Source organism: Amblyomma maculatum, chromosome 11 (genome assembly GCF_055883805.1).
Source record: "Amblyomma maculatum isolate TAMU_Amacu chromosome 11, ASM5588380v1, whole genome shotgun sequence".
In the NCBI taxonomy this organism is placed as follows: Eukaryota; Metazoa; Arthropoda; class Arachnida; order Ixodida; family Ixodidae; genus Amblyomma; species Amblyomma maculatum.
The window spans coordinates 28,246,012-28,300,876 of NC_139354.1; the positions used below are offsets into that span (position 1 = coordinate 28,246,012).

Below are 54,865 nucleotides of genomic sequence, written 5' to 3' on the forward strand. Positions count from 1 at the left end.
GGTTTTCACTGATCTGACAACAGTGAAAAGCTAGCTAGCACATTTTGTTTAGTCAAACAAATATTCAGACGCAGCCGGATTAGTCGCGACTCATGGCATTTGGTGGGCAACTGATATTTTCTTTGTTTTGAAGCTGGATATTTAGCACTGATGCAATGACGAAGACAAAGAAGTGGTTTAGCAGATTGCGCTTCCACAGGGTACAATCTACAATGCACCCTGGCCAATCCCCCGCCGCGGGTATGTGCCATTTTGTCTGAGGTCATCATCGTCATCGTCATCATCATCATCACAGAAAGAGGTATGAATCGATTAGCAATGACACCAAATCTCCGCAACAAAATCCAGCGGTGGTCTCCGCGGTCACCAAACGCGTCTGTATCGAAGCTTTCACGTTCGGTGAGACGCATGGAGACCATAATGGCAAAAGCTTGTGACCGTAGCTATACCCTGATTGCCATTAACCTTCTCTCGTTTGCCGTCACCGAAAACTGTTAGTGTAAAGCATGAGGTGAGGATTTCCAGCTGGTTGAAGATACTGCACGACAAGGTGCTGCTGGCACGTTTTCCAGCAATCTGTAAAGTGCCTCTCAGTCCCCGGATTTAGACATCTAGACGAAAAACATCGAGCAACATGGCTCAAGTTGGCATTTGAGGTTATTCAAAATTTTTACAATGCGATTAACAGTCCACTGGCTATGTGAAGCTGACTGATGGCGACAATATTTCGTACTCGGGGCTATACGACAGGTCACTAAGGGGGTCGGGAGAGCAAGGTAGCTGGTACAGAAAAGAAATATTGATTATGGTGGCGACTAACATGCTGGTGGCTATTGCATCAGTATGTATTTCTAGATTTAGTATTATAATAATGCTCTTTCTTCCATTTCAAAGGCAATCATCTCAAAACGTGAAATTTTGCTTGATTTGACCCCTTTTTTTTAGGAACTACTAGTGATAGGAAGATATAACTTTGAGAGTAATGAGTAAATACTACAGAGAGTCTACTGAACTAGAATTATGAACGTTAGTGCAGAAAATTTGAATATAAAGAATATTTACTGCAGATTTTCGGTCTAAAGTTCGGTAGGTCTAGTAAAAAAAAGGAAAAAAATCCCAAGTTCGGAAAATAATTATCCTAGTTCAGTATCACTGCCTCAGATTGCTGATTAAAATGATACCAAGATGAATGTTCTAACCCGAGCAGATCATGAGAAAATGGGCCACAAGCATAGGCTAAAATGCATGGGAGGAATAGGGCCTACTCTGTCCCCTTAAGTACCAGTAATGGTCAGGAGTCTATCTGACATTTATTTTATTTTCATTGTCATGTCGCTTACGCAGTAATAAGGCTTGCAAAATGTCATGCTTTTTATTCTAAACTATAGCGGTGGTTTAGGCCGGCAAAACCCAAAATATTTGTCTAAAACTTTCCGAGGAAAGGTTTTCTGCGCGGGACACAGTCAATATACTCGCATTATACGGAAGCTGCAGTGGCTTGTGTTGTAGTATAATCTGGATGTAATAATAACGTAAAGATTTCCGCAACTGCCTAATATTCGAGGCCACGATCCGCGAAATTCACGACGGAACTACGAGAAGAAATGAAAATAAAATGAAACGTGCGTGCTAAGGGGAAGAAAACAAAATAGGCGCGTAAATGAGCAAATAATGATAATGAGCTTGTTGTATTTGGGAGCACTGAATCAAGCACCTGCTGAAAAAGTTACCCATGTATGCTTTAATGATATAGCTGACTTAAATATAGACAGCTCTAGTTTCCTCTACTACGCAGTTTCTTCGGCTCTATAGCTTCGGATGCACTGTCACAAAAAAGTTTGCGGGAGCACAGTACTGAAGCGGAAAAGTATGTGTTGCCTTCAGAAGGATAAGGCGCTGCTCCTGATGGGTGTTCAGACAGTGTGTGCGGGTGGCTTCGCCTAGTCCGTCAATCGCTACGTTACACGCAATGCACATGTATATATACTCTCTGCCCGCCGTCCTCTGCTTACTTCTGTTTGTCTTGCCTCTCCCGATTGTCCTCCCCAAGGATGGATGACAGAGAGGGGAGTGTGAATTTCCACATCTCCACTTGGCGACCTGGTAACCGTAGCTTCAGACTGACGAACATATTTTCTTCTAGGTGGGAGTCTACCACTAATAATAATACATGAAAAGGAAACACGTTTTCCCTATTTGCAGAGCATTGCTCTGCCGACAACTAAGGATAAGGTGAAAATGTGAATATTACAATTTTTCATCGATGCACAGAAAATTAGGTTCACACGAAAATGAGCTCTAGGCAACTTTTTCAACTAAAAATCTTTTATCAAACAAAAAAACAACCACATTCACTAGGCACTATAGCTATATGGATCTCCAAGAACACCTCGTATTAAGCAAACAATACTAAAGACGGCGCAAAGAAAGCAAGGACAAATAGCACTATAAAAGGGATAAGATCGGCATCAACCCCGTCGTTTTTATGCGTTTTATTGTCTCTATTCTGAGCCGGTGTATTGGCTGACTGGCACTGGCACTCAGCTAAGGAACAAGCTGGATGCCTCAATCCCAGCGGTGCCGTTGGCCGTATTTTAGTTGAGAGGAAATGCAGAAACGCTCGTATGCCATGCTATACCAGCGCACGGAGAGACGCAAGTTGGTTATTTCTGAGCTTGCGCTAAATTACATACTTTATGACCACATGCCGCTTTTGACATCAGCTCACAATTTGCAACTTTTATCCTCTATTCTCCACTGCGCTACGTTGTCTTCAGATTCCTTTGAAATAGTAAACTGATTCACCCTTATTAAAATACTAGGGGATCAAATTTTGTATTACGCTAATGTGGCGTGAGTATTACCAGTGTTTCGTACTTGCTGTTGGGCATTATCAAGCATATCTAGAAGCGGCAATGACAAAAAAATAGATCACGGACTATAGGACGAGGGAACGGACAACACGAGCGCTTACATTGCATTCCACTGACTCTACACTGTAACCTCTGCATAGCACCTACGATGCTACAAACGCACTCGACATGAATAAAGCATAATCACACTTGTGATTGCGAATCATGCAGAAAGAAGACAGCTGTGCAGGAGTGGTTATTCTGATGCCCGTTCGTTCCGGCGTTAAGGATCATGCTTTCTTGACACGAGGCTGAATCCGTGTTATTGTCAAGTTTCACAAAGCCCGCATTTAAGGTTACGGAGTCGATCAACACAGTATCCTAGTATTATCTCTGGATTTTCTTTCTAAGATAGCTTCAAAGTTCAGCCTCCAGCAGCTTGTGGCATATAGGAGTAAATTTATACGATGCTATCTTGTTCAGATTGCTAGTACATAGCACAATATTCAGACTGTTCAACATTCATCGAATGGATGCTGCGGTAGAGTTGTTTTAGGCAAAGTCATGGTGGTCATGATGCACAGAGGTTCAGGAGACACTACAAAGACACACCACTCATATATCCAATTTGTTAACCGGCAGCTTAACATGCATCGATTAACAAGAGGTGAAAAATCCAGAGAGAAAACAGGAGAGAAGGAAAGCACACATGCGCTAATTATTACAAATTGTCCGCATAGTGGGCGCACTTATTGATGTTACCTCTGTCGGACCTAATCGTTGCACTGTTTTATCTCTTGTGATTGATATGCCAACTAACATCTAGTGCCATTCTGCATGCTGCAAAGCTACAGTGCAGGAGCGTTTCCATATTTACCCAACATCGAACTGCGTCAGCCGAGGCATATCGAATTTTGATGTTGCCTTTTGGAGGGTCGTGCGTTGTCCCGATATTCAGGAAAGACCGGATAACATTTGCCCTATCACTGCACTGCTGCTCGCCATTTTAGTGCTCCACACAAAATGTTTGCTGAAATTGTTCTTAATCTACGAACCACGAAAGCAGCTTTCCGGCGAACGACACGGTCGTCGAAGCACGAGAACAACTGATGAGGTGGAAAACATGATGTTCATTTACGTGCTGGCACTTATTTCGCCGGCTCTTGTGCAGCTGTACAAGCTTGAGTGTACGTAGAAATCTTTGCTTCCAATTGCTTGGCATCTTAGATGAACTTGCATTTGCAGCTCTTTATTCTTAGAGTTAGCATATGCCCTCCACTAAATATCGAGCTGGTAGAATAGGCTAGACTAAAGCAAGAAACTGTCTCAATCTGGCGAAATATAAAGACCTCGTGAAAATTTTAAATCAAAATTTTCATGAATGAAAAGAAAAATTCTGAGGGCGAATACGTCATATAATAATGCGAAATTTGAGCGCATCTATTTAGCTTCAGCTGTGTCAACAGAAGGATTCTCTGGGTGGCGTCAACAGCCATTGTTTATTACAGCTGGAAGCAATAGGTATATATGCAGTTGGAGCATGAAATGTCCTCTCGGCGTCAGCGATAATCTTTTGCCTCGGCAGCGCGAACACCAATGTCCTCTCGGAGGCAGCGCTGAGCTGCGGCTTCGGCGGTGTGCACATCTGGATTCTGTCTTCTGTGGAACTTAGTCTCTGCTCGGGCAGCTAGTTTAGCAGGAGCGACAAAAGAGCCGCGACAAATGCAACAAACGCTGTTGACTGCAGCAGTCTAATAATTACAAACTCATCAGGACTTGTAAGAACATCACTGTTCAAAATAGGTCCTAGTTTGTTTAACTGACTGTTTTGTCTGTGTTCTTCTGAAGTGGTTATACCTTATGAGATTCCTAAAAAAATTAATTGATATTTGAGTGCAGTTTGGAGCAACTTTTTTTCGCTGGAGTTTACTGGCGGCAAGATAACGAGCGTTGCTACGACATGGGTGAAGTAAGAAAATATATACATATGCATATAGGAAAAATCTGGTACGATACAGTAGATGGTCGGTAATATGTCATTTTCCCCTTTTATTTCTTGGTGCCCCACTGCATTGTGCAGACATAATGTTCATCGATTCATTGGTACAGGATAGACTTTTTCTCATTTTTCTTTCTCTATATGTGAGAAACGTCATGAGAAGCTTATGCACGTTAAAAGTCACACCGTGGTCAACTTCCACGAGCTTGATTACTTGCACAATCAAGAATTGCGTTCGCAATTGAATATATATTTCAATCGCCAAAACTAGTTCATAAACTAAATGAATTGAGTTTTCCTAACAGTAGGTTATCGTACGTTTTTTAGTAACATCGCTGGCCAGAAACATCATAATTATTGGCAGCAATATCGGCAGTAATACTACAGATTATAATACCAATATTAACACTATCGACTGCACTATCGTAGCATTATTGATTGCACTATAGATAGCACAATCAAGAGTAGTACTATCGATTGTTTTTTACACTCAACAGTATGCCACCATAATCTATTGATACTACCGACAGTAACATACCGATAGTTTTGCATCACTATTTCTTGGTTGAACCTTAATCCTACGAACAGTTTTACTTCTCTTGACCCTTTGGCTGGCTTAAGTTGGAAATTATATCCTTTTATCTCTTGGAATTGAAGGCCTAATAAAATTGCACGGACCAGATTGCAAACCCTGTGCAACCATGCATTCGAGGTTAAATGTGCTGCTCCATTTGCTCTATTCTACTCTAATCTTCTTTCCTTGTTCCATTCTGCTGTGAACCGGCTGCCGCGATGTTTTACAGTTGAATTTAGTTGAACATGGGAACTATGGCATTGTCTTGGTGGCAGAGGTATAATGCTGCTTGTACTGGACTTTGTTTTTTCTTTTGTTGTGGGAGATACTTCGAGATGTATCTGAAAGGATTCTAGCCACGCACCGGCGTTTCCACATTGTTCTGGTTTATGCTAGTTACTGTTCGTTTGCGGTTATATCTAGATGTTTATTCGCCGCCTTTAAATTGCGCGTTGCTTAATGATACGGGCATTCATCGCCGCCGCCGTATCGCATAGTTTTTTGCGGGCGCACGTCAGCCCAATAACGAGTTTCTTCGCTGCACTCTCAGAGTCGTCATTTGTTGTAATCAGCCTTGACACCACCACGTGACAGTATTATGAGCCACAAGAAACGGAACGGAATTCAAAAATAAATGCACTGTACATATGCATTGCCCCTCCTTCCCATCTTTTGAATTGACAATAGAGAGAGATGCGAGAGCAGCTAGCGCTGCAGATAGCGCAAACTAAAGTGATCCATTTGAAAACTTGTACGGCTATAAAAATTACACGAGTTGTTCTTATGTTTTAATCGTGTCAGGCGAACGTCACACAGGAGCATACGTCAAGCGTTACGGGGTGGTAAGCGGAAGGCGGCAATCACTAGAGACCGTTTCAGGGCGTTGGAAAGCCGCACAAGCCTGAACTGAAGTCCCAGCCTCGCTCTACCAAACAAGCTTGTAGGATGCAGTGAAATAATGAAAATTAAGGATTAAAAGGCTACCTTTCAGTGCCACCTATTCCCTCTTGAAGGCGGTAGTCACCAACGCTTTGGAATATATCAACAAAAGCGTATATGATCAGAAAGGGTACGCACAATACAAATAGCGAAATTATCATGTCCATTGATATGAAGTCTAGGCTATTGACGCTGCCTGAGCGCATCGAAGTGGCAGATCACATATTTGAATGAACTAAGTCAAAACTGGCAAAAGCCCGAGGCTAAATTTGATGTTAATTTATGAAGTGCACGAGAAAGCTTTCTGTTTGCTGCTAGTCTGTTCTGAATTGCTGCTTCGGCCAGCCTGTGATCTTTTAAAACTCTTTACATCTTTTATCCGTTTGCCTTGCCATGTCAAATATGTGAGCGCCGTCAAAAAAGCACTGAACGTTCAATGAAAACGATATCAGTCTAATTCATGCTAAGCCTAGATTATTTAACTGCACGAATGTACGCCTGTTGACCCACTGAGTAGAAAGTGTGAGGAAACGCAGTTTTATTGACGCCTGTACTCTGTGCTTTCGTGGTTAGGGCAGGGAGTAACGGCTTGCGATAACGAACGTAACACACATAATCCATGCTGGCTACATCGACATTTCCTCCAATGATATAATCAAGGGAATATGGCCTTGTGGTAGTAGCCTGAAGTAGGACATTAACAATTGTTACTCCAACTAGTTCACGCATAAACATTGGCAGCACTGCGACTTTTTAGCGTCGTCGTTAATGAGCGCAGCATCAGGTGCCTGCAGTGTGCTTGTGTACACACGCGCTTAGCTGCAGTCGAGGGTTGTAGCCCGCACGCAGCGGAAGCGTTCTCTTTCTCGCTCATCGTCGACATCCGAAGTAGACGCTATCGCTAGTAACGGTAAACGACTATGGCCTTTGTCATCTAAGGATAAACCGAAACAGTTTTAAAAATATAGAGTGATCTAACTTTATTTCAGCAAAAATTAAACCGAAATAAATTTTTAGGACAGCCTACTAATATATAACTGTGAAAAAGGCTGACCGCCGAAGAATTGACGCGTTTGAATTGTGGTGTTGGCGAAGACTCTTGAGAGTTCCTTGGACTGCCAGAAGATCAAATCAGTCGATATTGTCGACCATAAACCCTGACTGCTCATTGGAGGGTCAAATTCTAAAGTTAAAGCTCAGCTACTTTGGTCATCTGATGAGAAGAGAGGAGTCGCTGGAGAAAGATTTGATGTTGGGAAAGGTTGAGGGTCGCCGGAGAAGGGGTAGGCAGCGAACGCGATGGTTAGATGGCATCCTCGAGGCACTGCAGATGAAGTTATGTGATGTTAGGAAGATGGTGAGAGACCGGAAAGCGTGGCTTGACATGGTCCATAGGGTCACGAAGAGTCGGACACGACTGAACGACTGAACTGAACTGAACTAATATTACTTCCAAAAAATAGGAATCAATCACTAACGAAAAAGCAGCAGAAATAGATGTAGAAATGGCATTAAATACCGAGCCTTTACAAAAAAATAGTGCTGTTCCTGCCATTATTACGGCATTACCCTCTAAAGCACAAGAAATTGGTGATTTGCTTGCTAGGATAGTATCATTAAGACTAAATAATGTAGAGGAAGTAGAAAACTTTTTGATACCTAAAATAAAAAATTTATTACCTGGTCCTTTTCATCTACTTGATATGAAAAACCCGAAGGTGTTCTTTTTCGCGTTTCTCTTTAAGGATAAAAGCTCTCGCTTGTCGTTTTTGGAGGTGTTGTTGCCATTGCTCCTCTTCTCTCTTCAAAGCATACGCATGTCGCTAAAGAAGCCGACCATGTTCTCCGCGATCGTTAGCAGTTCTCATTAAAGGTTCCGCTGAAGACTACGCCATTATGTGAGGTCATAACGTGTGGCAGGGGGATACAGTGGGACAATCGGATAACCAAAAGAAGAAAATGGTCGTTTAGGCACAAGCTGAGCATAAAGGTCTTCACAAGCCACAGCGAAACCGGTTTCATTGGACTTTGCTTTGTGCTCGAGGACAATAATCCCCAGCTTTCGCTGCTCTACGAGCACAGTCCAGTATCGAATATGGCAATGCCCAAAGCCACTTTTGTTAAAATTTTTTTTTATACATAGCGTAAGCTGGCGCCAATATCGCAATTCAAGCAGATATTTGTTCTGCATGACATGCGCCAGAACGCGCCACTTGTCGACCAATGCGTCAGGACTTAATCATTAGACCCCTTGTGTCTTTGTAATGCCATTATTAGATGAAGCAAAAAAACATATTGTGCCCAGACAGTATACCTTCACTGATGTTATTTTGAAGTACTTTACAGCACACGAGCAAATCAAAGAAATTCTTTGATAGCCGGTGGTGCACTTTTGACGTCATTTTGTTTTCGATGAAATCATAACGCAGAAAAGTAGGTGAAAATGCAGCCGGCAAATGCATCCCTGCATTAAAACATACTATCGGACGTTAGGAATAGAAAACTGCAATCATCAGATGCTTTTCATATAAAAAAACTGGCTCTTAAACATAATTAAAATGCTTCAAATCTCATTTTATTATTCTAAACCTTCTCGAAAAAGACCTTATAACTGCTCCCTGAGCTGCTCCGAAATGCTCGATCCTGCTTCCACTCGTAAATTTATGCCAAAAGCTTATCTCTTTGTTGCAGATGAACCGGAAGTGATTGTCTATCCGTCCCTTCTACAAGAGAGAAGTGAGGGCACTGAAAAGATTGTTCATTTGGGAGACGGCAGCCTTGTAAACCTTCAGAAAGCGGCCGTTCTGAACGAGACTCTAACGGTGCACTCGTTTGAGAACAGCAAGCGGATCGTTCAGACGGTGAGTATAGCATTTGTCTTGATAACATCCTGAATCGCCTAGGCTATAGGCTCTTAAACTTCACTGTCACAATCGAAAAAAAAGGCAACAATAAGCCCACAGTGCTGCAGTTCTTCAGAGGAAATAGATCATAAAATAGGCCATATTTTCATGAACACACACCATGTTCATAATCTGGAAACTCATGCTGGCTTCCTCTTCTTGCACAACTAAGGAATAAAGTTTTATCTACCCAGTTTCTTCCGAAAGTATTACACCAGCTATTTCATTACCGTTATCATTTCTGATTTTGTTCTAAAAATGTGGATAAAAGCCTAACATAATCTTATTCTGCATCGCCCAATTAAGACAGATGCCTCATATGAACAGGAAATTATATTATAGTGTGGCAAGTTCGTTGCGCGGATTAAAGTCACTTTTGAGTAATTTCTAAAAACTAATCATGCACTATTTCTATCAATTCCCCACATTCTCACGACAGGTAAGAGCGAATGATGTAGCAGGAAAGTTATACGAAAATAAGAAAAGCCTGGCTTCTGTCATTCTTGATGAAACTATACACGGAATTTTCATGGTAAATCCACTTTGTCCTCAAATAATTTCCTGGCTCATCATCACTTCCCCCTAAATGCTACGACTTTTTGTTTGCTTTATATATTTCAGGATGGCCTCATAAACTATTCGTATATTATTGAACCCTCTTTCGAAAATGAGCGGTCTGAAGCAGGACAGGTTGCACACAAAATCTTTAAAGTGAGAAGCCAGCAAGCGACATTTAATGAATCGGGTAAGATTTGAACAAGTAATATGACTATCAAGAAGGCATCAGAGCGGTTGTTGATACACTGACAACCTATTTCATTATTTGTCAGTTTCAGACTTCGGGGATTTACCGGAAGACATCAAAGTCAAAATAAGTATGTTTGGTTTTCGGAATACCACGTACGAAAAGGATTCAAAGAAAAACATCTGATTCAGATTCCAGAGCCAAGCTCCCGGAGGTTTTTTATCCTGACGTGTTCGTAATATCTGATTACGAACACAATAAGGACTTCAAGACAACGAGAAGTTTCCTAACTTACATCGTCGTATTTTTTAACACCGTAAGCTCCTGTTTCCTCCAAGTAAACAACTAGAAATTATTTTCTCAACCAATTAAGGCATACAATTCCTATGTTTTTATCGCTTAACTGGTTGTGATATGTAACAAGTAGGAGTTTATAGTCATGGGGCAGTTCATGGCCTCACCTGGAACCTAAAATGTGATTTCAGTTTTGTTTAAAAGTAGCTATTTATCTAAAATATTAGTCAACAATAGCGGGAACGTCGCCAAAAACGTTCAGCTAACGCTTTCAACAGGTGCTAAACAAAGGCAGCGAATCTATAGACAATAAAATGAATGTCAGCGTAGGCTTAACTGGTATAAGTGTTACTATACACTGCGGTTTGCAAAGCAATACAGTTTTATAGAACTACTGCCCTGAGGGAGTTTCAGGTGGGTGTATGAGAGCTGTAACTATACGGTGCAGCTACAAGGGTGTGGCATCTGCTATAAGACAAGGCTGATGGGATGCATATGGAAGGAACATTTCTTTACCTGCAGTGAACGCAGGCTACTGGTGGTGACGATCGGTTTGGCTGTGGTGTACATGTTCATGAACCTATATGCTTTGCCCTGGTAGAAATCAGAGCGAGGTTGAACATTGGAAGCGGTTATACAAATTGTAGCATGCGTATTTGTACTATCATTCATACAAACCAAAATAATGTCTTCCACTGCATTGAGAAATATCTCACTTTTTCATTAAGGTCAAACTAAGGTACCAAGGCGTTCATTATCCACGTATCATACCAAGACTGGTTGGAATTGAGCGCGCAGAGGTACGTGTCATTTGCATCTTATTCATGTTTAATATAATGTCAGAATTTTGAAACGGGCGGGAGAGAACACCTGATGCATGTAAAGCTGCGCGCTTCTAGTCGCACCCAGGAGTTACGGGCACTACAGGTTCGATCTCAAGTATAGTTTATGAACACGATTTTTGTTCGCGTGTTGAATCTTCTAATAGAACAATGAATATGCATGTGAATGTATATTGCTACTAAAAGGAGAAGAGATTACAAAAAAGCAAGATATGGTTAAAAATCAGAAGGACGTTTAGGATTCGCCTTAGGAGTAGATGCGATAGCACCTTTAACGCCGCCTTTGCATTAAAAATTCTTACAATTTTTTTGTTTAAATTATTTTTATTTCTAAGTAATTATTGCTGAACATCCGCACATATCCCAAATACACGGCTGTAAGTCATACGCACGATGATGCGTTAAGTAGGGTAGGCCTATAACCTGCTGGTACAAACGACCAGTGTAGTGCCTGGAGCACTCTACATCATTCCGCATTCTTAAGACACATTTCCATTCACAATATTTAGGCGCTGTGAAGCGAAAGAAATTAGATAGTGATTAGTTTATAGCTTGATACCGGCTCTTGTGTACAGGATGGCTTACAGTGATGGGTCATGAAAAGGTGTCCTCAAAAGGGTGAACAATTAAAGTATCTGCACAATCGTGAATATACATCTTTTAAACTACACACAAACAATATGTAAAAATGCTATATAAAGACATGGTTTCATAACAAACATATATATCGTCATCTCTTTGTCAACCAATTGCATAAAAAAAAAATCTAGAAGAATAGAACACCCTTTTATTGAATGTTCAGATCATATTTTCCACTAGGAAGTTCTTCAGAGAAACTTAAAAACTATTTACAAGTTACGCCTCATGGCACTTGCTTTTTAAGGGTAACAAATTAGGGGGCTCTTTTGACCACTAAAGTGCAATGTGGTGAAAGCCTTTAGATCATGGTGGTTCTCGAGTTTTAGCGCCCTTACACCCTTCCCTCACGCCATGGTGCAGGTGTCCGCCTAGAAGTATGGCAGATACTGCGAGTTTTCCTTCCGTAAACCAATCTTAAAAACCGCTAATTCCTGCCTTACCGCTTCTGCTTCTGTATGCCGTGTGGCGCGGCGTCTGGATCGGACGCCTGGATCGGACGCCCGGGTGGGGTCAGCCTCGTATATGCATGAATCGTGTGATGAAGTCATCGGTCATGACCGTATGTGGCGTCATGATGACGTCACGTCCGGCCATGGCCGATGACATCACCAGATGATGGCGTCAATGGACAACTTTGAATCTCTCGGGATCTCGCAGAATCTCACAAAGTGTGACACTTCTCGCAGAGGCACGCACGCATGGACAGGCACTACGAGCCTTAAAATGATGGTGGGGTACCATAATAAATGATTGTAGTTCTTAGCCTTCACAGCCTTAGGAGGACAAGAATGCAGGTCACTCGCGTGTATAAAAATGTTCGCTCTACACGTGGCAATTTCATTGGCGGTGGACATATCTGCGGGCCGGTTTCAGTGCGCAGCCCGAATAATGGCTAGCCGTTTTGATAAATTTTCTGCGTTGAAGATTTAGCGTAAGGTGAAAATGGAAGTTTGTACTACATTCATGTCAAAGCAGGCAATAAAGAAGAATACCTTCACGGCCTATTTTTCGCATGCTCGACTGTCATGCACAGGGCCTGGTGTCGAACCCTAATGACGAGAAGTTTGTTCTACTAAATTGTGTATTTTCTGACACATTTTTTTAAATTATTGGTTACGGCGACGGCGACGACTTTCTAGCTGAACGAGCTGTATGCACAGTCGAGTAATAAATAACGCCGGAACAGCAAACGCTCTCAGTGAAGTAGTTTGGCTGCAATGAAACCATCGATCTTCTCAAGGAAGCAGGCTTTGTTCAAAGCTCTCTGCGCTGATTGATAAGCATGTTTCTCTGGTTAAAATAACTAGTGACGAACATGATCTAAATTTCAACAAGTCCTTTTGTCGATTGCAAAATTGAACAACGGCCTTTAGAGGTGATCTAAAATCTAGCAAACCTTCACACGGTGCTACTTATTCTTCAATCATCTTGATTCAGAGATGCGCTAAAATGATGCAGACGAAGACAAGTTCACTTATCGAAACATTGGCTTGACTTTTGAACTGAGGCTCCCTCCTTTACTCATGTTATGTGCTCTTTCATACCATGCAGCCATTTTCTTTGTCTCATCCTACCCTGAATCTTCATTGATATTGGGGAGATGAAAAAGAACAGTAGTTGCTAGTAAGCACTTGTGCCTTGTGTTGTCCTTTTTAATATATGTTAGCTCAGCTTTACATCTAGAGGATAGCTAAATGCTCCCTGCCTCCGCCCTCGACCGGTAGGTATAAGCAGTGTTTGAAAACTCATGGCCTTGCTATTGGCACTGAAAATAAATACTGTAACTCTAATGATCCATTACTATTGAAAAAAAATAACTAGATGGTTTGGGCCGCTATACCTCTTAAAGGAAAGCAAAACCTCAAGTACATATAAATGAACTATAATAGGGACTTACCGATATCTGAAACTAAATAACCAACGCGCCAAAGCATTTACCAGACATTTTTTCAGTGTTCACCGAGGACGACCGTTCCACTATGCCGATTGTTCCTGATTACGACTGCCCGTTCATGGAGCCCATAATTATTAGTAGCAAGTTTATTGCATAATTACATTACTGTGCTGGACTGGGCAACATAAACTCAGATTTCCCAACCAAAGGTTTTCAGCCAGACTGTGTAATCATTTTTCGCCTTCTTTATAATGAAGAGAACTGCCTTCTGTATTCAAAATAACCAAAGTCAAAATGTTTTCAAAGCTAGTAATAAAAATTTACTTGCTAAATCTAGTTCTTTTCGTACAACATGAGTAGGCGGCAAATGTTGGAACATATAACTGCCTCTCGCATTTACTGTCATCTGAAATAAAATGGCTCCTTCTCAAATGAGCTGCTGCCAGGAAAGACTAATTGTGCAATACCAAGTTATTTGCATTGCTTGAGGCATGCATTTTAACATAGGGGAAAGCTGATAAACTGGCACCGTTAATTACTTTCTCAAAATAATTTGGCAAAGGTGCACACGGCGAGCTGTTTACCAAATTATGTGCTTTTGTCTCACTTTTTTCAAATTACCCATATGCTTCGTAACTTTTTCCCATTTATTCATAAGCCTACGGTTGTAATGACTCATCACCACTATGTGACATAACTTGGTCTGTTTGGCAGGGGAACATTGAATCTTTCATTTACTTAAATTGCCTTCTCAATATTATTTAATTTCTCCTGCGTCTTTCTGTACATGACTGTGTTGTTTGCCATAAAATCATTTCTCAGACTCATGGACTGATCCATCACAATTATCTGGCACTATTAGTCGGTTAAAATATTGGCACACGTGTCAAGTCATACTAATTGTAATTTGCGCCGCAGTCATGGTAATTCTAACTTCGACTAATAAAAAATTAAACACACCATACCTCCAGCTATGGCGTAAAATGATCTCGGAATATAGTTCACTGCCCCGCCGGGGTGGTGCAGTGGTAAGACGCCCGACCACTGTGCCGGAGTTCCCGGGTTCGAACCCGACCGCGGCGGCTGCGTTTCGATGGAGGCGAAACGAAGTGGCGTCCGTGTGCTGTGCGATGTCAGTGCACGTTAAAGATCCCCAGGTGGTCGAAATTACCCCGTAGCCCTCCACTACGGCTCCTCTTTCTCTCTTTCCACTTTCATTCCCACCTTCCTCCCTTCCCTTACGGCGCGGTTCGGGGTGTCCTCAGAGCAAGTGTGACAGTTACTGCGCCTTTCCCTTCCTGTGAACCAATTTTAATTTAATTTAATAGTTCATTCTCAATATTCCTTGATGTTTTAAAATTTCAGTAGTATACACCAAAGCAATGAGGTCTGAAGGTTTCATACGCCGCAGTTTGAGAAACTCGCCTAGCTTATCTCGCAAACCAGTCTGTCGATCGTTTATTTGTCTGCAGTTAAAATTATTTTCATTCAGTTATGATTTAAAATGCCTTTTGGATTGAATTTTACAAGCCAAAGCCACAGTGATAGCAACTACAGTCACTTTGCCGGTGCCCATCTTAAATATCATAATGATCTACATCTACTAGCAGCTCACTGTTCTCATGCACTTACATATTTATTTCATGAAAAGGCTGATACCTACACTTAACTTTTGCCCCTGAAATCACTCCCTCGCCTTACACGATCCTCACATGATCGTTTCTGCTTTAAGCGCATATACGAAAACTGAGACATAAAATTCATCTGCACTACCTACACCAGTGATGCTTTGAAAACATCATCCTGATGCCACCATCTCTTTCTAATCCTTAAAAGAACAAAATGAACTTATAACGCATTTATTTTTCCAGTTACGTTCTAAATGCTGTTCTTTGTTGGACTATACTCTGCAATTCGTACTTAGCAGGGCAATTTGTGCTTTGTCAAGTTTGATTATGGCCAGGTTCGGTATCGCATCTTGCATTATTGTTCAAAATTATCTTTTAGTGCCTTTTTGGGTGAATGCTCTATTTTTCTGTATTTGCCTCGTACTGTGTCAAATGTGTCGTCAGTGCGCTTTCAGAATTTCCACATTAATTTTATTTGCTGTGCTTCCCTCTACTATATTACTATTTTCTGCCGGCCAACCAAGATTGAGTAACTCTATACCCGCAGATCTCTGTCTTCTAGCTGTTAATGTTCTTGCAAGCGCCAAAATTGTTCCTGTTAATATTCCATACAAGTTTTATCTTTTGGATCCGTTAAAAGAAAGGTAAAGAGAAGAACAATATTTCCCTGCATAGGAGGGTGGGCAATTCTCTTCAATATTTTAGTAACATGTCCTTACATTATTCCATAGTGGCCTGACAGTTAAAATAAATGTCCAAGAGGCCTTGGTTTATTTTTAGTTGAACCAGTGATCTGCCAGAAATAATATTGTTCAAAACCATTCACTTTGGCTTTGAAATATTATTTACTCACAGTCAATCTCTGCTTTTTGAGTGTTTCTGGACATTGTGAGTATAAATTACGCATTCAGGCCCTACTATGTGCAAACCCCACTGCGCACATTTATTTACCCTTTTTCACAGCGGCATTCATATCTTTGTTCCACAATAGCCCTGCGCCGATCACTGCTACTCATGGTGAATGGCTAGTTATGACCGCGCTGTTTTACCTGTGGCGCTTAGCTGTTGTATTAGACCACCACGCTAACTTGTGCGTGCCCACAACGTGACATAAATGCATGTAACGCCTATGTAGGCAACCATGGATCGCAACAAAATGACGGTCGCATCGCGTCACGGCCTTATCAGCCAGCCAATCTCTCTTTTTGACTAATTCAATAATGACCTCTACCCAAAGGCGGGGATCAGCAGGCTTTTTACAGTGTCCTTTAAGACAGCTATTAAAGAAGCGATATGCATCGTCCGCTTCCACACCACATTTCGTGCAGAAATTAATTCGGGTCCAAGTCTGCGTCTTGGTTAAGGCCTTTAGTTTCGCACGTCGCAAAAGTATATTGACTGGGGGTTAAGGGTGTTCTAAGCAGGAGACATTTTTCCACCCACCACATCCGATAATGAATGGGTTCTTTTGGCAAACGCCTTTATGTGGCTCTGCAGCAGAGGCTAGAGAGGAAAGGGAAGGAGAGGCCTACCTAAGCACAAGTGATTATTTGCACTTCGCCATCCAGACAATTGCACCCCTGTTATGTCTTCTTGGGAAAGCAGGGCAATTCATTATTGTGGAATTTTTTCTTATCCGGTGCAGAGAGATAACGAGCCATATGTCACGATGCACGGGACACAGATGATCGCAGAATACACTCTGGAGAGCCTAAAGAATTACGTGGAGGGACGTCTGGATGACTTCAGAGGTGTCGACGCTATTTTGATGATCACTGGGTAAGTTGTGTATTACTTCTACATCACAAGCTGGGTACAATTCAGGATAGTCAGCAAGAACCTGACACCTTCGCTTTCTGCGCTGAGTAGCTAAACAAAAATAGTTATGGTTTAAAGTCCATTGTGATACAAAATCCGCACTCGAATATGTCAGAACCACGTTTACTTTTTTTTTTTCCTGGATGAAACTAGGCATGTGAGACACAAGCAAGACGGGTGGAGTCATAGACACTTTTTGTAAGGCTGCCTATGCATTGAAATACGCACGAAATTCAATAAGCTAAGTTCGAAGGAAACTGCTGCTTGTGTTTCTTTCTTGATATGTACTCATTCACAAAGTATCTCACATTCGCTCTGTCACCGCATATAAACCAATCTTATTGTGCTAGTATGCACGGTTCTTTGAAAATGTTTAGAATAATTGAGAACTTAGGATAGAAATGTATTTTTCCGCAGCTAGAAAAACCTGAAGTCTAGTTAGTGGATGGAGTTTGTAGCTCTGTACAAGACGGTACCCGTAAATGATTTTCTGTTAATTTTAGGTGAAGAATTCGGAATAGCCATCTGATAAGCTATCATTTCATGCCTGACCATGAACTTTCCTCCTTAGGTGACACCGTCCCTGTTTGGATCGTAAATTATGAAGCCTGTTTTAAATTTATAAACTCGTAGTACGTTGATCTGGAGCACAAGATACTCATTCTCAAGATTTGAATTCCTGACACCATGCTTTGCAGGAATCAATTCTAGTTAAACCTATGGTCAATTCACTATGTTCTCAGGCAGGCGCTGTCTTGTTTTTACATAGAAAGTCTGATTTCTGAATGTAGGTAAAAAATTTTGCTTGTTCCGATTATTCAGTGCTTTAATCTTAGACTAACCCAAACAGGCGCTTTTGTTTTTCAGACGCAAAATGATCAGCGTGAGCACTGGACATCTCAGGGCTGGAGTCGCGGGTAAGATACTGGTGCACTTATGAAACGATATTTTTTTGCCCTCTAATAGGCATAAATAGCTTTCAAAATGTAGCTTTTAGGTCAGCAAAGAGATGCAGGTGTTATGAAACCTAGAATATTTCGATGTTTGGATTTCGCACTCGGTGGATTAGTCGATAACATGATGGTTTTGTGAACATCTGGAGCTGCTGAATGCAATGGTTCATTTATTCTTATCAAACTTACTCACTTGCCCAAAGGATCGGATGAGTGTTGATGGTGATAACCGTCATATACATACTGTTAATATGTTGTGAGAGTTCGATCACTGCTTCGATAAAGATCTCTCTGAATGACTCTCGACACAGGCTTCGACTGGTTGTCTTTTTTGTCGTGCTATGAATATCTTGGATTGAACACTATAAAGTAACTGAGTTGAGTCGTTAGCAAAAAAGAAAACGAAATTTTTAAATGCGAAAAATAGGCCATATCCAATTGCGAAACAAAGGAAAAGTAATTTTCTAGTGCACTGAAGCGCGAGTAGGTGTCCTTTTCACGGCACCGAAGCGAAACAGAAAGTAATCACGTTCGACAAGCAAAAATCTTGGTCGAGCTGGCAAGCGGATAACGAGTAACAGCGACTCCGCGGCCATCTTCGAACGGCCGGCTTCATTGCGCCATGTTGTGCAGTCCTTTTGTTTGGCTCCGCCACTCCCAAACTTAAGGACCACGCGATTGGCAATGACGGTCATTTTCTTTCCAACAAGTGGCAAAGTAGCACACTGCGCCATGTGGCACAGTAACGCACACATTTCGAATTGCGCACCACATTAACTGCTGCTTATTAGTGGATTTACTTTTTTGAGCTTCCTGCACGTCTAAAGCCTGTTCTGCATGCAAGCGAGCAAGTTCGCGACTTCTGTGACAGCGGCGCAAAACTCTGATTTAAGCGGCCACCACGTCCAGGGCAACAAACTCACTGTTAGCGCTAGTCGCTGAACATAGCTAATAAAAGGTAGTAGCTGTTGTTATGATTATTATTTCCTGTTTTCGAAAATAAAGATCCCGGTGATGTTCGGCCGAGGGGTGCAAGGTGAGCAAGGGGGACAGACCCTCTCGCTTGTCGCGTTCTTTAGTGGTGCCCTAATTGCCGTCTACGGTAGCCAAGCTGAGCGAAGGGGCTCGTCGAGGGTACGTGAAGACAAAGTAAAGCTCCATGAGACTGTACTGAAATCCTTTTGAAAGCTTATATTTTATACATGTGCATATAATGGCACCATCAACATGCCGCTCTTGGTTATAGACAGTAGCTGATTATTCAGAAACGAAAGTTGAAAGCCTTCCACAGTTTATTCTTCTCTATTGCTTTTATCTCTCCCCCGAATATGTCTGAGAGCATAACTTTACATTTATTTTCAGGCTTAGCGATGAGAGCAGGCCTATGCACAAGACGGAGGTTCGCCGAAAGTATCGATATTGGAAGAGTATACGCAGGAGTCGTCTATGCTGCTCACGAATTAGCCCACCTGTACGTATTAATTTACAAACAGCCTGTAGTAATTCGCATTGCTTTGTTTGACTGTCCTTGTCTTTTTTCATAATTTGTACGAGCGAAGCAGCCAAGGTATGCTCCGCATAACCCTCACTCGATCGGTTTTAAATTACTGGCCGTCCTTCACAAAAGAATCGGACCATATAGTACCTGCTTCGCAACATATTAGAACAGATAAGTAAGCCTTTTTGGGGGGATTAAAAGGCCGGGAAACAAAAGGCCAAAAACAATGCAACAAGCTTGCGGCTTCATCTTCCATATCTACGCATGTCAGTATATACATATTTTTTTGCAGCGCTCACATGATATTAATGACTGACCAAAATTGCGAATTTTTGCACTTGCCAGCTGACCGCTCCTAAATTCCAGGAAAATGCAGTAAGCCTGTTGACGGGAATCAAATATAGTGCGAAATTAAGTTCATCTTTTACGGCAAGTAAGCAGAGAAGCAGCACGCACTCACATTAGCACACTGAAACTTCACGGTGCCGCCCCAAACCAGACATTTCCTCTCGGAGGGGGCGCTGGAATGTACATAGCTTCACACACATCTACACTGCACATCACAAGTTTTTGTGACTCCGTGGAACCTGCTGCTCTCTCGTCTAACCCAAACCTGCAGAAACCCAACAAATATCCCCTTAAATACTTAACTACTATCAGCTATTTTTCAAGCTTTCAACGCGATACCAATAAAAGTCCGCTTGCCCACAAGACCATTGTCAGCATTTTCGCCACCGAAAGCGAAAACTCCCGGTCATGACCGTTTATAACTGGTGGTTAACATGGAAGGGCTTTGACTGGCTGTTGCGTTGTGTTACGTCACGAGACCACTTTACAAGGCCAAACTAGCAGCCGTTGTCAACTCGGCCTTCGCTTTTGATATCGGATGGTGAGATCAGAATCCACGCCTTCCAGGATCCTTGGTTCCTGAGTTGCACTTCTATGACAAGGCTGATTTTGATGGCTACTAAGCCGACAGCCTTGGTGATTTTCAACCTTCATCTAACTTAAAGGAGTTGTTCTCCTGATTAAAAAAAAATTTTCTCCTTCTAGATTTCATTTCACATCGAGGTGTTGTAGCGCCCCTGTCGCTCCCAGTCATTTTATATTCATGCAGTAAGCCAACAAGATTGACCTTAAAAAAGGTTAAAAACAAAATTAATATGATTTTCACACCAATATTATTAACTCTTCAAATGAATTTTGATGTTTTAGAGAAGGTGTACTGCATTTATACGCTTTTCGGGAAGACGTTGTTGGTTCTTCTGATATTTCTGGAAGCAATTGTGTGCACGTGCTACGGCGCTTCGAAGAAGGCTATCATTTTTGTATTTTATATCTTGTACAATTTTAAGTTTCCTAATTTTTCTTCAATCATACAGCTCTGATTTCCTTCCCAGCCCATTGGTACGAGCGCTCTGTTTACGACGGGGAACGCTGCTGCTATTCGAAGGGCTTCAAAATCTCAACGCAGTTCCGCCTGCATTGATGACTCGACAGGGCTTTAATCAGATGCCATTAGAACTGCCCGTGCAGTAGCCTTTAAAGGCATTCCAGTGGATAGAGTATCGGCTGTGAGGATTTTTGAAATCCACGTGTAACAAGGGTATTAGACACCGTGACACAAGACCAAGCAGGCTTGTCCGTGCGACTTTGTTAAAGTGGGGCGTTATATAGGTGTCGAGTGGTGTCGCAATTAATCAGGTAGCTTACGACTGTGTGTTAAATGAGTACGTGGGAAATATTAGAGGCACATATAAAAGAATTATTAAATAAATGAGTACCAATCTACATGTACATGGGCAAGATCCGGAAGAAGAACTGACAACGGGAGCCATCAAAGCAGTTTTTGTCACACTCTTAAAGGTAGCCCTTAAGTGCCCCCCTTCCCATCCAGCTTTTATTCAAGCGTTAAAATAGCAGAGGAAGTATGCACCAGCACTGCGCTTCGTATGCCTGCTGTTAACTTCTGTGCTCCTATTCGCAAACACTGTGTTTTTCATGGTGCCACAAACAACTTGTTTGAAGTACTGTGACCTTTTTTTCTTGTATTAAAAGGCAGAAAATAGATAGCGATGATTATCGTAGGTGCCAAATGTCAGGCTTAGAGGCCGGACGGGTGGGAATCACCCGATATGGTGGTCTATGAGCTCAACTCCGTCACGGCACGATAAGTCGTAGCCACCGTGGACGGTGCCATATACGAGAACTGTCTTTCGATTCGATCTCACAGCACAGTAGCAAAGAGCCCTGTCGACAGTATAAACCTAGTGATAGCTTCACTTATAGCCACACGGGTACTTGCGTCGAGCGGCCATGGTTTACTTATTCGTGACAGAGTGATATGATTTCTTTGTACCACCCATATAGTTGGTCTGCGGACTCTCGTCCGTGATATTGGTGCGACTTTCCTGCGCGTCCTACGGGGCACGAAATAGCCAGATGCAATCTTAGTTTTAAGCTAAGCCTTGGGCTTCTTCATAGACTGGGATCCAGCCACGATGGAGCAGGACCTGTACCTGGCATTCCGGGAAACCAGGTTGCCTACAACTGTCCCTCGTCGTACGGAAACATCATGAGCTACGACTACAAGGACGAGAACCAATTCACATTTTCCTACTGCAGTCAGCAGCAGTTTCGAGCGTTTCTCAGGTAATCATTAGCTGCTGCAAACATACGGTAACTATGGAGCTTCCTTGATGGCAGTATGCTAATAACGTCAACATACTGCTAGTTGTCTTGCTTTAAGGGTACACAGCAGTCGTACCCCATCTCTAAGGCTTCGATGATAGGGATATATACTTTATACAGAAAAATTCCTTACTGTGATGTAGCAAAGATGATATTTGTGCGAACACATATATACAGGTTGGCTTGTTGAGGAAGACGGCCTCGTGACTGCCAACCGGCTTAATCTATTCAAGAGGTCCTGTAGTAGGCCCAAAAATTAATATTCAGAACACTGAACAGCGTCGGAAAGAAACAGCAGTTTGGAATAGGTAGCGAAGGAGTGGATAGTAGGCGAATATGTCTACTTAGGACATGTAGCAATCGCGGACCCGAAATATGAAAGGGAAATAACCCAGAGAGTAATACTATAGGATGAAGCGCATTCGACCATGATTAGCAGCTTACCGCTATCGCTCAAGAGGAAATTATACCACAGCTGCATATTACCTGTACATAGTCGATCACACTTGTCTAGAGCTCTCGAGCAGTCCGCTGCGCAGAAAATTAAGGGAAATTTTAACGCAGCTGCTTTGTTGCAGGCAGCGTGCTTGTATCTCTGCGGTTCACATGAATTCGCTGTTGCGCTAGAATGCAAGTACTACCACAAAATGGCTGCGCCTGCTTTTTAATTTAAGTTTACTTTTTCTGCCCAGCACCGCTAAGCACTCTAGACAAGTGTGATTGACTCTCTACTCACATATGAGGCTGAAATGGGGAGGCTAACGAAAATGGCTCTACTTTTGTTGACGACAGCGCAGATGGTATAGGGAAAGGAAAATGGTAGGAAAATGGTAGGTGTAACGTATAATGGAGGAGTATAACGGCAGCGTGGAGTACGCGTGTCAGAGAAATAATTCTAGTTAACGACATTCAAGTGGAAATCAAGAAGAAATGGACATGGGCAGGGCATGTAGTGCGAAGTTAGGGTAACCGGTGGTCGCTATCGCTAAGGGTAACAATTTAGATTCTAAGGGAAGGAAACCGTAGCAGGGGCGGCAGAAAGTTAAGTGGGCGGATAATGTTAAGAAGTTCGCAAGGGTCAAGTGTATGCAGCCAGCACAGGAGCGGGTTAATTTGACCAATATAGAAGAGGCTTTAGTCCTGCAGTCTTTATAGTCGACTGACGATGATGACGTAGTCATGAGTAGTGAGAGCTGACTGATGAAGTTGCGGCCTCTCTCTGGTTTCAGTTTACTCTTTTCTCTCACTCTGTCGGTGGAGTTAGCAGCAAAAGCGATACAGTTTCCCATTAATGCTGACAAGAGGTCCTACCTTATTTTTGCTCATGCTATCAGACTGCACAGCGCTATGCACAAGCGCGCTCTTATTACCGGCAAGAGTTTTTAGCCAGCCCTACGCGCGGCCATTTTCTGCCAACCGGCACTCCGCCGCGCCGCCGTTTCCTTGGGGACTGCGGGGAAGCGGTATTCCAGCGGGCCCACGTGTAGGATAGCCGTGAGTTTCTGGTATGCGGACACTGAAAAATATTAGCAAAGGTACTTTCACAGGAACTATGTGTCATAGGAAGTTTATTTCTATTTCCACACGTTAAAATCAACGCGTTATCCTTGCTGTCAGAGTTTTGTCCCGACAAATTCATTCACATTACTTCTTGCTTATCTTGTTTAGCAGTTATAAAAGCATGCCTTGATTTATGTGTCATCGACGAAGTTTAAAGCTTTCTACGCTTCCGCCCTTTCTCTCCTTAGTCCGTGTTTGTATTCGTCTATTAAGCGCAGGCTTGTTTCAGTTGCCATATAACTCGTCATATAACCCAACCGGCCTAAGAAAAAGTCACCCCTGAGCTTTAACGCTCGCACTTAAGCTCTCAATTATCTCCAAGATAAAAATAAGAAAAACAATAAGAGACGTCGTCAAGGTGAGAGGTCTCGTCATTTTAGGTGCGTACAATTTCGAGATGATGGCAAAATTTTGATGTATAATTAAGGAAGCTAAAACATCGAGGAGAATCTAGAACATCGCAGAATCTGCCGCATTTGAGGGCAACCATTTCAGAGTGTTTCAGGTGAATGTCCCATATAGCAGACAAAGCCGAATGGCGGAGACAGCCAATGCATAAGCTAACGAAGAAAACCTTCGATGCGATATTGACCTGAGAGATTACCATATATATATTTTTTTGCCCCTACACGACTCATTGCTGATTTCCGGGTTAGTTTTTAAGGTGCGTGTGACAATTATAGCTGGAGAATATTGTGGTTATGTGAGGGGCGAACGCAAGAGTTTAGATGTAAACTGTTTCAGTAAGCTCGTTAGGTTTGTGTGCACTTCACTGTTGCATGCATTTGTCTAACACCACCTGCTGTTGTGTCTGATCCCGTCGAATAGGTAGTATTCGTACCGCAGTAGATGATGTCGGCCAAGAAAATGATTTTAATTTGTGGGATGTGTCGAAGATAAAATTTTTCATGATATTATCGTAGAGAAAAGAGGTGATATAAAGGGAAGTAACTATTTTTGTGGTATTGGGCATGCCTACACACGTCCTTGAGAGTTTAGAGTTGAAACTCGTGTAGAATGTCTCAATGCATGCATTAACTCAGCTTTTAATTTTCTTTGTGGTATCAGCATTGTGCCTGAAAGATGTATAGAAAACAAATGGGAGGGCGCTTTACCGAAGCATTCAAGCAAATACCCAGGCGACATGATGTCCCGCAGAAAATTCTGTCGCAAGAAGTCTGGATTCGGGAATTCTGAAGATTGCACTGTAAGTGCCTCTTTAGACATGAAATGGTAGATCAGGTAACACTCTTCAGGCGCTCAGTATGTTCTTATTCAATGGCTCATTGTAATGGCCAGCACACCTCATTAGACGTATGTTCGTGCCTTGCATATGTGTGCTGAGTATGCGTTCAGCATTAACAGGACTTCTGTGCTTAATTCTCAGACGGCGAGGTAGTTACTTGAGAGCTCTTCTTACAATAGAGCGCCGCACCTTTTACTGGGAAGGCATTGCTTAACACGGTCAAACATAACGACCCCTGCTAGGTTCAGAAACAAAAGCCGTCCTAGCGGAGCTGTTACCTAGCGATTCCTCTTGGGAAGCGAGAAAGAATGGAACCTCGTACGCTTGTCCACTGCTGATTACCTAGTGCATTTTACTGCCACTCTATTGCTCTGTGCATTGCATGTCCTGCATCAACTTCCATCCTTGTGCAATGAACCTAAACCCATCTGCTTTTGCATTGCCATTTTGAAGTGTCTAAAAGACGAGAATATGAAAGAGCACTAAGCAAGGGTAGAGGGGGAGCTTCATTTTGAAAGCCGAGCCAACGTTTCGATAATTGGACCTGTCTTCGTCTGGGTGAGAGGAAATTTTATTTTTGGACATGGTCCACATTCAAAATTTACTTTGGTCAATTCGAAAATTAAAATTTGGGAATGGCTTGACCCCCATTCAAAACCAACTTCGCCCATCCCGAAAATTAGGTCAGAAGTTCTTAAATGTAGATAAAAAGCAGAAATATGGAGTTATTCGCACAATACTAGGTTGGTTGTCAGAGTCAACCCGTCTATCCTTTTATAACAATGGTAATGCATATAGGGTTTTGCATCCGAAAGCGGCTATTGGTAGGAGGGACAACATGATGAAAGGCTCCGAAAAACATTTTCCACCTGTCGTGCTTTAACGTACGTGCGCTGACGTCACCCAGTACACGGACGCTTTCTGTCTCGCCTCCATCAAATAGCGGCCCTAATGGCCGGTATTGAACCCGTGCTGATTGGATTAGAATTCGAAGGCCCTAACTGCTGAGGTCCTGTGGCGGGACAGGCACCATGTTAGGCTACGTATATCCCCTAAGAATAAACACCTTGTTGAAATGGCTTGATGAGTGAAAAAGATATCTCTTGAATTTGGCTGTCGAAGGGTTTCATTCTTTATAATGTCATGTGATCTTTTTGTATAAAAATTCACTTTCTTCCTGAGAAAAAATTTCAATTGCAAGTCAACACTCGTTTGTTGCGTTTATCTTCTTCGTCCTTCGTGTCTTCGCGTTGTACCACCCACAATGAACTATTACCAAGTCACCGAACTGTCCACGCTTCTTCCTTACTCTTGCCGATTGAGAATGACGAAAGAACATCACCTTCGCACCACAAGGTCGCGGTTGTAGTGCATATCTTAATGATGATTGTCTGTATGAGAGAGAGTTAGCAAGTTAATGCAATTGTTGGAAATATAAAATTAAATGCACAAGGGAAAATGGGAGCTTCACTATGCTGACATTTTCGCAATAGGCCTTGCCTTTGTCTCTGGACAGACAAAAACAATTTTCTTTTTCATATTTTCTTATCAATTTCTTTATATCTATTAGCGCCAAACCTTAAAACGAATAAACATTATCTATGCTTGAACTGAAGCTTCGATTTGACATATTCCATGTACATAGGGCGGATGTGCCAAGACAAACCTCTGGTCGTTGACTTTCGATATTCAGGTAATAAAGGAATAAGCTTCTTAAGTTAGCTCGAGAAGAAGGCTTGCAAAAATGGAGTCTCTGAGTGTATGCCCGAAAACATGTCTAATCACATTGTCAACTACTTCAAGTAACAAAAGCTGCGTGATATTTAACAGAAACAAAGCGGAGAAGAGGAGTGCAAGATAACGTGTTGCCCCGGAACTGATCTGTATGGCAGTCGCATTGAAACAGCTGAATACTGGTTATTAGACGGAGCGAAATGCGGCAAAAATAAGGTAAAACAGCAACTCTTTCGCGATCTCTTTTCTAAGGAAATTGATACGGTTACTGGGAGGAGATGAAACAAATGAACATACCTTCTACGCGAAAACTGTACTAACATACGAGTTGACTTGTATAACGTTTTAGCGCCATTAGAATTTGTCAGGAAAATTATCTCCGTATTTGCTGTTTATCTGCTCGGTAGCCGACAGCAGTAGCTTCAAATATTTTAATTCATGTCTCATGTTTACACTTACTAGTCGGGCGACTGTTACAGTATCAGCCAATGCACCTTCCACACGTAAAATAAAGGCATATAAATGTCAATTTCTTTCGAATTCGTGAACAGTACTGCGCTTGTCGGCCATTTGAAATGGAAACTTTCAACTTAATTGAGGCATGCTACTGTCCTATGTCAAAATAGTGATCAGAATCGAAATACACAAGCTGATTCTTGTTTCTTTTTTTGATGCTTCCATTAGGCATGCTACAATGGCGAGTGCAGCCCAAAACGGAAGATGTAAGAATACTCTGCAGCATGGCGAAAACGTTCGGCTGATAAAAAAAATGTGTTGGTAGCAGATGTCTAAATATCTGGACACTAATAAAGTTGCTAACAATAACTCTTCTAACACTTTTACACTGACCAAATAAAGAGAGCAAAGAAGAAAGTGGCAGCATGCGCAAGTCTACTTTCAAGCGCTCTGTAATATTTTCATTTGTATTTCAAGACTTTATACAACTAATTACATAATCATTTGATGTCGACATGTATTTGTTACTCAGAATCACATCTTGAAAGCAACTATAATATCGCGATCTTGTTCTGCATTAGCCAAAAGAAGTTTGTCGACATGCAATAAATTACAGGCGCGAATTGCTTTTAACAGCAACAGAAGGTTCTGACAAGCTTCAAATTTCGCCCAAAAAGTTGTGAATGAGGGCCTGAACACTTCAACTGATTGAAAAAGTGTAAGGTTACGAGTGTATTGCCATGGGGGAAAAAGAACCACGACTTCAGACTGGACAAAGGACAAGAAGAGAACAGGACGAGCGGTATCTTTTGTCCAGTCTGAAGTCGCGGTTCTTTTTTCCCCACAATAATGTCGTACCAACTTTCACAAAATTTCCCTCAGTGTATTTACAGTTTGCGGCGTCTACGCGCATGCTGTATTTTGCATACTTCCTTTCGTCAATGAAATGCGAATGGCATTACAAAGGATCTTTGTGCCGGAACTTTTCTATGTTCGGCTCACTATAAAGGAGCTAAGCGCGGAGTTTTTGGCTTCTAGGGTTCTCATCGTTATTTGGTCGTGCTGAGAACAATGTGTTGTCATTAACGTATGTTGAACTGAAAATGTGCAAAGTGTTCAAGGGGAGAAACATTCAAAGGAGCCGTCGTTCCTTTCCTGAATGGTGTAAACTTTATTTCTCATATAATTTACTCATAGTGACCTTCTAAAATTTCATATTGGCTTGCCTCCCACGGTAGACAAGAACAAAACGGAGAAGAAATGATAATCACAGCTTTGTTTCATAGGTTTTACTCTGCGTTCATAGAGACGTCTCGTGGAGTGCATCAAACGTCACTACACATCAAATTGTCCAGACGTACGTGTATCTAAGTAAACTTTCATTTCAAGGTATAGCAGACCCTACCAAGACTCATAAGCACATGATTAAAGCAAGTGAAGGTATCGTCTTGAGCCGACTCTTGGGCATTTGTATGCGTTAGCCAGTTATCTTTATACGAGTAACTGCAGTTTAATGTGCTGGTCTATACGTGCGATTCTCATACAGACGTTCAAAATATTCAAAGCATTTTATTTTGCCTTCTGAATTACGAAGGGATGATTGCACAGTGTTGAAACGGAATAGTCAACAGATCAGCATAATGGGTTTGTAAAGGGTTCTTTTACCGTAATTGCCCCAGACTTGAACTTAAAGTGAGAAGTTCTGTTTTGACGGCGACAACAACCAAATTTAGAATTTAGAATTTAGAATTTAACCTTTGCTTGTGAATTGATTTTACTCGATTCAGCACTGACGTTACAAAAAGGCGCCGTGGGAAGGTATAAAGCTATAGCAATAATCAAATTATTTGTTGGCCTTTTGGATGCCTCGGTGCAATAACATGATCGTGTTGAGGGCTGCTTTACGCAGAAAACTTGATGCCTCATGTATCTGGCAGGTTGCAGTTGGCAGGTGACGTGGCCTGGTAATGAGTGGGTCGCGGCTTGTACGACCTCACGAAACCGCACGACATGGCGTGCGTTGCCATCTCGGGTAGTTACTTTTAGATCTGGGCGTAAACTGAAATTCAAACCATGCCAGTGTTGAAGTACAGTAGTGAAAGAACTGTAAAAATTGTTTTTCTAATAATTTGTAATGCAACAAATAATTTTGGTAGTCTGGTACTTTTACTAATGTAATATTAATCACTTTGGGGCACTTATTTCGCAGAAAAAGCGGTTATTTCATTTCGAAAGGACGTTCATCAAAATAAATCACTATTATTTGTATAAATAAAACTATGTACTCCCGGCGCGCAAGTCGGAACATCATTTCCAGGGAAGCAAGATGCGAGGGGACATGGTGACGCGGTTAAGTGCAGGACTGAATTCAAACCTATAGCCAGAGATTTCAGCGGCACGCCTAAGTAGCGTCGGCTAAGGGCACAGTGGCGCCTGGTTACACCCGTCGCTATTTGATGAGGAGGATGCCAATGACACGATACTTACCGAGCGCAAGCTGCCAAAGCAGATGTGTGACACTTTTCGCGGCTGAACACGGAGGCATGAGCTTATTAAGGCTTTCGCTTTAATATAAAGTTTCATTCTAGGTAGCATTAACCTGTAGTGCTTAGCATCCAAGACGTAATACGCTGTTTTTGCCCCCCCCCCCCCCCCCCCCCCAATGTCAAGTTTCAAAACAAAACTTTATTGCGCTTTCACGATCCATCTAAATTTCTTACCGACAGTAAATTGTTCGAACGTTAAGTATGTGCGGATCTAACAAGCTCTTTGTCGGCTCGGTAACAGCAATCAGCTCGAGATTATTAACAATGTAGCATTTTAGTTGGAGTACGACGTCCGGGACTTTGCATTCATATTTCGTTGACTTTCTCAAATCCCTTAATCTGAACTCATTAATTTGTCTAGTTTATTATGACGCAGTCTTGTCCAGTGTGCGTAAACAAGCCAGGGTAACTGAAAGCGCAGGAATAAACAAGGTTGGAGCTAAGTAGTAGCCCGACTTACTGGTAAAGAGAACTTCCACTAAAGTTAGGTAGAACAAGCTTCGGTTGAAAACTAGATTCGATTGAACTTTTAACACCGCCTTTTCATTTCGCAACTTTTTGGAATCGATAGACTGCCACAGTTTGACAGCCTTAAAGGTCTGTAATAATAATTGGCCGACTGTAAAGGAAGGCGCATTATTTGTCACACGTTTTATGGGGGCACATTACCCCGCCATCAGAGAAGGGTGCAAGGTGGGAGTGAAAGCGCGAAGAGAGTTATTATTAGTTTAGTTCTAAGAGAAAACGAAGGCGCTGTATCTACCTCATTTCTCGGTGAACAACTACAGCACAATTATCGGCATACATTTGGAAATCCATATGCCATCGGTTATAATCCAAATCACAAAGTAGCCAGCAACGTTTTAAGCAAAGGAAAGGTTAGACAGCGCCATCAAAGACTAATTCAAAAATAGACATAGACAGGACAGGCGGACAGGCGCTCACCTGTCCTGACCTGTTTCAGCACCTGCCCTGTCGGTGTCTATTTGTCAATTCATCTTAGCGCTGTAGAACCTTTACTTACAATTCACCAACTAGCCTAAGAATTGGTTTTACTAGAGCTTCCAACTTGACTACCAGGTGGATGCTAAACGAGACTAGAAATGGTATGAAACCACTCTCAATGCACACAATGAGCGGTCGCTTTATAATTTCGACCCGAAATCACGTGCGTACTTTTTCCAATATATTTTCTCAGTTTCATGCTACTGGATTACGATAACGGCAATGATGACGGTGAAGCTTTTTTGACGGAAAGAGTTGTTATACACTTTGCGTGCACTTATTTGGCTTAACATAAAGGAATAAAAAGATGGAGATATACCTATATCCTCTTTTGCTTGCTTTCGTTTGACGGAGCTTTGGATTGTGTTTTTTTAATGCGGTATCATTAGAGTTACCATCACACTAGAAGTTCACAGATGTATGAGAGAAACTTCCCCGACTTGTCGAAAGAAGTCACTTAATTGCCCTCGTGACGCACACACTCTACCTACCAGTCAGCGCTCGGTCAAGTCAGTCGACCTTGCGAGGTCATCACCCTCTCAATCAGTCAGGGAATTTCTGTTGCCTTCTTAGGTGATTTGGAAGGTGGCAGCTGACATAGGTATGCCTTGGTTCTACCGCTTTGTAAAGGAAGCCACAGGGTCGGAATCTTAGTCAAACTACATGCCCTACAGTATTAGGGTATACACACGCCATAAAAAAGGCAGCGTACCACGGATACCTCTGACGGGTCGAGACGGTCGGGATTTCGGGGCGTCACACACATCGGCGCTCGGGCGGGCAGCGTAACCCTTGTGACATTGCCAACCGTTCGACCAATCAGGAAGTTTCATTATCGAGTCGGCCGGTAACATGGCATATGCTTCAGCAGAGTTCTGACGAGAGCCTGAAGAGCACCACTTGGAAGCTTCTATCCAAAGCGGTTGCTCAGAAGCCTTATGCGACCGCCTCATACCGTAGAATAGACAGCATTCACACATATTGAGATGAACACTGGGTTAATGCCAAAACTAATAATTAAAGATACTAAGCAGTACTTCTAGATGCAATACTACTTAGACGTCAAGAAATTCAAACAAGTGCTACGACGTAAGCTGACTGGGCAATTCGGCTAATGAGTACTGCTATACAAAGCCTCTGATCAGGACTTATTAGGTTCATTACTTATCAACAATGAATATCCAAGGCTATGCTTCTAATCCGAATGTTACTTAAGCATCACCGAAGAATTTTTTTTCCCAGAAAATACACGCTGATCGCAACGTAGCACTTTTGTGACAGCGGCCAGGTCTGTAATCTATTTACGTTCTTTGACATATGATGAGTGTATCTATCTTTTACAAAAAGGCATTGGACTGTACTTTCTGAATCCTTCTCTGTTTCTGGCATTCATCGACTGTTTACAAAGCCAACGAGCAGCTCTCGTGTGACCGCTGAGTGCTGCCTTACTTATTACGAATTCCTGGTATATTGAAATGCTGAGCCATCGCGGTCGTCTTGTACGTCACTAGTGGAATATTAAATGCTACAGCGCCTTATGACTTTCCACTTGACCAAAATCGCAGAACATGAGCGAGATTATTAAATTTTGTTCCATGTAAATCGCTGCTGCTACTAGCAAGTTTCACAGCTAACTTTTTGCTGGATATTTAGTAATGACGTCAATGCCCACGTACAATTTTTTTTACGTGTCTGCATGGCGAGCAACATTAAAAAACGGTAGAGTGATCATGAAGCGGAACGAACATTGTGATCTTGGCTTAGTACGCTACTGCGAATCGCCACCACTGCTCGCCCACTGGCGCCCTATCGCTAGGGAAGTCACAAGAAATATTTTTCCCTTCGTGCCCCACGGCACCTAAAACTGATAGAGGCAATAAATAAACCAAGGAAACAAGTCTTCTGTCCATTGAGAAAAACAAAGCAAACGTAAGAAGTGCAAATCTATAATCAATGGAGCAGCAATTTGATATTGCTTAAGATAAAGCGGTCGCGGATCAACATGAATTTTAAAAGCAAGGCTAACTGCTTACGCCTAGGATAGCACCAGAAGCACGACGTGGCAGAAACGAATAAGTTTGAAAGACGAATTGAGAATACTAGGAAGAAGGAAAGACGGATAATACTTTTAGCCGTGCTGTTAGTTGGCTTAAAAATCGTTTACCTTGTTGCATTGCTGATTACGGCAGGGATTTTCCAAGGATCAGTGGAAACATTTCTTTCCTCGATCTGCGTCTTTCTGCAGTTTATCCATTTTCGGGTTCTTCCTATGGTTCACATATTTAGTGTCATTCGACTCAAGTTAAAGCTGCGCCTCGTTCACTGTGGTTGATTTCATTGCGGCGTCTAGACTTAGAGCTGCAACACTCTTTGTACCAAGTTTCACGAGCGTTAGTCATTGGTCGCCTATGCCATCAAAACAGATGCCCAGGTTGACAACTCAAGCCTCACTGCCTTCAGACAGACATCGGTGAAATCGGCTACACAAAACTCGTGCTAGAGCACAAAAAAAGAAATGAACGAAACAGTACTTGGGCACAAACATGATCAAGTACAATTAAATGAAAAATGTATTTATTAGGCGCATATCGTTTTCGTTTGAAAGGAAGGGAGATGGTGTTATGTCATGGTGCACTAGATGATGAACTTATGTTTTGTCGCCAGAGAAATTTTTGCATTTCTGGTTTGAGCCCCGTGATGACATCAGTTACGTGGCCACTGCTGTAACAGAGGCTAATCCCTGTGATAAGGCATAGGTGGTGGTCCATAAGTTGGCTGCTTCGTGCTATGCGTTTTCGTCGGAAGGTTTTGTCACACACACACTTTGTATGCAGACCTAGTAGTAAGGAAAGAAAAGTCAGATGGTTGGTTATTTATTACAAAACAATTCTTAGGTTGCAGCCTGAACTAGGAGTTAAGAAAAAAACCATGAACCACCATGAATCTAACCCCCATCCTAACAGATCGGCCTTGTCCCGTGCACGAGAGCACTATGCATTCGCCGTGTTTTTCTATTTTTCATGCTTAGACAACACCACGAAAATGCAGTTCACTATGTACAAAACGTTAGCGCACACAAGAGTACATGGTTATATTACAAATTCCTCAGGAGTGCGAGGTCGCCAAGCATGCTCACCTAGTTAAAGCTTTCGCTTGGGGCTCGATACACTTCTGTAATAAGCAAACCACTTCCAATGAAGTTACTACGTGCTGAACGCATATTGACATTTTCATGCCGAACAGCCATTCTCGTCTTCCACAAACTGCGGAGGTCCAGAACCATAACCATATTATAAGGTCTATGTTCATCACTTTGAACCGGAAGATATAGAATTCCACACAGCGTTAGGCGAAGTTCTTTTTTTAGCGTGTGCTGTAGATTTTTCTTGCAAAAGATAGCCCCCAACAGTCAATGCAGACATATTCAACAGTTTAGGGTTTTTTTACATAAAGATTTAGCCGTACGCTATACGAAGAGTTCTTTCGCTCAAGCCCTGTCTTAAGAAAACGTGCTAACACTAAGTCTTACAGGCATCTTCTTGACTCTGTGCAGTACAACCTTTCAGGCCCTCCACAATACATCACTTGAGATAGAAGTATAGGCATCATCATGTCGACTAGGTATGCGTTGAATTTTTTACTCTTACAGAGGCCAAATACTCCAGTGAGAAATGTGCGCATATATAGTATTCTAAAGGACACGACAACTTCTCTATAATGTCCAATCATTTTCCTAACTTATGGCTAGGGGTGTAGATACAAAATCTTTGAGAGTGTTTTCACCATTCTTGGCTGAACGACAGTACAAGGAAATTTATTCCTTTCATCACGCGATACAATGTGCCCTGTAAAAAAGTGGGACAGCCCAAGTACTCGCTCACAACGTCGCTCCCAACTGGAACTCCAGACAAAGGCAGCAAACACACGATGAATTTTGTAAATGTTTAAATGTGGCATGAATATCACTTGCAGTATATACCAAACGTTCTTAATCTGAAAAGCATTGCAAGCTGCAGCTCGCGCGAACAATCCATCGCCTTGCCTCGCCTTTATCTTTCATCGCCAGAGTTTGTTCGCTCCAGAACTGTTTGGGATCCCGTTAGCGCTGAAGGGCCAGCCCTAAGTAAAGTGCAGGTATTCTAGTCCACTGAATACTAGCAAACTTGTTGAGTGCAATGTCCAATTTTTATGTCATATGCCGCCACTTGTTTAAACGTTTATCTGAGCACCCGTGTACTCACAAGAAATTTTAGCAATGCGAAGCGCCTCGAGCAAGCTTTCCCTGCCATCATAGAAGATCGCAACGTTGTTTCCATGAACCAGCATTTTAACTTCTACGGCATGCAGCTTAAAACTGCGTATGGTTGCATTTAGGATCCATATGTAAAGGTTAGAGGTATACAGCATAATGAAAATGAGACATGAGTCACCCTTGTCTTATTGTTGAATGAACTTATATTCTCGATGTAAGGGATTTGTTAATGATGATTAGCATTGAAAAGTCTTTGCAACCTTTTTAAGGCCATCTTAAACTTTCTTATATTCTCAATATTGCCTTATTGCAGTATATGAGGAGCACATCATCTGACTCCCCGACGAATTCCTTCGTGAAGTAGAGCTTCAACATGGCGAATTGACCTTCAATATTATCACAGCATTCTTGTACTGTGCTTACATTGTGGGTGTTCGCAAACATTGTACGGCCTTCAATACTGCACGTTGTATATGATCTTACAAGTTCCTAATAAAGCTTTGCAATCTATTAGCTACAAATTCCATAAAATAAATTTATTAAGCGGCATTGGTAAAGCTTATCGGTTATATATAAACCGAATGGGAGCAGCTTACCCTGGTCCTCTGTAGTTCTGTATTTAGAATGTGTACGACGTGTTTCAGCCATTACCTGAAGAATTATACAGTCAAGTTCACGGCCGAATCCTTTGTAAAAAGCAGCCCCTAAGCCATAAGGCACTGGCGACTTGCTCGGAAGCAACTCTTCTATCGTCTTTTCAATCTCGTGCACATTTATTGTTGTCTAAAGGTTCCTTCTGACGCTGTCATCCAACTTTGGCATGCCGTTCAAGACCACTCTGCCAAATGTTAGCCCGAAGTGTGTAGCTTTGCCTAACAATCCTCTGCAGGCTCAACAAATGCATTTCAATCAACGAAGCCTCAGACGTCTCTTCTTTTTGAAGACGTATCCGCTTTATTTACTTGAGCCGTGCCTCTTTTCATTGCTCATTGTCCACTTGCTTGCATATCTGCCCCATCCTATAAGTGCTCCCTAGTGGCGCGTATAAGAGCGGCTTTGTATTTCTCTTTGTCAATTACTTCTAGTTTATCTCTTTTTCTGTAAACATCTTCAGATAATTTTTTATGATTAGAATTTTATGCAGTAAACGTAAATCTAACCCTGCGTTGCAGCTCTCTCTGTTTTCGGTGTTCGTCACGCTGCCAACTATTTCCTCTTTCAATTTCGAGTAGCATTACTTGGATCGTCCTCCCATAGGACTATATGATTTTTGTATTAATATGTAGAAGCTCTGTTATTTTCTCCTTAACATTTCCTACGAGTCACTCCTCATCAACGAGCTCTCGCTTTAGGGAAGATGTAGAGGGGTATGCATAAGTTCATGTCATCGCGGACATATCCACGTTTTTTTAAAGAGCTTTCTTTGTTTTGGGAACTTTTCCACTGCCATCAAAAATAGTCGCTGGTCACTCAACCTTATATTCATCCATTACAAGCTCGTTAACCTCATCAGATCTGCCTTGCTTGGCGTCGCCAGTGTAGTACCTTGCGCAGTCCGTCTCCTCATGCGTGAACGCACCACAGTCACCACCTCTCGGAACCCAGCAGTCATCCCGTATATGGTGTTTTTCTCAACACAGGCGGGTCGTCGTGCCTTGATATACCAAGCACCATTTCGCTGTCGAAACGCTTTTCTAGGGTGATACCCTTCGAAGTAAGTAGAAGGCGGACAATCCGAGTGGTATATATAGTTCGCTCCCACAAAGCCGTTTGCTTTCCTCTCGCCACCAACAACTCCTCTGACATCTTCCAACTCCCCAAATGCATGCTTATGACATCGTTCGAAAGATTAAACTCCAGCCAGTTCATCTTAAGATGGTGTTCACGTCTCTGAACGTCTACACCACGGAGAGTTATTCCGTCGGCGAATAGGCCACCCATTTTCTTCAGTTCCCTTTTAACTTAATTCCTCATTTGGCAAGTCGGCCAATACAACTCGAGATCACGTAGGTTTCTATGCCGGTCACCTGTTCCAAAATACCGGCGTCGTTCAGCGGCTGACAGAAATATTCAATACTGTATGGTCATACCGTTATATCAGTGTAAGACCACTACATAACCATCCCATTTGAAACGAGAGACCCAAATTGGCAGTTCCTGCCAGGGGACCAAGACACGGCCACGGACATGGCACATAGCGACGAGAGTTTAGACCGGGCGTAGTATTGCTTCCGCAATAATATAAAAATAAAAAGAATTGGGTGTTCAAATGTCTGTGTGTGTGAAATGCTATCTCGTCTCACTCTTGTGGAGATGAATCAACGACACACTCGTTGTCGGGACTCCACAAATATATTTCACAGAACCCGCTGAGCCAGGCGGGAACGGGACAGCGAACGGCCGGCATTCAGTCCTGCAGCCCCGAAAAACTTTCTGCGCGTGCTTCGCAGGCGTGCTGAGGCTGCCGTCTTCTTCAGCGGCCGGAACGCGATGGCATGCTACACACATAACATCGGCGCTTATGTGCCCTCAATTTTTTACGCTACGGTAGAAGCGAAACTCACATGAAGTTTAGGCGTTATCCGCAACATAACCTAACCACTTTCATAGCTGTAGCGTAACTTTTTCAATTAATCATGTTTGTTACATCGTCGTCAGAAATTTTGTATTGTTTACTAAAATACGGATGCAGGAATAAATACCTCTTGTCGTCCACAAGGCATGTAGTCCAATGCGTCTTTACTATAGGAAAATGACACTTTTTTATTCGTTACGTCAGAATACGGATCATTTTCGAAACTGTAGAAGAAACACCGTACTTTGCACGTTTGTTTGTCAACCTGAGTAATTAAAAAATAGAAAAGAGAAATTGCATATAATTTTGCGCTTGAAGAAATGCAGGTCAAGAAAACAGTTACTTAAAAAGGGAGCAAAAATGACGTTTTTTGAAATAGCATTCTCCACTTACAGTGGCGTGATCAAACGTCGAGTTTTCTCTGCTCTTCGCAAAGGTGCTGCAGAACTCCCTAAACTCCACTGCCATCCCGGGATACACACCTCTCAAGATACGCCCTCTTGATACCAGATTCCAGCACTCCCTTCCTGCCCGCCTAAACATACAGACAGTGGTAAAGTGAGCGCTATGGAGACAACTGCCATAACTAAAATACACAAACACGTGATGCAGAGGTAGTTACAAGAAACAAAGAAACGTAGAAAACATTTATTTACAAATCACTAAAGAAGTACAGGCATACAGGGTAAATCACGCTTAGCGGGAACACGGCTCCGATGGGCTGCGCAAGTTTGACGCATCATTCCGCCTAAGCCTTTGTGAGTTCACGTAAAGTGAGGACACGAGTACCACTTCAAGGTGCCCTTACTCGAGCATCACTCCGCAATGATTCATGAGTAGCTTATGAGGTTCAATGGCGCTCAGACACACGGAACCATGTCCATGCTAAGTTCACAGTTGACCATGTATATCCTCCCAGCTCCGGTCAACGCATCTGCATTCTCGTAGTTGGGAGTAACAGTAACAAAAGCTTGTTACTGTTAGGAACTATTGTTGTGTAAGCAAAACAGCTGTACATTCCCGCATCACTGCTCCTGCTTTCAGAATAAGTGAGCATCTTTTAAGGCTGTACGCCTTATTTGAATCTCGCATTCCCAAAGAGCGGGACCCAAAGAGCCCAGGACCTAAACCTAATTTTCTTCTGACTGTAGAGTTTCTGTAAATATCGTACAGATTGCTACTATGACTGCGCTTGGGTAGATGGTAATGAGCGATTTCTTCGTATTACAAATCTTCTCCAAGCTGGACGATTCCCCTAGAAATTGGAACAGAGCTGAGTCTATGACCTCAAGCTTCGAAAATTTCGAATGCCACCAAGTTGCACTTCAAATATGTTCAAGCCATATACCTTATTTATGCTTGTATTCTAAGCAACCACGAAATAACCTGAAACAATTGCTTTTTTGACACTATAAACAGAGATAAACTTCCTTTATAACTCACTCTTCTACTTCCTCTTCGTCCCCTTTCCTTCTTTCCCTTCCAATTCTCCTGTTCTTCAAAGCCAGCACAACTGGCTGGAGGCTGTTTACTGGGAAAATGAGACTATGTAATATTTCCAGCTGTCCGCCTTGTGTCTTTAAACTACGTAGAGGTAGAAAGTTGCTTAGTTTCCTAAGAAGCATACGATACCTGACTACGAATACGCGAACAGTAGGTTGAGAAATGACTAGTAAATGAAGAAGAGCAGTCAATGACACTGAATGCACACCACCTCAAAGCAGTACTAGATAGCACCCGTTCGGCGAGTTTGTAGACAGCAACAATATGGGTATTCGTAGCTCCTCTCTGAAACAGCAAACCACCCAAACTGTTGCCATCGATGCCGCCTCTGGACAGACCAAATTCCTCAAGTTCCAAAAAAGAATGCTAAAGAACTTTGCAATTCTAGGACAACCAGCAGGAGCGAGAAGAGTTCACAACATAGTTGCTATTTTTATTCGCTTTTGTTTGGGAGCCTTCCTTTTTAATGGCTAAGATAATCACAGAAAGAAACCATTTTCTATGTCAGCTACATTATTTATTATTTAAGGTGGCACTTCTGTGGAAAACAATGATCCACAGAGCAAATGAAGTCCACATGTCATCCGCTGGCGCACGATCATGCGTTCGGCGCATGCGCGATATATAGTGTCGGCCTAAAACGCAATATAGCGCCGCAGAATTTAGGATATAAAGCCTGAGCCCTGCCTTCTTTATACAGTCCCTCAGGTAAACACATGGGTAATGTTACTACTGGGGGAACGGGTGCATCGCTGCAGGCGCTGTACTGAAGGAGCAGCTTCCTTAAGGCATAGAAGTAACTGCGCCCTCGTCAGAGTATGACGTCACAACCACTTAATGGTGTCAGGATAAATAAAATGCATACACTTAAATAGCATACAGCCGCGATTATATGCTTCAGACCCACCTCTAAGTGCTTAGGGTAGGTTCTGTTGCACTGAATGCAAATAAGCGAACGCCGCCGCCTTCCATCGCACGTATTAGACAATTTATAGTGTCATGCGCCGCCATTTTCATCCTATTCGTTCACAGGTCAGTTCCAAAGGATAACGACCCGCCGCGGTGGCGTAGTGGTTATGGCGTTCGACTGCTGTGCCCAAGGATGCGGGATCGAATCCAGGCTGTGGCGGCAGCTTTTTGATGGAGGTGGAAGCCAAGGCACACGTGTGCTGTGCAGTGCCAGTGCACGTTAAAATCACAGATGGTCAACATTTCCAGAGTCCTCCACTACGGCGTCTTTCATAGCCTAGTCGCTTTGGGAAGTTAACCTTATTAATTAAACCTGCGTTGTTGTCACAACGTAGGCCCTTCCACATGCAAGCTAGAAGTTGAAGCCATGGTTGCATTACAAACGAGCGCCAAGTACTTTTCGAAGCGCACTCTTGTAAAATGCTTTTAAAGGAATCTGTCGAAGTTGTGCAGATTTGTAATAAGGATAAAATTACCTGCAACAAGAGCGCAGCCATGAGGCTTTCTGAAATACTAAGCTTTCCTTTGGAGCCGTGTGTCTGCGTTCGTGGTTACAGGCTGAAAAGGAACATCTCTCGTTTATTCTACCTGCCTTGTGGGACTGAGAAGAAAGGCAGGCTGTCGGTCGTACAACGGGCGTTCATTGATTGAACCCGTAACCCGACACGTTTGGGCAGCGATGTCGCGCTGCAGGTGCTAGATGCTTTTTGAACTGCTCTACGTCGTTATAGAAAGTACAGAGAGCTAAGAGTACAGAGAGCAGAGACTGCTGTCTGAGCTCTCGGCTTAGATCCAGATGCTTGGACCACTCCACAATTTCCAGCAGCAAATGCCAGTCATTTCACTCTGATTCATCCGTCAGGCCGCTAAGTTTACCTCTGTGAACTTTTTGAAAGCGAACGCCTTTACTACTCCCCTCAGTAGCTTCATCACCGTACCTGCGCGTTGTGTTTGGCCGTGAACAGAGGAGAAAACCACTTGGTAGTTATAATATCACTGCGCCGCCGCGCGCCGCCGCCGCCGAAAACGAAGTAACCGCACGCTGGCCTCTGCCTAGTCACGTGACAAGCATGAAGGCACTCAACCGCAGCTACGCTGTAGCCATGGCGCTCGCTCTGTCAGATAGCCTTCGTTGCTGTTGAAAGTAAAGACGAAGCGCCGCCTTAGCCCGAGCTAGCGCACTTGCGCATGAACTCAGGCAGGTCATTTCATATGGGGCACAGGCCAGACTGCTGATTGCGTTCTTCTTTGATTTCGCCATATCTGTTGGTGCCGAAGCCCGGGACAGAACCAGGGACCTTAAAATGCAAGATCAAATGCTCTTAGCTGGTGCCAACGAATCGCAACGATTCTTGACAATTTAAACGTAGCAGTCGTCATGAATGATCCAGGCTAGACATCTTGTTAACTGTCTGTTTCTCAGAGGTTGGATCAGCCAGTGGACGTAGTTTACAGAGAGGCTGCCGCACACAGACGAAGAAAGGCGGGTCGACCGTGATGTGGCGCTGCTTTCGCTTTGGTTACTTAGGTTTAGAAGGGTTAAAGCCTTGCTAATTGTTTCGTCTCACCTCACCACGTGACGCATCTGCTCCACGCTGCACTTGGAGAATTTCTGGTGAGCGGGGCCTCTGTTGACGTAGCTCATGAGGTTTCCCCATCTCCACGGGCACCTTGCTGCTCCCGGATGACCAGGATATTGACCGTTAGGGCTGTCCCCGTCATGCATGGCACCCAGTCTGTTAAGAACGCGAAGATAAAAGCGGGTTTAGAATATTGGGTTTTCTTCTTAACAAGCTGTAAAAGTTATAATATGGAAGCAACACTTTAGTTACGATTGGAACAAGGCTTTCTTTAAAGCACCTAGACGATCGATCGTGACTCCTTTTTAAAGAGATGATAACTAACAGAATGTCTCACACGTGGGCGAGTTCGTGCGTCATGGTGTGCAGACCGCTGAACTCCCCTGCAGTGTCTTCACCAAGTGCTACGAAGTTTATCCTGCAAACTCCAGCGAGGTAGCCGATTCCTAAAAAAAAAGATATGACGCCAAGGTCAGGCTTTGTTAGGATAAAAACACAACCAAGTTCCCAATCTACAAGCACATCGTTTTAAAACTACGCAAGGAGGTATTTATTATTGGTGGGTGTAACTTCGCCAGTTGTCTGAAAAAAACAATCTATAAGATCCCCCCCTTTTTTTTGCGATCTTGAAGCTTTGGCTGAAGCATTTCACCACACTTAGCTGCACCTCGCTACATGGTCACATAGTGCCCATGTGCAGAAATCTCAAGGCCAGCTTGCCTGCAACGGCTTAAAGTGAAGTTTAAATACTAGAGGGCTATTTTATTATCGGGTTACGATAACGTTACTCTTTATATGTTTATTCTTCGTCTATGCGAGAATTTGTAAGGCCACAACTGCAGCGAAGGAAGCTGAATTCATATGTGTTTCTCACTACACTACTATTAAGGCCTTTTTGTTTTTAGGTTCGACGTGCACTAAAAATGCAGTAAAGACTGGACGAACCGAAAGCCATCGACCATCTTTCATAAGAGGATAAATTTGAACACCTGAAAAGCAGGAGCAAAATTACGTGCGAAAGCTTGTTCATTCTGATAGTGTTCAAAAATATATATAAAAAAACTACGAACTGCCAGTTAGTAATTCTCATGGTCTCAATGGGGTACGTAAGGTTGCACGTTAATAGACAATACTTTCTGAAAGTAGAATTACTCGTGAAACCTTGGAAAACGAAGGGTGTCTCACCTTGGCCACGGGCTGTAATTCTGCCGTTTTCGTATGTAGAAACGTCGCGCCTACGTGAAGAGAATAAAACAAAATGTGCTGTAAGCACTTTTTTACAAAAAACTTTGCTTGTGCTAAGAAAGATGTAAATATAGGAAAGCGTACCCAGTCATTAGGTATAAAAGATCTGGGTAGCCATACTGCTCCTTCCTGTCCAGAGCGTAGTCTCTCAATTTCTCCAATGTTTTTTCGTCAGAGAGGTGGCCAGATTTCGAGGACACAATGTACGATTCTTCCTGTTGAAATGAGCCGTATGAACTTTACTTTGCTTAGATAGGGTAAGTGTCCCGAATGCGAAACGAACTTGATTACGTAAAAATTAGAAAATATATACCTGGCTAAGTTCGACTCCGGTCAGTACCAGTTTTACCGTTGGACTAGACGTTGCCCTGAATCTCAGGTTTGCCTGGTAAAAAAAAAAAATAATGACAATGATAAATAATGGGCATTGCATGATAATGTCGAGTTATGAGAGCTAATACAGAATTATATGCACAGAGCACTCTTTTCTTAAAGGTTATTGTTTTTAGATGGTTTTCTGAACTTTGCATTTCGATAAAATTCATTTCAAGCTAGCTTAAAAATTGTTCTTGCCCTGGCCTAGGTACGAAATGGCTTAAATTTGATTTAAATTCTCCTGCAAGCAGGAACCACTCGCTCGTCTAAAGTAACATGCAGAAGCTCGTCACACTGCTTTAATCTGCCTGTAACGTTCGGGGTTAGGACGTTGCAAGAGCGCGTGCTCTGGGCCCTACAAAACAAGACGTCCCGAGATATAGAGCATCGGAGAGCGTTTACACAAATGAACTTGCCTCATGCGTGTGTGGCATAACACAGCATGACACTTACGCCGTTAATTGAAATGCAGATGTACTGTAAAGCCTGCCTTGTTGATGTAAAGCGGCGGTGATGAATTGTGTCTAAGACTACGAAGAGTTCCGCGTAAAAAACTTCCGGGACTTCGGCTTCAGTCTCAGACTCTCGCTCGCCCGGTACAGCTTGAGCTAAAAGAAAAACAAAATAGAGTAGACAGTATAAAAGTAGACAAAAATAAACCTACGCAGCAATATAAAACTGGCTAGGAACCGCTGTTATGAATTCTTACCGCTCCTTATTACCGGTGTGTAATACCGGTCCGTATTAAAATGAGAAGTTTAAGATTCCGTTCTGCAGAAACTACTGCTGGGTCAGTGTTGCGAGGGAGAAATCATGTTCAGGCTCCCTGTTCACGCAGAAACATTTGTACTTGGCTTCAGATACGGAGCTTATAAGCGTCCCATAATTTTGCTCATAGTGCTGTAGCTTCTGATCTGATGGTAATGATAACTATAGAATAATAAAGCCACAAACTAAAAAAGCAGTGATTTATTAAGTAGCACAGGGCATGAACGCAAAATAGGATTAGAAAGGAGATCCATTCAACAGAAGCCAATGCCGACGTGACGTTGTACACTTAAAGGTGCATCTTAAGCATTTACTCAACTTTTTTTCATTTTGTATCTGCTTTGCTGGTTTCCGGCACGAGGCTCTGTTCGTGTAATATGATGTGCAATGAAATTTAACAGAGAAATGTAGTCGACGTTGAATAATTTGCTAAAATAGCTAGAAGTCACAAAAATTCTAATATTTTATACGACAGCATGAAAATTATTATTCGGCTATTAGTAGACGATAGCGGCGCAACAGTGGCCCGTTTGTTTTTGGTTTATAGAGGGGCCTTTTGCCCTAATATTGCTTAGGTCACGTCCATCAAAACTAATCAGTTGGTAAGAGCTACGCCGATTCTTTGGTGATAGATTACATCAACAACTCACCTGTATTTCTGTACGTGATAGTTTTGTCACGGAATTGTTGTTGATTGAGCTCAAAAATTTCGTGTGGAACGATGCCTTCTTCCGACTCAGCCAAACCTGGGACTGGTTGAATTCGGTGTTCGGGGCCTACTAATCCTTTCTACACATGCGAAAAATGAGACAGACATAAATTTAGATACAGTTAAATGGTCTAGGAATAATTTTACAATGAACCCAAGGATTGGTAATTACAACACTAGCACCCATGTCTCAAAATATCCATTTCTGATCATTAAGATCGTAGCAACATTTCACCTGTTTATATAATCATAATATAGAATTTTCATACATCTGAGAGAACTACTCTATGAACACACTTGCACAATGCCTACGTCCACCACTGACGTACACTGCGCAGAACTTTACCGCTACCACCCTACTGAAAAAAATTGTATGAGGCAATAACCTCACATTTTCTCACATAATTTCACTCAATTCACGTAAGAAATCACATACAAGTTGTATATAATTGCATAAGGTCTCATAGCTTCTTGTACATTATCATAAATTATGTACGATATTTTATGATAATGATGTGCACCGTATGAGAGTCTATGCGATTAAATGAGATTGTTTGAGGCTATTGCCCCGTAGAACTTTTGGTTTTTCAGTAGGGCAGGTATATTCATTGCCTTTATTCACATATCTTAAGCCTTCGATTGTTTAGAAGATGAAGCAATTAGTAGTACTCACCACGTGAACAGCACTGCTCCTCTTTGTGATCGTGACAGTAGCTAGTGTTTCTTCATCCTCATAAAGGTCTCTCTCGATGTCTGCGCCGTTGTACTGTAACACACCGAAACCCTAATTAAGCACGATAGAGTGTATGAGGTACGGCATCTTTGAATCTGCACTCTACCCGCCATAAAAGATACCACAGATTAGTGCAAGCCTCCGTGTATTTATTAAGATGTACAGACATCACTCAGTATTCAAGCGTTCTCACATTGTCCCAATACAAATATTTTTTTGTTTCTGCAGGGCCTACGAGCGTTTGTAGAAAAAAAATCAGAAAGTTCATAAATTTATTTGCGATTTGCAAAATCCAATTTTGCGTGACCACCTCATCGAAATCGTCGAGAGAAATTACATATGCAGGGGATCGTGCTCTATGCTACGACTATGCCGATTTCAGATTGACGTGTTTATTTTTTATTTCATTTTATTTTTTCTACACATTTCTGTATCGAGTGAGATACGTGCAATAAACTCCCAATCGCCGCACTGCTGTCTTCGTCGTCGTTTCCTTATTTTTGCCTTGTGTGCCACGCGTGCTCTTAATTCTAGGAATTTTACGAGACCCAGCACTTGGGAATGGAGATGCGGAAGATTAATGGGTAAAATACAGCAGGAGCGTATCGAAACTCGTCTACGCTCTTGCCGAAGTACCTATACCTACCTTAGTTTGAGCTTCAGTTTCCATAAAATAAATAAACAAAATGAAATGTGGATTCTGTTCTTTGTACGCTCGAATTTAGTATAGAAATTTAGGATGCGCTTTATGTTGCTGCCTATTGTTTTAAGCTGGTAATAAATTTACTCATTCCCACTCACAAACCGGGTAATCAACTCTCCATTTTCCTCTGTCAAGACGCGAAGTTCAGGAGCTGCCACGGAGGCCTTCCTCAAGTTGAGCGTGAGGTCTTCGTGTAGGCGGACCACCATTTTTCCTTCGGAGGAACGCTCTTCGAGTAGCCTCGGGTAGACAAGCCTAGGCAGCACTAGACCTGTGGAAGAAACGAAGTTGCCATTTGATGAAAAATAATGATTAGTTTAGGAAACTTGCTTTATATGCGATATTGCCTGTCAAACATCTGTGTCAGAAAATGTTCCCGCCCAGCGGGCGTGTTTACGAATGATGAATAATAAACGTTTCCTTTGAGGACTCGGGACTGAATTACGGCAGCATGAAGCAAATCCTACGTGCTCTCTGATGTCAGGGCATGTTAAATATCCCTCCGAGGTCTAACTTAAGCCGCAGTCCTCCACCACGTGTACCTCATATCCTATGCGCAACGTTTGGAGGCTAAACCTCGCACATATCATATCATTTGTCCATTGATTTGCACTAAGGAATCACGGCTCACGCTTGCATTTATCATATCGTTCAGCAACGAGAGAACGTGTACCTGAAAATAAAACTACGGCGCACGACTGGCACGTTTCTTTAGGCGCGTAGCTGGTGTTGCAAATTCACGCAGGTATCTGCAAGCGGAACGAGGAGGAGGAAGACGACGTTTGGATCTAGAGGGGGTTGGGGGGACGAAGGAGACTGTGCGCCATGTTGCCATATTGATGGCCGGGGAGACAGCCGGGAATTAAAGGAAGTTAAATGCAGCCTGGTGTATTCCCTCCTTCTATGATTTGCTGCCGAAACCAGCAGACTGTCGTGAGCTTCTCCGTCGATACATGGTGGAGGGTATGAGACAACGCCAACGACGCCAACCAGGAGCTCCGCCAGCGAACCCCACTGGAGAAAGACGAAGAAGGCCTCATCGCGGCATCATGAATCGCAATCAAAAGGAAGCGTGTCATCTAACGCTTTTTTCAGACCTGACTCTGCCATGAGGCATGTGAACTGCAGGTTTTTCTGTGGGGGGGGGGGGGGGGGGGGGCAATCAATTTATTAGCGTTGAATGGTGACAAGACAACTTGTGCTATTGCCGTGAGTTATAAAGTGGAATTTTTCTAGATCCACCCTGGTCTATTTACGAAGCTGTCCTGTTGAGGTAGGCCTTATAGAGCCCTCAAATCTTCGCCATTAATGTGTGGTTGTGCCCTGCTATTTGTGTGCGGTTGGCAATACAGCATATGTAGCTGGTATAGAAGAACGCGCTGGAAGTGCGCAAACCAGCTACTCTTCTAAAAGTTACAGGCTGAGCATGCTTCATATTATACATTTTAGTGCGGATACGTTGCCAAGGATACAACAAGGCGTGCTCTATAAAGGGCTAGGATAAAAGCACAAATCACAAAAAGTGTCCAATAAGTTCGCCTCTTATATATTCGTGCTTTATTATGTCAGCCACACAAATACAATGATAAGGCACGCGGATAAAATTCATGACACAACCAGCGCCGAACAATATTATCTGCTACAAATGTGTATACGTAAAGCAGGCGACACATGTATACAGATGATCATGTTTGAAAGTCGGCGTGAAACGATGTGATGTAGGACACCAACGGTAAAGCCCCTGCTTTAAAAAATTAGTTGTGGTTGAGCTATGGCTAACCCTAGTTGAATTGCGATAGCGACGGCGGGATCTTCTTTTGCCTGCTACATTATTCCCCTATCACGCCCTATCAGTGTAAAATGCTACATTATTGGGGACACTTAAGCTCATCCTTTAAGAGTATCACGCGAGAGCGTAAGTTATCAGTCTTTTTCTTCTGCTCCTCCTCCTCCTCGGTTGTTCAAGGTCAAGCGTGGCCTCCGCCGGGGATACGCGACGGCTCGAATCCTGGCGCAGTATTGCTATCGCACTAAAATATGTTACAGTGCGCCGGTTATTCGCATGCCGCGAACTGAGCTTCATATAGCGCCAAGAGTTTAGAAATGAACAAAAAGCATGCCACAACCGCGCAATAAGATTTCGTATTAACTGCACTTACATTTTCACCGAAAATGCGAAAGACTAACACACCTGGGAAGCATTTTTCCAAATACCAGTGACTGAGAAAGCACTAACGTATAAGACGAAAAGTCTACACCCGGCACATTTTGCGAAAAACAACTTAACTTTGCGCCATTCCCGGGAGCACCGGTGAAAACTGAGAGACGGCAGCAATAAAAAACTGCTTCATTGCCTGCGTTACAAGCACCGCCACAAGGACTGAAAAATCGCGCTGCCAGAACAAATCAGAAACATCCGTACAATGCTTTTAGGGAATAATTTTAGAGGATTTATTAAAATATATATTTTGTATTTTTTCTTGTTTTGCTGGAGCACTGCAGTCGAATATGTTGTTTAATATTTTTATGCCGACGTTTTGACCCACAGCTTATAGTAAAGATGTACTTTGAATATGCCTTGCACGAACTCTCAGACAGGCAGGTGGACGATAGGCTGCGCTGACTGTAAGAAAATCCAAGGGGTCCATTGTTCTGACTCATTTTTATCGCAAGAGTACGAGTACATTGTAGGAGTCGCTGCGACTGCACGGTTGCAGATTTTAGGTACACCATGTGAACAATTAGTGCACAGATCGAAATTGGGAAAAACGGTCGCTTTATCGCCATTCTAACTTTCCGCAATCTTCACTAAGTTGCCAGTATTTGGGTCCATTCTTCAAAAGTGACTTTTGCTCAAGTAAACTGTGTTTGCTCGAGAGGAAGGAAACTCAGGAGTACTTTACCTTGAGCTGGAAGAATCATGACAGTTATCAAGTTTATGAAGTACATTGTGCGACGTTAAGCTAACCAGCGGTGTAGGCTTAGATTCACCTCGAGTAGTTTATATGGAGTTTATATGGAGACGTCCGGTTATAATAGAACGGTGCTGCATTTTGCCGTGCCTCTTCGTGAAAGAATGCCTACACGACATTTCAGTCTAAAGCTGTGTCGTTGTTTGGCACGTCAGATAGCTTTACATAAAGGTTCCTTCGATAGCACGCTTATATGTTATTTTACGAACGTAAGCGCTGTTATTTCCTTCTGACAGTTCTGCTTTGAACAACGGATACGAAGTAGCCCGAATATACATAGCGTTGTTGCTGGGGAAAGCCGACCAAGTCAAGCAGTTTTTCCCCGCACAAGTGAAGTTTACGCAGTGCAAAGCGATCCGCCAGCATCGAGCAAAGCATCGTATTATGAGATGTATGAGTGACGTGAGATTTTAGCGCAACGATAGGAATTTTGGAACGAGAGGGGGTACCTTTACAGCAAATTCTTTTTAAGCAGTGTTGTACGTTAAGCGTAATAAGTAATTGATATCTCGTTAACCATATATATCTTCCGGAAATATACCTAATCGATTCCTTCTTGATCTTGAGTTTCAACGTTTGGACAATACAAATGTTTGCCTGTTATATATTACTGAAGATCAGGACTGTATATTTTTAAAGTGAGGTGCAATCAAATTTCTAGCATAGGCAGCCTTTGTTCGTTGGCAAACACCGCGAATCGATTGAGCGAGCATTTATTTCGAGACAGAGGAGACAATTCGCGGGCCGCTTCCAGAGAAGAATCGCCCGCCATCATGACTCGGTCACGACCAGATCACTGCCACCTCCGACCGTAGTTCCCGCTTCGATAAATATCAACCATCAGCATTGTAGGAACCTTTTCTGCTCACAAATGGCACGGTCCTCGCGTCCAACTGTCCTCAATTTGGCATCTTTTAGGAACAGCATGAAGGCCATCGAGATCAAGAAAACTAGAATGTGCGTCAAAGACATTTTTGAAGTCTAGTAATGAAAAAAAAAAAAAAAAACCGAAGATATCATGAGAAACTTGATTTCACATCACACGGCAGCAGTTTCTCTTACCAAAACATCCCTTTTCACTATGCCCCGATTGGTCGCACTCGAAATAGGAAGCGCCTTTCACTTGCATTCTAAAAAAAAACCTTGAGACCACCTCGGTTAGCACTCAGGTAGAGCCACCGGGCAGGCGCTGGCCGGTGTCATGGCCGTTCACTAAAAAACACTGAGAAACCAGTTTGTTTGCAGCTTGGCAGCTATGCGATCCAAATGTCAAGATGAATTGAGCAAAAAATTACGCAATTGAACATAGCGTCGCTTAAGAGCTTAATGGCGAAAACATTTGCTCCATCTTCTCTTCTACCTGTTCTTTTCTACCTAGATCTTGTTTGGTTGTGTACTTGTTATAATTTAATTTCATCCTAACTTTTTTGATTGCATCGTTGGCAACATCGGCATCTCTGGACTCCTCCCTTCGACATGCGAGTCTGAACTGACTTACACGTGGCCCTGTGGGAATTTTTATAGCGACAAGGCCTAACTAGCCGAATTGTGAAATTGTTTCGACGTTATAATATATTGCCACGTCTCACGGACACCTCTCGCGGAGTCTCATGGAATCTCGCGAACACAATACGCGGACGGACACATCTCGCGAACGCGAGATTTTCCCCATGAGCCGAGACAGGCTTTCGCTTTAAGGGATCCTTGCAGAGAGAAGACAGCGATGTCAGAGAGAGGGTGGCTTGCGTAGGCTTAGCGTGGATCACACTCCTACCTATTTTTTTTTCCTGCATTAGCAAGGTGCGGTGGCACAGCATTCCTTTTAAGGCAGCACTTCACTACAGCAGCACTACTGTTAATGTCTTCGTGGTGTCAGAGGAGGTGTGTAGTCCTTGTGGGCGAGGGCTAGAAACTATCACACCTTTCTGTGAATATTTTTGTCTGCCTTTCGTGCACTTTTTTGTTTGAGCAGCTGAAAATATTTATATCGAATTTCAAATTTGGTGCAGTTCAGTTTTTGTGTCGTAGCGATGAACATTGCAGTAAAAAGAAAAAAAAATCCAGAGCATCAAAAAAGCCGTTGGCCAATCCGCAATGCGTCACAGACAGTGACACTTGTCCTGCGATGAGAATTTACAAATACCAAATATGTCGTCTGCTTTTTTTAGTGTATGTACGTTTCATATCTTTATTTCCTCTAGATATGGGAGTGTTTTCAACACCTGCAGATAATTTTGTAACTCCTGTTTCTTGTTCACAGTCCATACATGATCTTGCGTCTCAACCTGGTGTGTTTGCAATGTTGTTGAATCTTAAAACAAAAGCAAGTCCTGGCCCTGATAATTTACCTAATTCTTTTTTACATCGTTATGCTGAAATGATTTCTCACTTTCTTACGATCATTTTCCGAGCTTCTCTCTTGTCTTCAAGTCTGCCTTCTGACTGGAGGGTGGCTAGTGTAGTACCCATACATAAGAAAGGTGATGCCGCATTGTTTAATAATTATCGCCCCATATCGTTGACCTCTTCATGCTGCAAACTTCTTGAACATATTATAGCTAATTACATAAAAACTTTTCTTGACGACAACAACATATTATCGCCATTCCAGCATGGATTTCGGAAAGGCTTTTCCACAGTCACTCAGCGTACATCTGTCATTCACGATTTTGCTCAGGTTCTTGACCATTCCGGCCAAGTAGACGTCATATTTAGATTTTAAGAAAGCCTTTGATTTAGTTCCGCACAGTAAACGTATACATAAACTAGAAACAATTGGTCTCCCTTCATTTATTATTAACTGGGTTTCAGCTTATTTATCCGACCGATTTCAATATGTCAGTATCGATGGTCACTGTTCCAGCCAACTTCCAGTAACCTCCGGTGTCCCGCAGGGCAGTGTCCTTGGGCCACTACTCTTTCTTATCTATATTAATGATATTATCAACGTCATTACTCACCCTGTTCAAATTAGATTGTTTGCCGATGATTGTGCTTTGTATAATGAAATTAATGTTCCAGGCGACAAGATTTTACTTAATTCTAACTTATATAGTATTAGCGAATGGTGTAATAAATGGGGAATGGAATTAAATGCTGACAAGACAGTATTTATGCGGATTACGAACAAAAAGAACCACCATTCTTTTTCATACAGTCTTCCCACCCGGAACCTTTCAGAAGTCGAAGATTACAGATACCTCGGTGTAACACTAAAAAAATAAACTTAGCTGGAACAAACATATTGACACTGTATGCTCATCTTCTTTCCGTAACCTTTGTTTTCTTAGACATAAGTTAAAACAAGCTCCTTCCGACGTCGAACAGCTAGTTTATAACACCATGATTAGACCTAAACTTGAGTACGCGTGCACTGTTTGGGATGCACACACTAAAACTAACATTAATGTTCTCGAAAGAATTCGACGCAAGGCTGTTCGGTTTATATTTTCCAAATATCGCAGCACTGACTCACCATCTACCCTAATGCTTAAACATAACATACAGTCCCTTGAATCTCGGCGCAGAATACACAGGCTAAAATTCCTCTTTCTACTCTTTCTACTAAAAAATAATAAATTATCAATGGTTCCTGATTTGTATCTTAAACCGGCATCGACTAGGGCAACAAGAAATACGCACACCGAATCACTAACACCTTACTTTGCCAGAACATTTTCAAATTTTCTTTTTTCCCGCGCACCATAAACGAATGGAATAACCTGCCATTATCATCCCTTCAGGACTTCGATTCCTTAGAAAAGGCCGCGCATTGATTTGCTGTCTTGCTTGTATTTGTGTAAATTTTATGTTCATGTTTTTGCACTTTATGCTTTTCTGTTTTCTTTTGGAATTGTTGCTCCTCTTGCCAGGACCCTTCACTGGGTCTGCAGATGATCGAACAAACAAAAAAAAAAAAAAAACGTACTTAATGGTTGTAGTTCGGAAAAACGATTTTAAAAAAATTAGCCACTGTGTATGCACAGTTATCTGGGAATTGAAATAATACATTCTCCTGAACGCCGTATAAAAATGGTGGTATAAAGAGCGCTCTGTGTTGTCGTCCTTTCTTCCACGTCCCGTCTGTCGCACTGTTGTTATGGGTTTTTTGGAGACGTGTGCGGATGTGATGGATTGTGAGTGTTAGTGGGCATTTATATGAGTGATTGTATGACTGTGAGTGGATATGTGTAGATGTGAGCGGACGTGAGTAGATATGAGTGGATGTGGGTTGTTGTGAGTGGCTGTGAGCGGAAGAGTTTATATCTGAGGGTTTGTAAGCAGATGTGAGTACATGTGTGCGACCGTGAGTGTGCGGGGGTACTATGAAGCGATGTGAGTGGCTGGGGGTAATTAGACTGGATGACTTGGCGGTCTTTTGGTCTACCACAGTGAATTCACTGAAGGGATAGCTTAATGTGTTATGTTTGGTTTTTACAGCGTTTAACGTCTCGAACCAACTCAGAGTATGAGGGAGGCCATAGTAGAGGACACCGGACCATTTCGATGACCTGGGTACCCTAAACGTGTGCTGACGTTACAAAGTAGACAGGCACCTCGCTATCTGCTTGTGTGGAAGCGAGGCTGCGTGGCCGGGACAGAACTGGCAGCGACCTGAGACCGAGAAACATTATCGTTACACACCAAATTTTAATAGACTGGTATACTGTATTTATGTCAACGGACCTGAATGCACATGATCCGATTTCAGCATTTACTTATCCGGGCCATACGATTATGTGGCCATTATGTGATTACACAGTTTGATAGGTAAGCACACTAGATTATTAGTGCACTATCCACTCACTGATGCGATGTACGAGCAAAATTACAGACTTGTTTCCAGGACTGTTTAGCCTGTGGAAAAACCGCCTGACAGATCAGCACGCAGAGCCACCAAGTTCATCGAAGTCTCTGCTCAGAGAACTGTGTGCTATGGTGCAGGGGGTATATCATAAGCTGCGCAAGAGCAACCGCCCGCCTGGTTACCTTTACGGGATGCATGTATATGTCTCCCGAATTTTGATGTGTGACCAAAGTGGGAGCTCGATGCTGGTGTCACTGTGTATGACTGGTTGCGGGATGCGACTAGGTTAAATCAGGCTTCAAGTACGTCCATGCAATAAACAAAAAAAGGTTGGAATACAGTTGTGGTTTGCATTCTCAGCTGGCGAACGGAGGGATGATGGTTCAACTCCCGGCGTACGCACTACATAAGTACTCATTTTTTAATTTTTGCAGTACCATAAGGAAAACATGAAAAATAAAACTGCTCGATTAGGTCACGAAAGCTACAGTGCTGCCATACAAATTGGCCTGTAGTTCGTAAACTTCTTTACTAACGTGACGCGTGACACAAAGCTCGATAACATTTCCGGTGAAACAACTGCTGAAAAGAAGCCTTACCAACATTTCGTCCTTTGAGCTAACGACGAAGTCAAACTGGCAGTTGACCACCACTACCTGTGTCTCCATAGATGTTTTCACAATGGCCCTGAGCCTGATATATCAGCGATAGCACATGCCGACCACTCAGGCACGTTCAGCTGAGTTCAAGACTATACATATAACACCGAATGTAGAGACCACAATGCAAACACTTTCCTAGCGCTCAGCGTTGGGCAGTATTTTTCCCGGGTAGCTCATCAAGACAGGGACGACGTTG

The 54,865-nt window shown here is 42.6% G+C and overlaps 2 protein-coding genes and 1 long non-coding RNA gene across 3 annotated transcripts; 2 read left to right on the top strand and 1 right to left on the bottom strand.

The window, feature by feature from the left end:
- Positions 1-10,201: 10,201 nt before the first annotated feature.
- LOC146173255 (uncharacterized) lies at positions 10,202-17,088 on the top strand. The gene is made up of 3 exons (XR_014702081.1): positions 10,202-10,328; positions 11,035-11,106; positions 16,955-17,088. It is a non-coding gene; the product is annotated as an uncharacterized LOC146173255 (long non-coding RNA).
- Positions 17,089-17,999: 911 nt separating this feature from the next.
- Positions 18,000-27,688, top strand: LOC146173256 (A disintegrin and metalloproteinase with thrombospondin motifs like). The gene is made up of 6 exons (XM_084584390.1): positions 18,000-18,044; positions 19,443-19,551; positions 22,063-22,230; positions 24,898-25,036; positions 26,906-27,025; positions 27,494-27,688. The coding sequence occupies exons 1-6, from the start codon at positions 18,002-18,004 to the stop codon at positions 27,533-27,535; spliced, it is 621 nt and encodes a 206-aa protein (XP_084440516.1). The 5' UTR covers positions 18,000-18,001; the 3' UTR covers positions 27,536-27,688.
- Positions 27,689-33,392: 5,704 nt separating this feature from the next.
- Positions 33,393-49,240, bottom strand: LOC146173257 (venom metalloproteinase BumaMPs1-like). Its single transcript, XM_084585162.1, has 13 exons — positions 49,132-49,240; positions 46,327-46,499; positions 45,466-45,558; positions 44,734-44,872; positions 43,769-43,923; positions 43,254-43,325; positions 43,025-43,155; positions 42,881-42,930; positions 42,033-42,141; positions 41,684-41,851; positions 38,037-38,178; positions 37,771-37,908; positions 33,393-33,652 (listed from the first exon to the last, which is right to left on the bottom strand). The coding sequence occupies exons 1-13, from the start codon at positions 49,175-49,177 to the stop codon at positions 33,602-33,604; spliced, it is 1,467 nt and encodes a 488-aa protein (XP_084441288.1). The 5' UTR covers positions 49,178-49,240; the 3' UTR covers positions 33,393-33,601.
- Positions 49,241-54,865: the final 5,625 nt, after the last annotated feature.

What these genes read in the sequence shown, in the direction of transcription:
- LOC146173256 (XM_084584390.1), top strand. Translation starts at nt 18,002, where the DNA reads ATGATCAGCGTGAGCACTGGACATCTCAGGGCTGGAGTCGCGG. An exon ending in CAGTTTCGAGCGTTTCTCAG is followed by an intron (nt 22,231 to 24,897) that starts GTAATCATTAGC and finishes TTGTGGTATCAG; the next exon opens with CATTGTGCCTGAAAGATGTA. An exon ending in GGAATTCTGAAGATTGCACT is followed by an intron (nt 25,037 to 26,905) that starts GTAAGTGCCTCT and finishes GATATTTAACAG; the next exon opens with AAACAAAGCGGAGAAGAGGA.
- LOC146173257 (XM_084585162.1), bottom strand. Translation starts at nt 49,177, where the DNA reads ATGTACTTCATAAACTTGATAACTGTCATGATTCTTCCAGCTCAAG. An exon ending in GAGAGTTGATTACCCGGTTT is followed by an intron (nt 45,559 to 46,326) that starts GTGAGTGGGAAT and finishes GGTGTGTTACAG; the next exon opens with TACAACGGCGCAGACATCGA. An exon ending in TCTGCATTTCAATTAACGGC is followed by an intron (nt 43,326 to 43,768) that starts GTAAGTGTCATG and finishes TTTTTTTACCAG; the next exon opens with GCAAACCTGAGATTCAGGGC.